Source organism: Myxine glutinosa, chromosome 9 (assembly GCF_964187855.1).
Source record: "Myxine glutinosa chromosome 9, kmMyxGlut1.1, whole genome shotgun sequence".
NCBI classification, from domain to species: Eukaryota; Metazoa; Chordata; class Myxini; order Myxiniformes; family Myxinidae; genus Myxine; species Myxine glutinosa.
The window spans coordinates 75,252,791-75,324,879 of NC_136269.1; the positions used below are offsets into that span (position 1 = coordinate 75,252,791).

Genomic DNA, 72,089 nt, shown 5'->3' on the forward strand with positions numbered 1-72,089 from the left:
GGTGTCTTCTTTTTCCTTCATTGGGCCAGCGTAGCGCGATTAGTTAACATTCGGGCACAATCGGGTAACTTGTACGGATACGGCGGCCATCCCGCTCGGCCCACCATACCATCAAAGTCGTATCTGTAACAATTGGTGTCGGGAGTGAGATTCGAGGCCCGACCAAATTTTGAAGAAAAAAAAAACGAATAGAGGAAAAAAAAAAAAAAATTTGGTCAAAATTTGGAGCGGCCGAAATTTGTTTTGTTTTACGAAACTCGAATTTTGCAAGTCGCGCTATGGCGGATCAAGACGGCTGGGGTCCGGTAGGGGAGAGTGAGGTAGGGTCGATCCAGGACCAAAATGAGGGACAGGAGGAGAGCGAAGCAGTGAGGGCGGCAGGTTCGCAAAATAGCGCCGTCACGCACGAAGAAGCGGGCGCGCAAAATGGCGCCTCGCTGATCACCGCGCCAGCGACCGTGGCAGCGCCCCCGATGGATTGGGGCCTTTTTTTCATACAAATGAAGGCCCTTATGGCCCAGAATAGCGAGAAAATGAGGGAGGAAACGAGGGCTAATAGTGAGCGGTTGGAAAACCAAATGGGGGTAATGGGAAACCAAATGGGGGTAATGAGGGACGAAGCGAGGGCTCAGAGTGAGCAAATGGGGGTAATGAGGGACGAAGCGAGGGGTACCGGTGAGGGGTTAGACAATAATTTTAAGGAGTTAGACAAGAAATTTGAGGGATTAGACAATGGGATAGAAGGGGTGAAAAATGGGTTAATGGGGGTAGAAAACAGAATGGCCGCTCAAGAGAATCAGTTAAAGGGAGTGAAAAATGGGTTAGAGGGGTTAGAAAACAGTATGGAAGGCAAATTGAGGGACATGAGGGACCAAGCGGAAAGGGAAGTTAAACAAATGGAGCAGCAGATAGAGGGGGTCAGAATGGGGGTAGAAACCAAACTGGATGCTCACAGGGAGGAAATGGAGCAGATGAGGGTGGCATCTGGGCAGGAGATGCAAGTGATGGGAGAGGAGATCAGAAGAGGAGTGAGTGAGGAGGTCGGAGGAGTGCGCGAGGAGGTGAGGCACTGTAAGGAGCGCATGGAGAAAGAGGTGAGAAAGGGGACTGTAAAATTGCAAGGTGGTATAGAGGAGTTGACGCTGGGAGTAGAACAACTGACAGTGGGACAAAAGGAGTTGGGGGACCAGGTAAAGAAGAACACAGCGGTAATAGAGGGTTTAAAATCGACACAGAAGGAGATGAAAAAGGACGTAGGGGTAATTAAAAAAGAGTGTCAGACGGTACATGAGGACCTGACGAGGAAAATGGACAAGGTGGTAGAGGTAATGGAGGTTAAAGAGCGGGAGGTGCGGGAGCACATAGAAAAAAATAAAGTGGAGTTAGAGGAAGAACTTAAAGGGGCGCACGAAGAGATGAAGGAGATGAAGCACAAATTAGAAGAAGTGGAAGAAGGGATGAGTGAAATTAAGAAGCGACGGAGAGGGGATAAGAAAGAGATAAAAGAGGAGATAAAAGAATTGGTCCAAAGTCTGTGTTCGGATCGTGATGATGTGCTCATTAACCGGATGAGGGATTCGCAGGTGATGGAGGAGAAGCGAAGAGGAAGAGGACCCGGTGTAAGTGGTGACCAATATGGTCGTGCGTATGATGCGCCAGGTGATTTAAGAGGCTTGGGGGTCGAGATAGACCCGGGTGTTCGTGAGAGGCCGTTGGTGAAGTGTGTGACAGGTCTGGTGTGCGAAAGAGGAGGTGTGCGAGAAAGTCCGACTCTGGGGTGTGTGAGGAAAAAGTGCGTGCCAAGGAGTGAGTGTGCTGGCGGGAGTGAGTCGGTCGTAGCGCGTGTGCGAGGGAGCACATGGAAGCGTGGTGTGGTGAGTGTTACAGAGGGTGTGACCGGAGAGTGTGCGCAAGAGTGTGCGCGAGAAAGGTGTGTGACGGACAGGTGCATGAGGAAAGAGTGCGCTGTCAGAAGTAAGGAAGAGTGTCCACCTGTGGTGAGTGTTACAGAGGGTGTAACGGGAGAGTGTGCGCGAGAAAGGTGTGTGACGGACAGGTGCATGAGGAAAGAGTGCGCTGTCAGAAGTAAGGAAGAGTGTCCACCTGTGGTGAGTGTTACAGAGGGTGTGACGGGAGAGTGTGCGCAAGAGTGTGCGCGAGAAAGGTGTGTAACGGACAGGTGCATGAGGAAAGAGTGCGCTGTCAAGAGTAAGGGTGAGTGCGCTGTCAGGAATGGAGGTGAAAGTAGTGAGAGTGACATGGAGCGTGAGTTAGTTGTGACAGGTGAGCGAGGATGTACACCTGGGATGAAAGGATGCACACCTGGAATGGTAGAGCGTGAGTGGGAATGCACGCTGGAGTTGGTGGTGAGGCACGTGGTTGGGTGTGCGAATGAGGGCACACCTGTGATTGTCACAGAGGAGGTGACCGAGGAGGGGGCGCGAAGCGGTGTATTGGTGAGGTGTGCGAGCAACGAATGTGTGCCAAAGTGTTCGGTGGTCAGGTGTGTGACCAAGGCTGTGAGTGGAATGAGGGTACCTGGGTGTGTAAGGAAAGGTACGAGGAGCATGGGCACGGCTGGAGGTGTGAGCAAGGAACGGGCTGCGGGGTGTAAGCGTCCAGGTGAAGCATCGACGTTAGACGGGGTAGAGTGTAGAACGACTTATAGCCGAATCGGGCCCTCGGTGCGTGCCGGGCCTCGCTTTGAACGGCCGCGTCCGTGCTCCACTAGGCGGAGCGGGCGGCTGGATAGGAAGGGTCGTCATGGCGACCACGTTTTGTTGAGACGTGCCGGCAGGTCGAGATCGGGACATTGGATGGCTCCACGCCGAGGTGATGCGTGGGATCTCGGCCCGGGTAAGCCCCCGTCCCTGCACCGAGTGCCGGACGCATCCAGCCGCTGGCACAAAACAACCAGCATCCATTGCTTGGCTTTACGAAGCCGGGCTTTGGACAGGGATTGGCGCACCGAGAGGTATTAGTGAGTCGACTGGGTGATGAGGTTAGTGTTTTGGACCCAAAATTGGAGAAAAACAAAATTTGATGATTGGCAAGTGATTGGCAGATGATGGGCAGTGATTGGCCAAATTTTTGATTTGTTGAAATTTGATGTGCAAAATTGGTAGTGAGAGACCCCCGATGTGGTGGGATGGCAAATCCACCATCCCTCACAGGAGTGGGGCAAAGGAGCAATAGTTTATGGGGTGTATGGCAGTGAAAACTAGCCCGGGTGGGTTAGGATATGGCGTGTAGGGATCTAGCAAGGATTGACATTAGGTAACGTTAAGATTAGTTAGTGACTGATACCTGTAGTGGGGACGCAGGTAGATTAGTATGGATGATAATGACGAGGGAGCGCAATAGTTTAAAGGGACGACTGGGAAGCGCAAGTTTCAGAAGGGAGTAGTTAGCTGAGATGATGCTGTGTGTGTGAGGATTGAACAGGTGTGATTGCACAGGTGTGCAATTGAACAGGTGTGTGGAGCAGTGTATGAGTAGTGAGTGAGTGGATCAGCGCGAATGCGCTTGGGGAGAGAAGGGTGCAGGTGGCACCAGGTGTGAGAGCACAGGTGTGCAGGTACAGGTGTGTGGAGAGAGTTGGAGTGAGTGGTACGGAGTGGTGTGCATGGTGCGAAGGTGTGGATGGGGGAAGAGTGGACCCCTTTCACGAGCACCCGGGGCGGGTAGTGTAAGTGTTAGGTAGAGGGTGCAGGTAAATTGTGGTTGGATATTGGCATTTGTGGTGCGGTTGCAGAATGGTGTTGTGAATGGGTGCATTAGTGTTGTGGAAATGGCGGGGCGTGTAGCCTGTTAGTGTGTGTAGTTGGTTGGGCACTCCACCACTGTGAGGATGTCGGCCAGGTGAGGCCGCAGGTGGGCTCTGGGAGCCGGTAGAGTTGTGGATGGGGCCCGAGGATCCGGAGGATGGACCCGGGTAGCCCAGTGCCAGAGAGGGCACGGAGTGGGGAGAGCGCCAGAGGGCCTTCCCCAGGTAGATAGGTTAGGGTAAGGAGCAGGTAAGCTCGGAGGCAACTACAGTGGTGGAGGTGTGCAGGTGGGTAGACCCACTGGGAGAGGTACACGCCGCAGCCCAGAAATTGTGCGAGGGCACCGGGAGATGAATCGGGGGAGTGAGACCCCAAATTGAAGAGCACCACAGTTTGGCCAATGGGAATTGGTTTTTAGAACCCATAGTGTAAGAGGGCCAATGGTTTGGCCGGAGAAGGCCCCGGGTAGTGTAAAGTTGTTAAAGACATTTAGGAGATAGTTAGGATTGATGAACCTGTCGCACCATACGCAGCCACTTGCCTGTGGTGATGATGATGACTCCACACCTGTGTTTTCTTTGTTTGTTGCAGGAAATGAGATTGCTGTGAGGATTTGTGAGACGCATCACGACGTGGATGAGACATTGGGGTGATTCCATCTCTCCCTCCCTAGGAGGGACTGATGATGAATTGGTGATGGCAAATTTTGATGTTCAGTTGGTGATGGCAAATTTTGATGTTCAGTTGGAGATGGCAAATTTTGATGAGAGTTGAAAATGGCAAATTTGATTGGTTAGGAGGGAGAGAAGACGAATTTGGTATATGGGAGGAACGGGGAAGACAGTAGGGATGTTTGTTGATTTGTAAAGTAGATGTTTATGGGTAGTGTTGTGTTTTGTGGATACAGTAAGGGGTAAGGGAGGGGCCATGTAGGTTACCTGGTGGGGGGGGGGGCGTACGATAGGAACGTACCTGTCTCACCTGGTTCCCATGTGCCCCCAGTGTGCATTACCTTATATTGCGTGCACTTTTGCGCCCTTACCACCTTACTCACTTGTTTCTTCTTTTGTCTCCCACCTCCGAGGATCTGGCTTTGGGGTAGAGAGAGAGGAGAGAGAGGTGCTGGCGACGCAGTTGTGGGCCTGCACTTTCGCTGCTTGCTGCCGGGATCGATACACCATATGGACCGCAATGTTTGTGGCCACCCACGATGGACCGCAGTTCGTTTGCGGCCAAGCACCACCCGGGGATGGACCTATGGGTCAACGTGGCACCTATGCCATACAGGTGAACCACTTTTAAGTAACACCAAGTGCACCACAAGAAGAGCAAGAGACACCTGCAGGGTTAGGGGTTGTTGAAGTTATTTTTATTCCAATGAACAATGGTGACTGCACCGATTGGTGGTGGGGTGGTGCTTTTGATGCTCGGGAAGGGTGCTCTGCACGTTATTAAAGGCCGTCGGCCACAGAGCACTCGTGGGTTGGTGTATCGATGTTGGCAAGCGCGCTCTCTCTATGCATAACATCTGCATGTGTTCCTCCAAAAACAGGTCCTGGATCGTAGTGTAAATAGCAGCGTAGTCTTGTAAATAATGCTCCCTACCGGCTGTATGTTTAGTTTGAGGATTCTTTCCGGATTCGGTTATCCTGTGGGTGTGTTTCTGAGAGGAGAAGGGTGCAACGTCGCAGGGGGACATATTTACTCATTTGTGAATATCTATAAAACTGTCGCACTCAGGGTAGAGTTAATAGTAGAGGGAACTACATTGCGTGCCACACTAAAGTAGGTAAAAATTTATCGGGTCGGGACGCCCCGAGGGTAGAGAAGGGTGCAATGTTGCGAATATGGAATTTGACCTCCATATCCGCTTGTAAATATTCCCCTATCTTCTCCGATACTCCCCAACTCTCCCCTTACCCCATTCCCTAGTCCCATTGTCTGTAAACAACACCCATTAGAGCCGATCTTCCCCTTCATTCCCCCATTAAATGTCGTGCCCAGGTCCCCCGCACCACACGTAGACAATTATAGGACATCTTGCTAGTTATTCTTAATCTATGTCAGTTAAGGACTTGTTTCCATTAATTATGACTCTTCGTTGCACCAGAATGTGATGATATGGCACCAGTAGGAGTTTAGGACCTTCCCATACCTCCCCGCATCTCTTCCCATCATCTCAAGCTCCAACAACAACCACAACAACAGCGGCTTTGCGTCCTCACTCCGGCTCGGTTGGCCGCCATTGAACATGTGCTCGACGGGGTTACCCAGAAAGGGGCTCCCTGTCGGCCCCTCGTCAAGGGCGGAGCCGGTAACCCCCGCACCCAATGAGAAGCCATGGGCCGATGCCATATGGGGCGGAGCTAACGAGCGAGGGCGTGACTCCCCGCCGGATATACGCGGCCCCGCGCCGGACGTGACGTCAGATGCGCCCCGAGCTTGGAAGGACAAGACGCCACCCTCCCGAGCGCTGAGCGACCTCCCCGGCATCTCCACCAAAGTCGCGACCCACGAGCGCTGAGCGACCTCCCCGCATCTGCTGGACACCACCGTACGTGATTCTGTCCCTGAGCCAGGTGCACCTGAGCCATCGACTGCCGCTTTCCTTGCCATCAAATCCCGTGTGAGTCAGCGTTGTCCCGTTTATCTGTGGTCTGTCTAGGGTTAATATAAGGTTGTGTCTAAGTGCCCACCTTCCTATGTTTCCCTCTTGTCCCTGTAATCTAACCTTTTCCGCCTTAATATAACCTCCTCCGGAGGTCTTGAGAACTGAACCCCTGGTGTCGTATTGTGTCATTATAACCCAGCCGGGTGTCTTCTTTTTCCTTCATTGGGCCAGCGTAGCGCGATTAGTTAACATTCGGGCACAATCGGGTAACTTGTACGGATACGGCGGCCATCCCGCTCGGCCCACCATACCATCAAAGTCGTATCTGTAACAGTATGATACATTTAGCGGTTTCTTTGAGTTAAGTCTTCTATTTAACATCTCCTCCGTTTTAAGATTAGGAGTATATTCATTGATATACCAACACAAATCATTAATAACAAATTTATTATTGTCGCCAAAAGCATTTTCAGCCCCAAAAAGCAATCTATTTACATTATCATTCCTTTGTAGTTGAAATCTAATTTTAAGACCATACAAAACTTTATCATAATCACAAAATCCAAATATACCTTTAAGAGGTACTGCTACGGTAAAACTATTCTCAGCTTTTGCGTCATCATTATACATTGACTTCCTTTGACTATAACCAGGGTCTGTGTTTGTTCCCGTTGACATATCAGGAATAAAGCCTTCAACAGCTCCCTTACCCATTCTATCACCAAACGAATATAGTGTAAATTTCATCATTTCAGATGTAGCAGAGACATAATCAACCGCTTCAACCTCTTGTGTTCCAATATACAGGCGAACACTGTCAAACATTTTCCAGAAGAAATCATTTACGAGTGTAGCATTAGTATTATTCGCAGCCTTAGTGAATTTAAATTTACACAGCAAGAAACTATCAGCTATATTCAAGTAAGTTTGTTGATTATTTATTTCAAAACTTTTTGTTCCGTTTGAATTCCAGTCGGTTCCTGTAATAGCATTTACCTTAAAATAGTCTTCCTTTTTAGTAGAGTTTGAAATGATAATCGTATCATCCAAATCATAGATACTATCAATCGCTTCCATACTTGTATTTATATAGTATTAAAATTGTTGAAACCCTGACCCAAGTATTTTAATGATTTTTTGTCGTTCTTGTGAAGATAGTTGAGTTTTACCTTTTTTAATTTCTTTGATTGCTTGTAATTTATGGGACTCCTTTTGAGCATCTTTTATACTCTTTACAACACCTGCTACATTTCCCATGAGAGAAGCAGTTGAACCAATTAGGTCTTTATGTTTAAGAATGGTTGAACCAATACCCATTAGAGTATCAATTATCCCATCTCCTTTATTTCGAAATTGATGACCCACACCCCGTTGTCTCTTAGGTTTATAGTATCCTTTACCCACATACCTTGTATAGTCTGGTGAAAGGAACATGCCCTCCCCTGTAATTATTTTATATTTTCCCAACTCGTGTTTTCTTACAATAACCATTATTTATTTATTGAAAAACTTCACGTAGGTGAATTCTGATGGATATAATTTCATCATTAAAGGATATCATATGATTATCTTGGTCGGTTATCCTAAAATTTACTCTGTATATGGTTTTTCCTGACACAGGTAAATAGACAAGATTTTTTGGTTCCATATTAAATTTATAACCAATCGGGGTTGAGTATGCACTGAATGAAAATATTGTATTTGTTCTTATTCCATCGTTATAAGCACCATCAATCAAATCACAATGAATTAATACTGAATTTATACCGGAGGATATTTGGATAACATTATCACTGTAAAACGTCCCGTTATTTTCAATCTTTTTTGAAGAGAAACCCAATAGCTCTCTGAACGAATTTTCAATCGTGAAATCAACTTTATAATTATTTTTCAGTTTAATAGTTGATTTTGAAGTGTGTGTTTGAATATCTATTACAATATTTTTTGGTTCATCACCTTTTTCTTTCATAAGGCGAGAGACTTCTGAAGATATTTGAGAAATCTCGTAAGCTCCAGGTGAAACAGTTATAGTTTTGTAGGCAGTGCCTGGATTATAACTAAACTTGTTGTTTTTCTCTGTGATATTAAAAAGGGTATTGTAAGTTTCCATTGACAACAAAGATGCCTCATATGAGGTAAGGGGGTCAAGTTGTAGTGGGTAAGGGAATGAAGCTGTGTAATCGCTCGTTGTGAAATTAAAACTAAGAATTGTGCTTCTCATCTTATTTAATATCTAATAAAATATCTTTGTATTGACATTTATTAATTATTTTCATGTTCATCAACTGATCTAAAATGGCTGAGGATTCATTAAAACAATTGTTGTTTCCAGCCTTCTTACTACCTAACAACAATAATAGCCTATTAACTAATTGTGATGGGTCATTTGGAAGAAAACTAACACCCGAACCAAGCTTACTTAAAGCATCAATAATATGTTTCTCCTTCTCATTCTTCTTACTTTTACCAGCAACAGAAACTCCATAATCAAGTGCATTTAGCAACTCAATATATACCCTATCTTCCTCTCTTTCCATATCAAGTGGTTCCTCAAAATATTTTGAACCGCTGAATCCGGGGTTTGTTAGAAGAAACATTAATCTTGGAGTTAATTTAACATTTGGTTGAGTAGAACTCAAGAACATCAATTCATCATTAAATATCAATACCTTTTCTTCCACAAGATGAAACACTGCTGGTTCTTCTGTTGGAATGAGACCTGCTCTGGTTTTTGAACCCGCCGAATATTCATTGTTTTGAAGAGCTTCCACAACATAATTAGGGGGTTGATTTACCTCCTCAAGTTTCCGAAATAATCCCTCGTCATCATATTCTAATTCACCAAGTTCTTGTTTTGTTATCTGACTAAAATCTTTGAGCATTTGAAGTTTTTTCGGAGTAAATTCTACCGTGGGTACTGTAGGTGAGTGTTGAGTTTTCAAAAGTGGTTTAAAGAATTTCTCTTGTTTTCTTTCAAAGGCTTCTTCACCAGTTAGTTTCTGTCTCCGTTTCTTCTTTATCTCTTCCTGTTGTTTAACAACTTTTGAAACTAATTGTTGATGTTCCTTAAACTTTCTTTCTCTTTCTTCAGTATTCATTTTCTGTATTTATTTATTGAAAAATATCATTTAGTATCTCATCTTGTTTCACAACAATATATTTATATTTTCCAATCGTGTGTTTCATATAATTTTCAAATTCTTTTTTACTACATAACGTAGAGCAATTATCTCTCCAAAAATTATTTACATCTATTGAATTTAACTTAAATAAAATAAAAGTATTGGCATTGTTTCTTATTGAGCGTCGAGGGAGTTGAAAATATGATTGACTAAGATATATACAATTACAAGAAGAATGTCTCCCTCTTGTATAGTAGCTATCCATTACTGTTTGGTTTCTCTCATTAACACAATCATCAAAGATGACGAGGTTCTTTTTTGATTTATCTAAATCTTGAGGTGAAGGTATATCATCCGTATTATCACTGAGAATACAAGTTATGGGTTTCGATTTTGATTTCTGTGTATCACAAAATAATTGTATTATATCTTCAATATTATAATCATTCAGTTTGTTTTGAAGTTTAAATAAACCGATAATGTCTTCCTTTTTAAGACCTGCATTAAAACCCTGTGAGAGTAGTTGATACTCGGGTTGAAAACTTGACTTTGTAAAAATTATTAAATTATCATAATCTAAAAAATTAGGACCAAGGAGCATCTTTAAAAGTAAACAGGTTTTCCCACATCCGCTTGAACCAACTATTAGACATCTCAATGAATTTGGAATGTTTTTATGGTTATTAAATTTTATCTTATTTTCCCAAACGGGTAAAAAATCATTCATTTATATATTTGGAAAACAAGTCATCCAACTTTTTTTGAGCTATTTTAGAAACTCTATATTTTATCCTGAGTTCTGGTTTAATTTCAAAATAATTCATTATTTTATTTATGTAGTATCTTGTATTAACATTTCCATTAAAATTATTTTGAATAATAAATATCATTAAACCCTTATACATTTCCTCAATACAAAGAGTCTCTTTCCTTGTAAGAAATGGTGTATTATCACCATAATGCTTAACATTCATCTCTCTTATTAATCTTGTAAAGTAATTCATTTTTGGTTCTAATTTAAAAGAGTTATATGTTTTTTTATATTTCTTATTATCATTAATTAGAATATAATCACAGAATAAACATTGTTTATATGAATCCTCATCATTAAGCCCCACTCTATCACAAGCCGGACAATTCTCTAATTTATCATATGGAGAGTCTGGAAATTCTAAATATCCTTCAGAACTTATCATATTTATGTGGTAAATTTTTACTTAAACTAAACGCAAGTTTATTCATTAATAAATACAATGTTTCAAAGCACAAAAGACAAATTTCAATCAATCTCTACTTCGGTGGAAGATATAGAAAAATATGTCAAAGATGTTAAATTGAACAAAGATAAATATGGAAATTTTTGGGTAAAACCAGTTATGGAAAATAACATGAGCCCCTCTATTTCATTTAAAGGAAGAGCTCTAACTATACCTGGAAAGACATCCATTAAAGTAAATCTAACAAAAGTTTCTCCTCTACTCCTGGCAATTTATTCAAAGCTTGAAAAAGTGATTGACCACGATACTTTGAAAAAGAATGATAAGACCATTAATAATTCTAGAGGAGACATTTGTATTTTCTTTAATAATCCAAAGGGTGTAGATCTAAGTAAAATGAATGATGTTAATATTTCTGGTGAAATGTCATTTCGTTCTATGATAGTTAGAGATTATTTAAAGATAACTTTTGATATAAAAATTGTAGAGATTGAATCTGTTAATGAAAGAAAGTATATAGATATTGATGGGAATATTTTTCTTGCTAATTAAATATGAGTCAATACAGCAGTGAAGATTTTACTATTTCATTGAACTCGGACGATAGTGATGATAGTATTTCATTGAACTTGGCTGATGGTGATGATAGTATTTCATTGAACACAGATGATAGTTATGATACTAATAGTTTGTGCTCAAATGATAGTTATGAGAGTAGCTTTATTGATGACTCTGAGTATGATTCTGAGTATTCATGTGATAGTTATGACTTAGATGATTCTGAGTGAAAAAGTGTTTTAGTTTAAGCACAGTGATATATATAAAACGGAGCTGTAAAGCTCAAAAGTGTTTTATTTTAAGCACAGTGATATATATAAAACACCACGTTTTCTCACGCTATAAATATGGTTTATTGTGATACTTGCGAGAAGGAAGTAAAATATTATAAACAACATATTCTCACCGCAAAACATACATACAACATTTTAAACAAACTTTCCCCTCTTCCACCTGAAACAAAACACTGTTCTACATGTAATAAAAATATCCTCAAGAAAGGCTTCAAAATACATCTTAAAACAAATCTACATTTATCAAATTTTATCACAACTAAAAACTCTGATGGAGCATTCAAAGGACATATTAAAATAAGAGTCTTTAACTTCAAACCTCCTGAACCAGAGTCTATAGTTGATGCTGTAGAAATAGTTAAACCTGCTGTTCAAACGTTGATTGAAAAAACACTAAAGGAAATGAAACCACTTAAATTTTATATGGGAGTAAAATTAGAAATGACAAAGGATGAAGGAGTTATAGATGCACCATACATGAGAACTGAGCCACACTTTATATCTTCATATCAAGATTTTAAAACATCAGGAGTCTATGATGAACTTATTAAACAAGAGCAAGATGTGGATAATTCAATCGTAGGAAGTGGATTCAATATAGGAAAAATTATTTACATAGACATTCATATTCTTAAATCAGATCCTCTAAAAGCTTCTTCTTACATTGATTTACCCAGTGTTATCAAAAATAGAAAAGCAGTTATCAATATCAAAAATAAAGACAATAAATGTTTTCTCTGGTCTATTTTAGCACACTTACATCCTCCACATTTTCATGATGAAAGAGTATCTCATTATAAAAAATATGAGAATACATTAAATACGAAAGATCTAAAGTTTCCGATGACTTTAAATGATATTCCTAAATTTGAAAAGATGAATAATTTATCAGTTAATGTTTATGGTCTAACAGAAACAAACAACATTCAGGTTTTAAAGCTTTCTGACAATTGTAAACAAACTCATATTAATCTTCTATATTTTAATTCAGACGAAAATTCACATTATACATACATCAAAGATATTGCTAAATTAATAAAACCACAAGTCTGTAAGAGAACAAATAAAATATATATTTGTTTGCGTTGTCTTAACTTCTTCAATTCACAAGAAAGATTAGATAAACATTCAAATTATTGTGGCGAACATAAATCAACGGTAATCAATATGCCTAAAGAAGGCTCAAAGATCACATTCAAAGATGAAAATAAAAAGATCAAACATCCATTTGTTATATATGCTGATTTTGAAAGTATTTTAGAAAAAATTGATACTGCTTCTCAAGATCCAAAAGAATCATACACAAATAAATATCAAAAACATACTCCTTGTGGTTTTTGTTATTATATCAAATCATCCGTTGGTGATAAATATAACAAGTTAGAGATGTATAGAGGCTCAAATACCCCAGAGGAGTTTGTGAAACGACTAGAAAAAGACTGTGTTCGATTAACCAAGATAATGAGAGAAACCAATAAACCAATGTCCTTAACAAGTAAAGAAAAAAGGGAATTTATAAAAAACAATGTCTGTCATATTTGTGAGGAGAAAATTGGTAAAGGTCTAAAGGTTAGAGACCATTGTCATCTCACTGGTAAATATAGAGGTCCGGCTCATCAAAGTTGTAATATTAATTATCAACTCCCCTCTTTCATTCCTGTCTTTCTTCATAACAACGCTCATTATGATACACATCTATTTATCAAGGAACTCTCAAAGACTTCTGGAAGTATCTCAGCAATTCCAAACACGGATCAGAAATACATTTCATTCACAAAAACAATTCACACATCTCCTATTACTCATATCAGATTTCTTGATACATTTAAATTCATGGCAAGTCCATTGGTTAACTTGGTTCAAAATCTAAAAGAGTTTCCATGTCTTTCAGAGTATTTTTTAGATAAAGATTTTCTAACACAAAAGGGAATTTACCCCTATGACTATATGGACTCATTTGAGAGATTCAATGAAACACAACTTCCTTCAAAAGAAAATTTCTATAACAAATTAAATAATAGTCATATATCTGATAAAGATTATGTACACGCACAAAATGTTTGGGAAAAATATAACATCAAGAATCTTGGCGAGTATCACGATTTGTATCTCAAAACTGATGTGCTTTTATTGGCCGATGTATTTGAAGCCTTTAGATCTGTTTGTCGCACTGGATATGGATTGGATCCTGCTCACTACTACACAGCACCTGGATTGGCCTGGAGTGCGATGTTGAAAATGACAAAACAAGATTTGGATTTGATAACCGATGTTGATATGCTTTTGATGATTGAAAAGGCAAAAAGAGGTGGAATTTCACAAGTCTGCTCGAGTAGATACGCAAAAGCAAATAACAAATATCTTCCAAATTATGATCCAACGAAAGAGAGTTCTTACTTGATGTACTATGACGCGAACAACCTGTATGGCTGGGCAATGTCTCAGGCTCTTCCTTATGGAAAACTTAGATGGGTAAAGGAAAAAGACTACAAAAACGTTTTACAAGATGTATGTATCTCTACACAAAAAGAATTGGATGAAGAAAAAGTTGGTTATTATTTTGAAATTGATTTAAAATATCCAGAGGAACTCCATAACCTACACAAAGATCTCCCATTTGCTTGTGAGAAAGCAAGTCCAAAGAAAGAATGGTTGAGTGATTATCAACGATCGTTTGATAAAGGTGAATCAACAGAAAAATTACTTACTACATTATATAACAAGAAAAATTATGTTCTACACCAAAGAAATTTGCGACAATATTTATCAAAAGGTCTAAGAGTAGAGAAGATCCATAGGGTTCTAAAGTTCAATCAAAGTCATTGGTTAAAGGGGTACATTGATTTTAATACACAAAGAAGAACAGAGTCAAAAACAGATTTTGAGAAAGACTTTTATAAATTGATGAATAATGCGGTCTTTGGTAAGACTATGGAGAATGTGAGGAAAAGACAAAATATCAGACTATCAACATCTTGGGAACAAGCATCAAAATTAATTAATAGACCGAGTTTTACTCGAGCTGAGGTCTTTACTGAGAACTTTTGTGCGATCCATTTGATTAAAGAGAGTATTGAAATGAACAAACCTATTTATATTGGAACAACAATTCTTGATTTATCAAAGTCATTAATGTATGATTACTTTTATAATAACTTGAGGAAGAAATATCAAAATGATGTTAATCTACTTTATATGGATACAGATAGTTTTATTTTGAAAATTAATACCAACGATGTTTATTCAGACATGAAAAGAGACATTAATATCTATGACACGAGTAATTACAGTCCAGAGAGTGAGTTGTTCTCTTCTAAAAATAAAAAGGTGATTGGAAAGTTCAAGGATGAATTAGGAGGAAATGTTATGAGTGAATTTGTGGGATTGAGGTCAAAGGCTTATGCTTATAAATACATTGTGAATAACGTTGAAAAGACTGATAAGAAGTTAAAAGGTGTAAAGAAAAATGTTATTAAAGAAACAATAAACTTTAAGGATTATTATAACTGTTTAACAACAAAGAAAGAAGAGTTTAGAAAGATTAATGGAATAAGAAGTTATAAACATCAATTATATTCAGAAGAGATAAATAAGAAAGCATTGGGGGCTTTTGATGATAAGAGGTTTATTTTAGAAAATGGAATTGATAGTCTCCCTTATGGTTATATAAGTATATAAGTGATAAGATATATATAAGTGATAAGATATATATATAAGTGATAAGATATACATAAGTGATAAGATATATATAAGTGATAAGATATATATAAGTGATAAGTTAAAAAGGGGGGGGGTTGGGGATTTTAACGGGCTACCGCCGCCTTTTTTACTATTATATAAATGATAGAACCAAGTATCAACCAGACTAAAGAGTGGAGGTGTAATCAACCTTGGTATATAAATGGAAAACATAATGAATGTGAAAAATATCAAATAGGTATAATTGAAAAGGCAACTGGTAAAAAAGTTCACAAAACAAATAAGAGAATTAATTTAAATACCGGTGAATTGGGTAAAAAAGATGGAAATATTTTTGAGTGGACGGAAAACTTTGATGGTTGTCAGGAAAATATATACTTTAATTTTAAAATGGTGTGTGGCACTGGAGGCGCTCAAACAAGAACATTGAGGGAGGTTTACCATTTTATCTTAGCTCAGTTAAAATATCTTAATAAAGAACCAAACTCAAACATATTTTTTGTTAATATATTAGATGGTGAAGAGAGTGGCAAGAGAATTAAATTATTTCCCACGCATAAACAAATATTTGTAGGGTCGTTGTTTGAGTGGGTTATATTCACCAGATGATATTAAGAGTAAAAGGTTAAAAGGTTCATAAGGTCAGAAGGATCACAGGTGTTTAAGTGGTCTAATGAATAAGGATAGCATGTCAAAAGGTTAGAAGGTTCGTAAAGAACAGGGTGAGAGAAATAGAGGTCTTTAGGGGCAATATGGAAGTGAATGGGTCAAAGATTAATCTGCCAGATGATATGTAGAAGAAGGATGATAGGTCTATAAGAGAAAACAAATATTTGTAGTGTTTGAGTGGTCTAATGAACAACATTAAGGATAGGTACTACAGACAAAAGGTTCATAAAGATGAGGGTGGGAGAAATAGAGGTGTTTATGATTTTTGAAAAAGACAAGGGGGTAAATGACATTAGATAGGGATTTCCCATGTTAAACGGAGGTGTCCCAGAAGCAACATTATTACACTACTTACGACATCTTTCTGAACCCTGCTGGACTTCACATGACCTCTATCTGAACCCTGCTGGACTTCACATGACCTCTTTCTGAACCATGCTGGACCTACTGCGACCTCTTTCTGTACCCTGCTGGACCTCCTATGACCTCTTTCTGAACCCTGCTGAACCTCCTCTGACCTCTTTCTGAACCCTGCTTGACCTCCTACGACATCTTTCTGAACCCTGCTGGACTTCACATGACCGTGCCTTTTCACTGACGGTCTGCCAGTCTTCGTTGGTCGACGTTGCAGATCCCAGTGTTCTTCAGGAAGCATGGGCGAGCTTTCGCAGGCAGCCAGAACAAATGACAAATTCCTCCTCCAACCATATTTGAACGTTGGGCCTGGCCAGCAGGTTCGTGAAAGACTTGAGCCCAGCTTGACCCTCGTTCCGATGGCGGTGAAACCTTGGGTTTCTCTGTTCCTCAAGGAAGTAGAACTAAAAAAGCAGGTTTGGAACGGGAAGATGACGTAATCTGTTGCCAAATCCTTGACGCGAGGGTCGCGACTGTATTTTAAAGAGGTGACCAAGGTTACTCAATCGTCACCAAGGGGTGGACTACCACTCCAATGAATTCGACTTCAGGAAAATATGTTGAAGAAGCAAAGCGACCACGCGACTTCATTAAATATTGCTAAAGTGAAGTCAAAATCAGTTTTGAGCCAGGTAGGAGTCGAACCTACAATCTTCTGATTCGTCATCAGACGCGTTATCCATTGCGCCACTGGCCCATGTGACTACTAGCTATCACCTATCACTCCTACTGATATGTTTTAGTGCTGCAATAATGAGTGATCAACGTAAGGGGTCTCCGGTTGTCGCAGACGTGCACGTTCCTGAGCCACGCGCACAAAGGCCTCTGACAAGTACTCGGAATTGCAGCTGAACACAAATGAATGCACCAACTTTTCTGAACCCTGCTGGACTTCACATGACATATATCTGAACCCTGCTGGACTTCACATGACTCCTTTCTGAACCCTGCTGGACTTCACATGACCTCTATCTGAACCCTGCTGGACTTCACATGACCTCTTTCTGAACCCTGCTGGACCTACTGCGACCTCTTTCTGTACCCTGCTGGACCTCCTATGACCTCTTTCTGAACCCTGCTGAACCTCCTCTGACCTCTTTCTGAACCCTGATTGACCTCCTACGACATCTTTCTGAACCCTGCTGGACTTCACATGACCGTGCCTTTTCACTGACGGTCTGCCAGTCTTCGTTGGTCGACGTTGCAGATCCCAGTGTACTTCAGGAAGCATGGGCGAGCTTTCGCAGGCAGCCGGAACAAATGACAAATTCCTCCTCCAACCATATTTGAACGTTGGGCCTGGCCAGCAGGTTCGTGAAAGACTTGAGCCCAGCTTGACCCTCGTTCCGATGGCGGTGATACCTTGGGTTTCTCTGTTCCTCAAGGAAGTAGAACTAAAAAAGCAGGTTTGGAACGGGAAGATGACGTAATCTGTTGCCAAATCCTTGACGCGAGGGTCGCGACTGTATTTTAAAGAGGTGACCAAGGTTACTCAATCGTCACCAAGGGGTGGACTACCACTCCAATGAATTCGACTTCAGGAAAATATGTTGAAGAAGCAAAGCGACCACGCGACTTCATTAAATATTGCTAAAAGTGAAGTCAAAATCAGTTTTGAGCCAGGTAGGAGTCGAACCTACAATCTTCTGATTCGTAGTCAGACGCGTTATCCATTGCGCCACTGGCCCATGTGACTACTAGCTATCACTCCTACTGATATGTTTTAGTGCTGCAATAATGAGTGATCAACGTAAGGGGTCTCCGGTTGTCGCAGACGTGCACGTTCCTGAGCCATGCGCACAAAGGCCTCTGACAAGTACTCGGAATTGCAGCTGAACACAAATGAATGCACCAACTTTTCTGAACCCTGCTGGACTTCACATGACATATATCTGAACCCTGCTGGACTTCACATGACTCCTTTCTGAACCCTGCTGGACTTCACATGACCTCTATCTGAACCCTGCTGGACTTCACATGACCTCTTTCTGAACCCTGCTGGACCTACTGCGACCTCTTTCTGTACCCTGCTGGACATCCTATGACCTCTTTCTGAACCCTGCTGAACCTCCTCTGACCTCTTTCTGAACCCTGATTGACCTCCTACGACATCTTTCTGAACCCTGCTGGACTTTACATGACCTATATCTGAACCCTGCTGGACTTCACATGACCTCTATCTGAACCCTGCTGGACTTCACATGACCTCTTTCTGAGCCCTGCTGGACCTACTGCGACCTCTTTCTGTACCCTGCTGGACCTCCTATGGCCTCTTTCTGAACCCTGCTGAACCTCCTCTGACCTCTTTCTGAACCCTGCTTGACCTCCTACGACATCTTTCTGAACCCTGCTGGACTTCACATGACCGTGCCTTTTCACTGACGGTCTGCCAGTCTTCGTTGGTCGACGTTGCAGATCCCAGTGTACTTCAGGAAGCATGGGCGAGCTTTCGCAGGCAGCCGGAACAAATGACAAATTCCTCCTCCAACCATATTTGAACGTTGGGCCTGGCCAGCAGGTTCGTCCAAGACTTGAGCCCAGCTTGACCCTCGTTCCGATGGCGGTGATACCTTGGGTTTCTCTGTTCCTCAAGGAAGTAGAACTAAAAAAGCAGGTTTGGAACGGGAAGATGACGTAATCTGTTGCCAAATCCTTGACGCGAGGGTCGCGACTGTATTTTAAAGAGGTGACCAAGGTTACTCAATCGTCACCAAGAGGTGGACTACCACTCCAATGAATTCGACTTCAGGAAAATATGTTGAAGAAGCAAAGCGACCACGCGACTTCATTAAATATTGCTAAAAGTGAAGTCAAAATCAGTTTTGAGCCAGGTAGGAGTCGAACCTACAATCTTCTGATTCGTAGTCAGACGCGTTATCCATTGCGCCACTGGCCCATGTGACTACTAGCTATCACTCCTACTGATATGTTTTAGTGCTGCAATAATGAGTGATCAACGTAAGGGGTCTCCGGTTGTCGCAGACGTGCACGTTCCTGAGCCACGCGCACAAAGGCCTCTGACAAGTACTCGGAATTGCAGCTGAACACAAATGAATGCACCAACTTTTCTGAACCCTGCTGGACTTCACATGACCTCTTTCTGAACCCTGCTGAACTTCACATGACCTCTATCTGAACCCTGCTGGACTTCACATGACCTCTTTCTGAACCCTGCTGGACCTACTGCGACCTCTTTCTGTACCCTGCTGGACCTCCTATGACCTCATTCTGAACCCTGCTGAACCTCCTCTGACCTCTTTCTGAACACTGCTTGACCTCCTACGACATCTTTTTGAACCCTGCTGGACTTCACATGACCGTGCCTTTTCACTGACGGTCTGCCAGTCTTCGTTGGTCGACGTTGCAGATCCCAGTGTACTTCAGGAAGCATGGGCGAGCTTTCGCAGGCAGCCGGAACAAATGACAAATTCCTCCTCCAACCATATTTGAACGTTGGGCCTGGCCAGCAGGTTCGTGAAAGACTTGAGCCCAGCTTGACCCTCGTTCCGATGGCGGTGATACCTTGGGTTTCTCTGTTCCTCAAGGAAGTAGAACTAAAAAAGCAGGTTTGGAACGGGAAGATGACGTAATCTGTTGCCAAATCCTTGACGCGAGGGTCGCGACTGTATTTTAAAGAGGTGACCAAGGTTACTCAATCGTCACCAAGGGGTGGACTACCACTCCAATGAATTCGACTTCAGGAAAATATGATGAAGAAGCAAAGCGACCACGCGACTTCATTAAATATTGCTAAAAGTGAAGTCAAAATAAGTTTTGAGCCAGGTAGGAGTCGAACCTACAATCTTCTGATTCGTAGTCAGACGCGTTATCCATTGCGCCACTGGCCCATGTGACTACTAGCTATCACTCCTACTGATATGTTTTAGTGCTGCAATAATGAGTGATCAACGTAAGGGGTCTCCGGTTGTCGCAGACGTGCACGTCCCTGAGCCACGCGCACAAAGGCCTCTGACAAGTACTCGGAATTGCAGCTGAACACAAATGAATGCACCAACTTTTCTGAACCCTGCTGGACTTCACATGACCTCTTTCTGAACCCTGCTGAACTTCACATGACCTCTATCTGAACCCTGCTGGACTTCACACGACCTCTATCTGAACCATGCTGGACTTCACATGACATATATCTGAACCCTGCTGGACTTCACATGACTCCTTTCTGAACCCTGCTGGACTTCACATGACCTCTATCTGAACCATGCTGGACTTCACATGACCTCTTTCTGAACCCTGCTGGACCTACTGCGACCTCTTTCTGTACCCTGCTGGACTTCCTATGACCTCTTTCTGAACCCTGCTGAACCTCCTCTGACCTCTTTCTGAACCCTGATTGACCTCCTATGACCTCTTTCTGAACCCTGCTGAACCTCCTCTGACCTCTTTCTGAACCCTGCTTGACCTCCTACGACATCTTTCTGAACCCTGCTGGACTTCACATGACCTCTATCTGAACCCTGCTGGACTTCACATGACCTCTTTCTGAACCATGCTGGACCTACTGCGACCTCTTTCTGTACCCTGCTGGACCTCCTATGACCTCTTTCTGAACCCTGCTGAACCTCCTCTGACCTCTTTCTGAACCCTGCTTGACCTCCTACGACATCTTTCTGAACCCTGCTGGACTTCACATGACCGTGCCTTTTCACTGACGGTCTGCCAGTCTTCGTTGGTCGACGTTGCAGATCCCAGTGTTCTTCAGGAAGCATGGGCGAGCTTTCGCAGGCAGCCAGAACAAATGACAAATTCCTCCTCCAACCATATTTGAACGTTGGGCCTGGCCAGCAGGTTCGTGAAAGACTTGAGCCCAGCTTGACCCTCGTTCCGATGGCGGTGATACCTTGGGTTTCTCTGTTCCTCAAGGAAGTAGAACTAAAAAAGCAGGTTTGGAACGGGAAGATGACGTAATCTGTTGCCAAATCCTTGACGCGAGGGTCGCGACTGTATTTTAAAGAGGTGACCAAGGTTACTCAATCGTCACCAAGGGGTGGACTACCACTCCAATGAATTCGACTTCAGGAAAATATGTTGAAGAAGCAAAGCGACCACGCGACTTCATTAAATATTGCTAAAGTGAAGTCAAAATCAGTTTTGAGCCAGGTAGGAGTCGAACCTACAATCTTCTGATTCGTCGTCAGACGCGTTATCCATTGCGCCACTGGCCCATGTGACTACTAGCTATCACCTATCACTCCTACTGATATGTTTTAGTGCTGCAATAATGAGTGATCAACGTAAGGGGTCTCCGGTTGTCGCAGACGTGCACGTTCCTGAGCCACGCGCACAAAGGCCTCTGACAAGTACTCGGAATTGCAGCTGAACACAAATGAATGCACCAACTTTTCTGAACCCTGCTGGACTTCACATGACATATATCTGAACCCTGCTGGACTTCACATGACTCCTTTCTGAACCCTGCTGGACTTCACATGACCTCTATCTGAACCCTGCTGGACCTACTGCGACCTCTTTCTGTACCCTGCTGGACCTCCTATGACCTCTTTCTGAACCCTGCTGAACCTCCTCTGACCTCTTTCTGAACCCTGATTGACCTCCTACGACATCTTTCTGAACCCTGCTGGACTTCACATGACCTCTATCTGAACCCTGCTGGACTTCACATGACCTCTATCTGAACCCTGCTGGACTTCACATGACCTCTTTCTGAACCCTGCTGAACCTCCTCTGACCTCTTTCTGAACCCTGCTTGACCTCCTACGACATCTTTCTGAACCCTGCTGGACTTCACATGACCGTGCCTTTTCACTGACGGTCTGCCAGTCTTCGTTGGTCGACGTTGCAGATCCCAGTGTACTTCAGGAAGCATGGGCGAGCTTTCGCAGGCAGCCGGAACAAATGACAAATTCCTCCTCCAACCATATTTGAACGTTGGGCCTGGCCAGCAGGTTCGTGAAAGACTTGAGCCCAGCTTGACCCTCGTTCCGATGGCGGTGATACCTTGGGTTTCTCTGTTCCTCAAGGAAGTAGAACTAAAAAAGCAGGTTTGGAACGGGAAGATGACGTAATCTGTTGCCAAATCCTTGACGCGAGGGTCGCGACTGTATTTTAAAGAGGTGACCAAAGTTACTCAATCGTCACCAAGGGGTGGACTACCACTCCAATGAATTCGACTTCAGGAAAATATGTTGAAGAAGCAAAGCGACCATGCGACTTCATTAAATATTGCTAAAGGTGAAGTCAAAATCAGTTTTGAGCCAGGTAGGAGTCGAACCTACAATCTTCTGATTCGTAATCAGACGCGTTATCCATTGCGCCACTGGCCCATGTGACTACTAGCTATCACTCCTACTGATATGTTTTAGTGCTGCAATAATGAGTGATCAACGGAAGGGGTCTCCGGTTGTCGCAGACGTGCACGTTCCTGAGCCACGCGCACAAAGGCCTCTGACAAGTACTCGGAATTGCAGCTGAACACAAATGAATGCACCAACTTTTCTGAACCCTGCTGGACTTCACATGACCTCTTTCTGAACCCTGCTGAACTTCACATGACCTCTATCTGAACCCTGCTGGACTTCACATGACCTCTTTCTGAACCCTGCTGGACCTACTGCGACCTCTTTCTGAACCCTGCTGAACCTCCTCTGACCTCTTTCTGAACCCTGCTTGACCTCCTACGACATCTTTCTGAACCCTGCTGGACCTCCTATGACCTCTTTCTGAACCCTGCTGAACCTCCTCTGACCTCTTTCTGAACCCTGCTTGACCTCCTACGACATCTTTCTGAACCCTGCTGGACTTCACATGACCTCTATCTGAACCCTGCTGGACTTCACATGACCTCTTTCTGAACCATGCTGGACCTACTGCGACCTCTTTCTGTACCCTGCTGGACCTCCTATGACCTCTTTCTGAACCCTGCTGAACCTCCTCTGACCTCTTTCTGAACCCTGCTTGACCTCCTACGACATCTTTCTGAACCCTGCTGGACTTCACATGACCGTGCCTTTTCACTGACGGTCTGCCAGTCTTCGTTGGTCGACGTTGCAGATCCCAGTGTACTTCAGGAAGCATGGGCGAGCTTTCGCAGGCAGCCGGAACAAATGACAAATTCCTCCTCCAACCATATTTGAACGTTGGGCCTGGCCAGCAGGTTCGTCCAAGACTTGAGCCCAGCTTGACCCTCGTTCCGATGGCGGTGATACCTTGGGTTTCTCTGTTCCTCAAGGAAGTAGAACTAAAAAAGCAGGTTTGGAACGGGAAGATGACGTAATCTGTTGCCAAATCCTTGACGCGAGGGTCGCGACTGTATTTTAAAGAGGTGACCAAGGTTACTCAATCGTCACCAAGAGGTGGACTACCACTCCAATGAATTCGACTTCAGGAAAATATGTTGAAGAAGCAAAGCGACCACGCGACTTCATTAAATATTGCTAAAAGTGAAGTCAAAATCAGTTTTGAGCCAGGTAGGAGTCGAACCTACAATCTTCTGATTCGTAGTCAGACGCGTTATCCATTGCGCCACTGGCCCATGTGACTACTAGCTATCACTCCTACTGATATGTTTTAGTGCTGCAATAATGAGTGATCAACGTAAGGGGTCTCCGGTTGTCGCAGACGTGCACGTTCCTGAGCCACGCGCACAAAGGCCTCTGACAAGTACTCGGAATTGCAGCTGAACACAAATGAATGCACCAACTTTTCTGAACCCTGCTGAACTTCACATGACCTCTATCTGAACCCTGCTGGACTTCACATGACCTCTTTCTGAACCCTGCTGGACCTACTGCGACCTCTTTCTGTACCCTGCTGGACCTCCTATGACCTCTTTCTGAACCCTGCTGAACCTCCTCTGACCTCTTTCTGAACCCTGATTGACCTCCTATGACCTCTTTCTGAACCCTGCTGAACCTCCTCTGACCTCTTTCTGAACCCTGCTTGACCTCCTACGACATCTTTCTGAACCCTGCTGGACTTCACATGACCTCTATCTGAACCATGCTGGACTTCACATGACATATATCTGAACCCTGCTGGACTTCACATGACTCCTTTCTGAACCCTGCTGGACTTCACATGACCTCTATCTGAACCCTGCTGGACTTCACATGACCTCTTTCTGAACCCTGCTGGACCTACTGCGACCTCTTTCTGTACCCTGCTGGACCTCCTATGACCTCTTTCTGAACCCTGCTGAACCTCCTCTGACCTCTTTCTGAACCCTGATTGACCTCCTATGACCTCTTTCTGAACCCTGCTGAACCTCCTCTGACCTCTTTCTGAACCCTGCTTGACCTCCTACGACATCTTTCTGAACCCTGCTGGACTTCACATGACCTCTATCTGAACCCTGCTGGACTTCACATGACCTCTTTCTGAACCATGCTGGACCTACTGCGACCTCTTTCTGTACCCTGCTGGACCTCCTATGACCTCTTTCTGAACCCTGCTGAACCTCCTCTGACCTCTTTCTGAACCCTGCTTGACCTCCTACGACATCTTTCTGAACCCTGCTGGACTTCACATGACCGTGCCTTTTCACTGACGGTCTGCCAGTCTTCGTTGGTCGACGTTGCAGATCCCAGTGTTCTTCAGGAAGCATGGGCGAGCTTTCGCAGGCAGCCAGAACAAATGACAAATTCCTCCTCCAACCATATTTGAACGTTGGGCCTGGCCAGCAGGTTCGTGAAAGACTTGAGCCCAGCTTGACCCTCGTTCCGATGGCGGTGATACCTTGGGTTTCTCTGTTCCTCAAGGAAGTAGAACTAAAAAAGCAGGTTTGGAACGGGAAGATGACGTAATCTGTTGCCAAATCCTTGACGCGAGGGCCGCGACTGTATTTTAAAGAGGTGACCAAGGTTACTCAATCGTCACCAAGGGGTGGACTACCACTCCAATGAATTCGACTTCAGGAAAATATGTTGAAGAAGCAAAGCGACCACGCGACTTCGTTAAATATTGCTAAAGTGAAGTCAAAATCAGTTTTGAGCCAGGTAGGAGTCGAACCTACAATCTTCTGATTCGTCGTCAGACGCGTTATCCATTGCGCCACTGGCCCATGTGACTACTAGCTCTCACCTATCACTCCTACTGATATGTTTTAGTGCTGCAATAATGAGTGATCAACGTAAGGGGTCTCCGGTTGTCGCAGACGTGCACGTTCCTGAGCCACGCGCACAAAGGCCTCTGACAAGTACTCGGAATTGCAGCTGAACACAAATGAATGCACCAACTTTTCTGAACCCTGCTGGACTTCACATGACATATATCTGAACCCTGCTGGACTTCACATGACTCCTTTCTGAACCCTGCTGGACTTCACATGACCTCTATCTGAACCCTGCTGGACTTCACATGACCTCTTTCTGAACCCTGCTGGACCTACTGCGACCTCTTTCTGTACCCTGCTGGACCTCCTATGACCTCTTTCTGAACCCTGCTGAACCTCCTCTGACCTCTTTCTGAACACTGATTGACCTCCTACGACATCTTTCTGAACCCTGCTGGACTTCACATGACCTCTATCTGAACCCTGCTGGACTTCACATGACCTCTATCTGAACCCTGCTGGACTTCACATGACCTCTTTCTGAACCCTGCTGAACCTCCTCTGACCTCTTTCTGAACCCTGCTTGACCTCCTACGACATCTTTCTGAACCCTGCTGGACTTCACATGACCGTGCCTTTTCACTGACGGTCTGCCAGTCTTCGTTGGTCGACGTTGCAGATCCCAGTGTACTTCAGGAAGCATGGGCGAGCTTTCGCAGGCAGCCGGAACAAATGACAAATTCCTCCTCCAACCATATTTGAACGTTGGGCCTGGCCAGCAGGTTCGTGAAAGACTTGAGCCCAGCTTGACCCTCGTTCCGATGGCGGTGATACCTTGGGTTTCTCTGTTCCTCAAGGAAGTAGAACTAAAAAAGCAGGTTTGGAACGGGAAGATGACGTAATCTGTTGCCAAATCCTTGACGCGAGGGTCGCGACTGTATTTTAAAGAGGTGACCAAAGTTACTCAATCGTCACCAAGGGGTGGACTACCACTCCAATGAATTCGACTTCAGGAAAATATGTTGAAGAAGCAAAGCGACCATGCGACTTCATTAAATATTGCTAAAGGTGAAGTCAAAATCAGTTTTGAGCCAGGTAGGAGTCGAACCTACAATCTTCTGATTCGTAATCAGACGCGTTATCCATTGCGCCACTGGCCCATGTGACTACTAGCTATCACTCCTACTGATATGTTTTAGTGCTGCAATAATGAGTGATCAACGGAAGGGGTCTCCGGTTGTCGCAGACGTGCACGTTCCTGAGCCACGCGCACAAAGGCCTCTGACAAGTACTCGGAATTGCAGCTGAACACAAATGAATGCACCAACTTTTCTGAACCCTGCTGGACTTCACATGACCTCTTTCTGAACCCTGCTGAACTTCACATGACCTCTATCTGAACCCTGCTGGACTTCACATGACCTCTTTCTGAACCCTGCTGGACCTACTGCGACCTCTTTCTGTACCCTGCTGGACCTCCTATGACCTCTTTCTGAACCCTGCTGAACCTCCTCTGACCTCTTTCTGAACCCTGCTTGACCTCCTACGACATCTTTCTGAACCCTGCTGGACTTCACATGACCGTGCCTTTTCACTGACGGTCTGCCAGTCTTCGTTGGTCGACGTTGCAGATCCCAGTGTACTTCAGGAAGCATGGGCGAGCTTTCGCAGGCAGCCGGAACAAATGACAAATTCCTCCTCCAACCATATTTGAACGTTGGGCCTGGCCAGCAGGTTCGTGAAAGACTTGAGCCCAGCTTGACCCTCGTTCCGATGGCGGTGATACCTTGGGTTTCTCTGTTCCTCAAGGAAGTAGAACTAAAAAAGCAGGTTTGGAACGGGAAGATGACGTAATCTGTTGCCAAATCCTTGACGCGAGGGTCGCGACTGTATTTTAAAGAGGTGACCAAGGTTACTCAATCGTCACCAAGGGGTGAACTACCACTCCAATGAATTCGACTTCAGGAAAATATGTTGAAGAAGCAAAGCGACCACGCGACTTCATTAAATATTGCTAAAAGTGAAGTCAAAATCAGTTTTGAGCCAGGTAGGAGTCGAACCTACAATCTTCTGATTCGTAGTCAGACGCGTTATCCATTGCGCCACTGGCCCATGTGACTACTAGCTATCACTCCTACTGATATGTTTTAGTGCTGCAATAATGAGTGATCAACGTAAGGGGTCTCTGGTTGTCGCAGACGTGCACGTTCCTGAGCCACGCGCACAAAGGCCTCTGACAAGTACTCGGAATTGCAGCTGAACACAAATGAATGCACCAACTTTTCTGAACCCTGCTGGACTTCACATGACGTCTTTCTGAACCCTGCTGAACTTCACATGACCTCTATCTGAACCCTGCTGGACTTCACATGACCTCTTTCTGAACCATGCTGGACCTACTGCGACCTCTTTCTGTACCCTGCTGGACCTCCTATGACCTCTTTCTGAACCCTGCTGAACCTCCTCTGACCTCTTTCTGAACCCTGCTTGACCTCCTACGACATCTTTCTGAACCCTGCTGGACTTCACATGACCGTGCCTTTTCACTGACGGTCTGCCAGTCTTCGTTGGTCGACGTTGCAGATCCCAGTGTTCTTCAGGAAGCATGGGCGAGCTTTCGCAGGCAGCCAGAACAAATGACAAATTCCTCCTCCAACCATATTTGAACGTTGGGCCTGGCCAGCAGGTTCGTGAAAGACTTGAGCCCAGCTTGACCCTCGTTCCGATGGCGGTGATACCTTGGGTTTCTCTGTTCCTCAAGGAAGTAGAACTAAAAAAGCAGGTTTGGAACGGGAAGATGACGTAATCTGTTGCCAAATCCTTGACGCGAGGGTCGCGACTGTATTTTAAAGAGGTGACCAAGGTTACTCAATCGTCACCAAGGGGTGGACTACCACTCCAATGAATTCGACTTCAGGAAAATATGTTGAAGAAGCAAAGCGACCACGCGACTTCATTAAATATTGCTAAAGTGAAGTCAAAATCAGTTTTGAGCCAGGTAGGAGTCGAACCTACAATCTTCTGATTCGTCGTCAGACGCGTTATCCATTGCGCCACTGGCCCATGTGACTACTAGCTATCACCTATCACTCCTACTGATATGTTTTAGTGCTGCAATAATGAGTGATCAACGTAAGGGGTCTCCGGTTGTCGCAGACGTGCACGTTCCTGAGCCACGCGCACAAAGGCCTCTGACAAGTACTCGGAATTGCAGCTGAACACAAATGAATGCACCAACTTTTCTGAACCCTGCTGGACTTCACATGACATATATCTGAACCCTGCTGGACTTCACATGACTCCTTTCTGAACCCTGCTGGACTTCACATGACCTCTATCTGAACCCTGCTGGACTTCACATGACCTCTTTCTGAACCCTGCTGGACCTACTGCGACCTCTTTCTGTACCCTGCTGGACCTCCTATGACCTCTTTCTGAACCCTGCTGAACCTCCTCTGACCTCTTTCTGAACCCTGATTGACCTCCTACGACATCTTTCTGAACCCTGCTGGACTTCACATGACCTCTATCTGAACCCTGCTGGACTTCACATGACCTCTATCTGAACCCTGCTGGACTTCACATGACCTCTTTCTGAACCCTGCTGAACCTCCTCTGACCTCTTTCTGAACCCTGCTTGACCTCCTACGACATCTTTCTGAACCCTGCTGGACTTCACATGACCGTGCCTTTTCACTGACGGTCTGCCAGTCTTCGTTGGTCGACGTTGCAGATCCCAGTGTACTTCAGGAAGCATGGGCGAGCTTTCGCAGGCAGCCGGAACAAATGACAAATTCCTCCTCCAACCATATTTGAACGTTGGGCCTGGCCAGCAGGTTCGTGAAAGACTTGAGCCCAGCTTGACCCTCGTTCCGATGGCGGTGATACCTTGGGTTTCTCTGTTCCTCAAGGAAGTAGAACTAAAAAAGCAGGTTTGGAACGAGAAGATGACGTAATTTGTTGCCAAATCCTTGACGCGAGGGTCGCGACTGTATTTTAAAGAGGTGACCAAAGTTACTCAATCGTCACCAAGGGGTGGACTACCACTCCAATGAATTCGACTTCAGGAAAATATGTTGAAGAAGCAAAGCGACCATGCGACTTCATTAAATATTGCTAAAGGTGAAGTCAAAATCAGTTTTGAGCCAGGTAGGAGTCGAACCTACAATCGTCTGATTCGTAATCAGACGCGTTATCCATTGCGCCACTGGCCCATGTGACTACTAGCTATCACTCCTACTGATATGTTTTAGTGCTGCAATAATGAGTGATCAACGGAAGGGGTCTCCGGTTGTCGCAGACGTGCACGTTCCTGAGCCACGCGCACAAAGGCCTCTGACAAGTACTCGGAATTGCAGCTGAACACAAATGAATGCACCAACTTTTCTGAACCCTGCTGGACTTCACATGACCTCTTTCTGAACCCTGCTGAACTTCACATGACCTCTATCTGAACCCTGCTGGACTTCACATGACCTCTTTCTGAACCCTGCTGGACCTACTGCGACCTCTTTCTGAACCCTGCTGAACCTCCTCTGACCTCTTTCTGAACCCTGCTTGACCTCCTACGACATCTTTCTGAACCCTGCTGGACCTCCTATGACCTCTTTCTGAACCCTGCTGAACCTCCTCTGACCTCTTTCTGAACCCTGCTTGACCTCCTACGACATCTTTCTGAACCCTGCTGGACTTCACATGACCTCTATCTGAACCCTGCTGGACTTCACATGACCTCTTTCTGAACCATGCTGGACCTACTGCGACCTCTTTCTGTACCCTGCTGGACCTCCTATGACCTCTTTCTGAACCCTGCTGAACCTCCTCTGACCTCTTTCTGAACCCTGCTTGACCTCCTACGACATCTTTCTGAACCCTGCTGGACTTCACATGACCGTGCCTTTTCACTGACGGTCTGCCAGTCTTCGTTGGTCGACGTTGCAGATCCCAGTGTACTTCAGGAAGCATGGGCGAGCTTTCGCAGGCAGCCGGAACAAATGACAAATTCCTCCTCCAACCATATTTGAACGTTGGGCCTGGCCAGCAGGTTCGTCCAAGACTTGAGCCCAGCTTGACCCTCGTTCCGATGGCGGTGATACCTTGGGTTTCTCTGTTCCTCAAGGAAGTAGAACTAAAAAAGCAGGTTTGGAACGGGAAGATGACGTAATCTGTTGCCAAATCCTTGACGCGAGGGTCGCGACTGTATTTTAAAGAGGTGACCAAGGTTACTCAATCGTCACCAAGAGGTGGACTACCACTCCAATGAATTCGACTTCAGGAAAATATGTTGAAGAAGCAAAGCGACCACGCGACTTCATTAAATATTGCTAAAAGTGAAGTCAAAATCAGTTTTGAGCCAGGTAGGAGTCGAACCTACAATCTTCTGATTCGTAGTCAGACGCGTTATCCATTGCGCCACTGGCCCATGTGACTACTAGCTATCACTCCTACTGATATGTTTTAGTGCTGCAATAATGAGTGATCAACGTAAGGGGTCTCCGGTTGTCGCAGACGTGCACGTTCCTGAGCCACGCGCACAAAGGCCTCTGACAAGTACTCGGAATTGCAGCTGAACACAAATGAATGCACCAACTTTTCTGAACCCTGCTGAACTTCACATGACCTCTATCTGAACCCTGCTGGACTTCACATGACCTCTTTCTGAACCCTGCTGGACCTACTGCGACCTCTTTCTGTACCCTGCTGGACCTCCTATGACCTCTTTCTGAACCCTGCTGAACCTCCTCTGACCTCTTTCTGAACCCTGATTGACCTCCTATGACCTCTTTCTGAACCCTGCTGAACCTCCTCTGACCTCTTTCTGAACCCTGCTTGACCTCCTACGACATCTTTCTGAACCCTGCTGGACTTCACATGACCTCTATCTGAACCATGCTGGACTTCACATGACATATATCTGAACCCTGCTGGACTTCACATGACTCCTTTCTGAACCCTGCTGGACTTCACATGACCTCTATCTGAACCCTGCTGGACTTCACATGACCTCTTTCTGAACCCTGCTGGACCTACTGCGACCTCTTTCTGTACCCTGCTGGACCTCCTATGACCTCTTTCTGAACCCTGCTGAACCTCCTCTGACCTCTTTCTGAACCCTGATTGACCTCCTATGACCTCTTTCTGAACCCTGCTGAACCTCCTCTGACCTCTTTCTGAACCCTGCTTGACCTCCTACGACATCTTTCTGAACCCTGCTGGACTTCACATGACCTCTATCTGAACCCTGCTGGACTTCACATGACCTCTTTCTGAACCATGCTGGACCTACTGCGACCTCTTTCTGTACCCTGCTGGACCTCCTATGACCTCTTTCTGAACCCTGCTGAACCTCCTCTGACCTCTTTCTGAACCCTGCTTGACCTCCTACGACATCTTTCTGAACCCTGCTGGACTTCACATGACCGTGCCTTTTCACTGACGGTCTGCCAGTCTTCGTTGGTCGACGTTGCAGATCCCAGTGTTCTTCAGGAAGCATGGGCGAGCTTTCGCAGGCAGCCAGAACAAATGACAAATTCCTCCTCCAACCATATTTGAACGTTGGGCCTGGCCAGCAGGTTCGTGAAAGACTTGAGCCCAGCTTGACCCTCGTTCCGATGGCGGTGATACCTTGGGTTTCTCTGTTCCTCAAGGAAGTAGAACTAAAAAAGCAGGTTTGGAACGGGAAGATGACGTAATCTGTTGCCAAATCCTTGACGCGAGGGTCGCGACTGTATTTTAAAGAGGTGACCAAGGTTACTCAATCGTCACCAAGGGGTGGACTACCACTCCAATGAATTCGACTTCAGGAAAATATGTTGAAGAAGCAAAGCGACCACGCGACTTCGTTAAATATTGCTAAAGTGAAGTCAAAATCAGTTTTGAGCCAGGTAGGAGTCGAACCTACAATCTTCTGATTCGTCGTCAGACGCGTTATCCATTGCGCCACTGGCCCATGTGACTACTAGCTCTCACCTATCACTCCTACTGATATGTTTTAGTGCTGCAATAATGAGTGATCAACGTAAGGGGTCTCCGGTTGTCGCAGACGTGCACGTTCCTGAGCCACACGCACAAAGGCCTCTGACAAGTACTCGGAATTGCAGCTGAACACAAATGAATGCACCAACTTTTCTGAACCCTGCTGGACTTCACATGACATATATCTGAACCCTGCTGGACTTCACATGACTCCTTTCTGAACCCTGCTGGACTTCACATGACCTCTATCTGAACCCTGCTGGACTTCACATGACCTCTTTCTGAACCCTGCTGGACCTACTGCGACCTCTTTCTGTACCCTGCTGGACCTCCTATGACCTCTTTCTGAACCCTGCTGAACCTCCTCTGACCTCTTTCTGAACACTGATTGACCTCCTACGACATCTTTCTGAACCCTGCTGGACTTCACATGACCTCTATCTGAACCCTGCTGGACTTCACATGACCTCTTTCTGAACCCTGCTGGACCTACTGCGACCTCTTTCTGTACCCTGCTGGACCTCCTATGACCTCTTTCTGAACCCTGCTGAACCTCCTCTGACCTCTTTCTGAACCCTGCTTGACCTCCTACGACATCTTTCTGAACCCTGCTGGACTTCACATGACCGTGCCTTTTCACTGACGGTCTGCCAGTCTTCGTTGGTCGACGTTGCAGATCCCAGTGTACTTCAGGAAGCATGGGCGAGCTTTCGCAGGCAGCCGGAACAAATGACAAATTCCTCCTCCAACCATATTTGAACGTTGGGCCTGGCCAGCAGGTTCGTGAAAGACTTGAGCCCAGCTTGACCCTCGTTCCGATGGCGGTGATACCTTGGGTTTCTCTGTTCCTCAAGGAAGTAGAACTAAAAAAGCAGGTTTGGAACGGGAAGATGACGTAATCTGTTGCCAAATCCTTGACGCGAGGGTCGCGACTGTATTTTAAAGAGGTGACCAAGGTTACTCAATCGTCACCAAGGGGTGAACTACCACTCCAATGAATTCGACTTCAGGAAAATATGTTGAAGAAGCAAAGCGACCACGCGACTTCATTAAATATTGCTAAAAGTGAAGTCAAAATCAGTTTTGAGCCAGGTAGGAGTCGAACCTACAATCTTCTGATTCGTAGTCAGACGCGTTATCCATTGCGCCACTGGCCCATGTGACTACTAGCTATCACTCCTACTGATATGTTTTAGTGCTGCAATAATGAGTGATCAACGTAAGGGGTCTCTGGTTGTCGCAGACGTGCACGTTCCTGAGCCACGCGCACAATAGTCTAGTAGGAAGACTAGGTCCCCCTGCACCCCCCGGAGATATACTTCTAATCAGTGTTTCTAGATTGGAAACAATGTGTAGAAAATGACTAGCTATGGCCCCAAGCTGAAAAAATGTCCCACATACCATTTTTATGCAAATTACTGCTGCCATTATCAAAAAAAGACTAGGTCCCCCTGCACCCCCGGAGATATACTTCTAACCAGTGTTTCTAGATTGGAAAAAATGTGTAGAAAATGACTAGCTATGGCCCCAAGCTGAAACAATGTCCCACATACCATTTTTATGCAAATTACTGCTGCCATTATCAAAAAAACGATTTTTGACATATCTCAGCCAATATTGCAGATAATTGAAAAATGAAGGTGTCTAGACCCATGTTTTGAAGGGCATAGATCATGATAGAACTATTCATAACATGATTACATGTGTCTATGGTATACTAGTATGCTAATTAGTGCTTTATTTACAAAATAATCACAGTTTTACGAAATAATAGACTCATATTAAGGTCCGTCTACACAGACGTTAACACAAAGTTTTATTTTTCTAAATACCCTGTGAAATTCACCGAATGCCCTGTGAAACCTGGGATTCTTCTCCAGCTTTTTCAAGGGCCCGACTTTTCCCTTCCCTTTGAAGGCACTGGTGCAGTCTTCTCCGCTGAACACATAGTACCCCAGGAGAGTGGCACAGTAGTCCTCTCCCAGGGATTCTGCCAGCTCAGAGACGTTGACAAGTTGGCGATGCTTCCCTGACCCTGTATCCAGGTACACCGTCAGCTTGATGTTGTGGGCATGGTGGAGCAGGATCAGGAGGATGTCTGTGTCCGGTGTTCTGACTACAGCGTTCTTGTATCCGATGGTAGCAGCATGATGGAGGTACAGAACCACCCTGGTATCAGTCTCTTCCTGGTTGCTGTAGATCGTGGGGAGTTCACGTACCTCGACCTGAAACACAAAAAGGCACCGCATTTCAATCACCAGTCACTGCCAGTTTCAGTATATCTCCGGGGGGTGCAGGGGGACCTAGTCTTTTTTTGATAATGGCAGCAGTAATTTGCATAAAAATGGTATGTGGGACATTTTTTCAGCTTGGGGCCATAGCTAGTCATTTTCTACACATTTTTTCCAATCTAGAAACACTGATTAGAAGTATATCTCCGGGGGGTGCAGGGGGACCTAGTCTTTTTTTGATAATGGCAGCAGTAATTTGCATAAAAATGGTATGTGGGACATATTGTCAGCTTGGGGCCATAGCTAGTCATTTTCTACACATTTTTTCCAATCTAGAAACACTGATTAGAAGTATATCTCCGGGGGGTGCAGGGGGACCTAGTCTTTTTTTGATAATGGCAGCAGTAATTTGCATAAAAATGGTATGTGGGACATTATTTCAGCTTGGGGCCATAGCTAGTCATTTTCTACACATTTCTTCCAATCTAGAAACACTGATTAGAAGTATATCTCCGGGGGGTGCAGGGGGACCTAGTCTTCCTACTAGACTACAAAGGCCTCTGACAAGTACTCGGAATTGCAGCTGAACACAAATGAATGCACCAACTTTTCTGAACCCTGCTGGACTTCACATGACCTCTTTCTGAACCCTGCTGAACTTCACATGACCTCTATCTGAACCCTGCTGGACTTCACATGACCTCTTTCTGAACCCTGCTGGACCTACTGCGACCTCTTTCTGTACCCTGCTGGACCTCCTATGACCTCTTTCTGAACCCTGCTGAACCTCCTCTGACCTCTTTCTGAACCCTGCTTGACCTCCTACGACATCTTTCTGAACCCTGCTGAACTTCACATGACCTCTATCTGAACCCTGCTGGACTTCACACGACCTCTATCTGAACCATGCTGGACGTCACATGACATATATCTGAACCCTGCTGGACTTCACATGACTCCTTTCTGAACCCTGCTGGACTTCACATGACCTCTATCTGAACCCTGCTGGACTTCACATGACCTCTTTCTGAACCCTGCTGGACCTACTGCGACCTCTTTCTGTACCCTGCTGGACCTCCTATGACCTCTTTCTGAACCCTGCTGAACCTCCTCTGACCTCTTTCTGAACCCTGCTGGACCTCCTATGACCTCTTTCTGAACCCTGCTGAACCTCCTCTGACCTCTTTCTGAACCCTGCTTGACCTCCTACGACATCTTTCTGAACCCTGCTGGACTTCACATGACCGTGCCTTTTCACTGACGGTCTGCCAGTCTTCGTTGGTCGACGTTGCAGATCCCAGTGTACTTCAGGAAGCATGGGCGAGCTTTCGCAGGCAGCCGGAACAAATGACAAATTCCTCCTCCAACCATATTTGAACGTTGGGCCTGGCCAGCAGGTTCGTCCAAGACTTGAGCCCAGCTTGACCCTCGTTCCGATGGCGGTGATACCTTGGGTTTCTCTGTTCCTCAAGGAAGTAGAACTAAAAAAGCAGGTTTGGAACGGGAAGATGACGTAATCTGTTGCCAAATCCTTGACGCGAGGGTCGCGACTGTATTTTAAAGAGGTGACCAAGGTTACTCAATCGTCACCAAGAGGTGGACTACCACTCCAATGAATTCGACTTCAGGAAAATATGTTGAAGAAGCAAAGCGACCACGCGACTTCATTAAATATTGCTAAAAGTGAAGTCAAAATCAGTTTTGAGCCAGGTAGGAGTCGAACCTACAATCTTCTGATTCGTAGTCAGACGCGTTATCCATTGCGCCACTGGCCCATGTGACTACTAGCTATCACTCCTACTGATATGTTTTAGTGCTGCAATAATGAGTGATCAACGTAAGGGGTCTCCGGTTGTCGCAGACGTGCACGTTCCTGAGCCACGCGCACAAAGGCCTCTGACAAGTACTCGGAATTGCAGCTGAACACAAATGAATGCACCAACTTTTCTGAACCCTGCTGAACTTCACATGACCTCTATCTGAACCCTGCTGGACTTCACATGACCTCTTTCTGAACCCTGCTGGACCTACTGCGACCTCTTTCTGTACCCTGCTGGACCTCCTATGACCTCTTTCTGAACCCTGCTGAACCTCCTCTGACCTCTTTCTGAACCCTGCTTGACCTCCTACGACATCTTTCTGAACCCTGCTGGACTTCACATGACCGTGCCTTTTCACTGACGGTCTGCCAGTCTTCGTTGGTCGACGTTGCAGATCCCAGTGTACTTCAGGAAGCATGGGCGAGCTTTCGCAGGCAGCCGGAACAAATGTCAAATTCCTCCTCCAACCATATTTGAACGTTGGGCCTGGCCAGCAGGTTCGTGAAAGACTTGAGCCCAGCTTGACCCTCGTTCCGATGGCGGTGATACCTTGGGTTTCTCTGTTCCTCAAGGAAGTAGAACTAAAAAAGCAGGTTTGGAACGGGAAGATGACGTAATCTGTTGCCAAATCCTTGACGCGAGGGTCGCGACTGTATTTTAAAGAGGTGACCAAGGTTACTCAATCGTCACCAAGGGGTGGACTACCACTCCAATGAATTCGACTTCAGGAAAATATGATGAAGAAGCAAAGCGACCACGCGACTTCATTAAATATTGCTAAAAGTGAAGTCAAAATAAGTTTTGAGCCAGGTAGGAGTCGAACCTACAATCTTCTGATTCGTAGTCAGACGCGTTATCCATTGCGCCACTGGCCCATGTGACTACTAGCTCTCACCTATCACTCCTACTGATATGTTTTAGTGCTGCAATAATGAGTGATCAACGTAAGGGGTCTCCGGTTGTCGCAGACGTGCACGTTCCTGAGCCACGCGCACAAAGGCCTCTGACAAGTACTCGGAATTGCAGCTGAACACAAATGAATGCACCAACTTTTCTGAACCCTGCTGGACTTCACATGACATATATCTGAACCCTGCTGGACTTCACATGACTCCTTTCTGAACCCTGCTGGACTTCACATGACCTCTATCTGAACCCTGCTGGACTTCACATGACCTCTTTCTGAACCCTGCTGGACCTACTGCGACCTCTTTCTGTACCCTGCTGGACCTCCTATGACCTCTTTCTGAACCCTGCTGAACCTCCTCTGACCTCTTTCTGAACCCTGATTGACCTCCTACGACATCTTTCTGAACCCTGCTGGACTTCACATGACCTCTATCTGAACCCTGCTGGACTTCACATGACCTCTATCTGAACCCTGCTGGACTTCACATGACCTCTTTCTGAACCCTGCTGAACCTCCTCTGACCTCTTTCTGAACCCTGCTTGACCTCCTACGACATCTTTCTGAACCCTGCTGGACTTCACATGACCGTGCCTTTTCACTGACGGTCTGCCAGTCTTCGTTGGTCGACGTTGCAGATCCCAGTGTACTTCAGGAAGCATGGGCGAGCTTTCGCAGGCAGCCGGAACAAATGACAAATTCCTCCTCCAACCATATTTGAACGTTGGGCCTGGCCAGCAGGTTCGTGAAAGACTTGAGCCCAGCTTGACCCTCGTTCCGATGGCGGCGATACCTTGGGTTTCTCTGTTCCTCAAGGAAGTAGAACTAAAAAAGCAGGTTTGGAACGGGAAGATGACGTAATCTGTTGCCAAATCCTTGACGCGAGGGTCGCGACTGTATTTTAAAGAGGTGACCAAAGTTACTCAATCGTCACCAAGGGGTGGACTACCACTCCAATGAATTCGACTTCAGGAAAATATGTTGAAGAAGCAAAGCGACCATGCGACTTCATTAAATATTGCTAAAGGTGAAGTCAAAATCAGTTTTGAGCCAGGTAGGAGTCGAACCTACAATCTTCTGATTCGTAATCAGACGCGTTATCCATTGCGCCACTGGCCCATGTGACTACTAGCTATCACTCCTACTGATATGTTTTAGTGCTGCAATAATGAGTGATCAACGGAAGGGGTCTCCGGTTGTCGCAGACGTGCACGTTCCTGAGCCACGCGCACAAAGGCCTCTGACAAGTACTCGGAATTGCAGCTGAACACAAATGAATGCACCAACTTTTCTGAACCCTGCTGGACTTCACATGACCTCTTTCTGAACCCTGCTGAACTTCACATGACCTCTATCTGAACCCTGCTGGACTTCACATGACCTCTTTCTGAACCCTGCTGGACCTACTGCGACCTCTTTCTGTACCCTGCTGGACCTCCTATGACCTCTTTCTGAACCCTGCTGAACCTCCTCTGACCTCTTTCTGAACCCTGCTTGACCTCCTACGACATCTTTCTGAACCCTGCTGGACTTCACATGACCGTGCCTTTTCACTGACGGTCTGCCAGTCTTCGTTGGTCGACGTTGCAGATCCCAGTGTACTTCAGGAAGCATGGGCGAGCTTTCGCAGGCAGCCGGAACAAATAACAAATTCCTCCTCCAACCATATTTGAACGTTGGGCCTGGCCAGCAGGTTCGTGAAAGACTTGAGCCCAGCTTGACCCTCGTTCCGATGGCGGTGATACCTTGGGTTTCTCTGTTCCTCAAGGAAGTAGAACTAAAAAAGCAGGTTTGGAACGGGAAGATGACGTAATCTGTTGCCAAATCCTTGACGCGAGGGTCGCGACTGTATTTTAAAGAGGTGACCAAGGTTACTCAATCGTCACCAAGGGGTGAACTACCACTCCAATGAATTCGACTTCAGGAAAATATGTTGAAGAAGCAAAGCGACCACGCGACTTCATTAAATATTGCTAAAAGTGAAGTCAAAATCAGTTTTGAGCCAGGTAGGAGTCGAACCTACAATCTTCTGATTCGTAGTCAGACGCGTTATCCATTGCGCCACTGGCCCATGTGACTACTAGCTATCACTCCTACTGATATGTTTTAGTGCTGCAATAATGAGTGATCAACGTAAGGGGTCTCTGGTTGTCGCAGACGTGCACGTTCCTGAGCCACGCGCACAAAGGCCTCTGACAAGTACTCGGAATTGCAGCTGAACACAAATGAATGCACCAACTTTTCTGAACCCTGCTGGACTTCACATGACCTCTTTCTGAACCCTGCTGAACTTCACATGACCTCTATCTGAACCCTGCTGGACTTCACATGACCTCTTTCTGAACCCTGCTGGACCTACTGCGACCTCTTTCTGTACCCTGCTGGACCTCCTATGACCTCTTTCTGAACCCTGCTGAACCTCCTCTGACCTCTTTCTGAACCCTGCTTGACCTCCTACGACATCTTTCTGAACCCTGCTGGACTTCACATGACCGTGCCTTTTCACTGACGGTCTGCCAGTCTTCGTTGGTCGACGTTGCAGATCCCAGTGTACTTCAGGAAGCATGGGCGAGCTTTCGCAGGCAGCCGGAACAAATGACAAATTCCTCCTCCAACCATATTTGAACGTTGGGCCTGGCCAGCAGGTTCGTGAAAGACTTGAGCCCAGCTTGACCCTCGTTCCGATGGCGGTGATACCTTGGGTTTCTCTGTTCCTCAAGGAAGTAGAACTAAAAAAGCAGGTTTGGAACGGGAAGATGACGTAATCTGTTGCCAAATCCTTGACGCGAGGGTCGCGACTGTATTTTAAAGAGGTGACCAAGGTTACTCAATCATCACCAAGGGGTGGACTACCACTCCAATTAATTCGACTTCAGGAAAATATGTTGAAGAAGCAAAGCGACCACGCGACTTCATTAAATATTGCCAAAAGTGAAGTCAAAATCAGTTTTGAGCCAGGTAGGAGTCGAACCTACAATCTTCTGATTCGTAGTCAGATGCGTTATCCATTGTGCCACTGGCCCATGTGACTACTAGCTATCACTCCTACTGATATGTTTTAGTGCTGCAATAATGAGTGATCAACGTAAGGGGTCTCCGGTTGTCGCAGACGTGCACGTCCCTGAGCCACGCGCACAAAGGCCTCTGACAAGTACTCGGAATTGCAGCTGAACACAAATGAATGCACCAACTTTTCTGAACCCTGCTGGACTTCACATGACCTCTTTCTGAACCCTGCTGAACTTCACATGACCTCTATCTGAACCCTGCTGGACTTCACACGACCTCTATCTGAACCATGCTGGACGTCACATGACATATATCTGAACCCTGCTGGACTTCACATGACTCCTTTCTGAACCCTGCTGGACTTCACATGACCTCTATCTGAACCCTGCTGGACTTCACATGACCTCTTTCTGAACCCTGCTGGACCTACTGCGACCTCTTTCTGTACCCTGCTGGACCTCCTATGACCTCTTTCTGAACCCTGCTGAACCTCCTCTGACCTCTTTCTGAACCCTGCTGGACCTCCTATGACCTCTTTCTGAACCCTGCTGAACCTCCTCTGACCTCTTTCTGAACCCTGCTTGACCTCCTACGACATCTTTCTGAACCCTGCTGGACTTCACATGACCGTGCCTTTTCACTGACGGTCTGCCAGTCTTCGTTGGTCGACGTTGCAGATCCCAGTGTACTTCAGGAAGCATGGGCGAGCTTTCGCAGGCAGCCGGAACAAATGACAAATTCCTCCTCCAACCATATTTGAACGTTGGGCCTGGCCAGCAGGTTCGTCCAAGACTTGAGCCCAGCTTGACCCTCGTTCCGATGGCGGTGATACCTTGGGTTTCTCTGTTCCTCAAGGAAGTAGTACTAAAAAAGCAGGTTTGGAACGGGAAGATGACGTAATCTGTTGCCAAATCCTTGACGCGAGGGTCGCGACTGTATTTTAAAGAGGTGACCAAGGTTACTCAATCGTCACCAAGAGGTGGACTACCACTCCAATGAATTCGACTTCAGGAAAATATGTTGAAGAAGCAAAGCGACCACGCGACTTCATTAAATATTGCTAAAAGTGAAGTCAAAATCAGTTTTGAGCCAGGTAGGAGTCGAACCTACAATCTTCTGATTCGTAGTCAGACGCGTTATCCATTGCGCCACTGGCCCATGTGACTACTAGCTATCACTCCTACTGATATGTTTTAGTGCTGCAATAATGAGTGATCAACGTAAGGGGTCTCCGGTTGTCGCAGACGTGCACGTTCCTGAGCCACGCGCACAAAGGCCTCTGACAAGTACTCGGAATTGCAGCTGAACACAAATGAATGCACCAACTTTTCTGAACCCTGCTGAACTTCACATGACCTCTATCTGAACCCTGCTGGACTTCACATGACCTCTTTCTGAACCCTGCTGGACCTACTGCGACCTCTTTCTGTACCCTGCTGGACCTCCTATGACCTCTTTCTGAACCCTGCTGAACCTCCTCTGACCTCTTTCTGAACCCTGCTTGACCTCCTACGACATCTTTCTGAACCCTGCTGGACTTCACATGACCGTGCCTTTTCACTGACGGTCTGCCAGTCTTCGTTGGTCGACGTTGCAGATCCCAGTGTACTTCAGGAAGCATGGGCGAGCTTTCGCAGGCAGCCGGAACAAATGACAAATTCCTCCTCCAACCATATTTGAACGTTGGGCCTGGCCAGCAGGTTCGTGAAAGACTTGAGCCCAGCTTGACCCTCGTTCCGATGGCGGTGATACCTTGGGTTTCTCTGTTCCTCAAGGAAGTAGAACTAAAAAAGCAGGTTTGGAACGGGAAGATGACGTAATCTGTTGCCAAATCCTTGACGCGAGGGTCGCGACTGTATTTTAAAGAGGTGACCAAGGTTACTCAATCGTCACCAAGGGGTGGACTACCACTCCAATGAATTCGACTTCAGGAAAATATGATGAAGAAGCAAAGCGACCACGCGACTTCATTAAATATTGCTAAAAGTGAAGTCAAAATAAGTTTTGAGCCAGGTAGGAGTCGAACCTACAATCTTCTGATTCGTAGTCAGACGCGTTATCCATTGCGCCACTGGCCCATGTGACTACTAGCTATCACTCCTACTGATATGTTTTAGTGCTGCAATAATGAGTGATCAACGTAAGGGGTCTCCGGTTGTCGCAGACGTGCACGTCCCTGAGCCACGCGCACAAAGGCCTCTGACAAGTACTCGGAATTGCAGCTGAACACAAATGAATGCACCAACTTTTCTGAACCCTGCTGGACTTCACATGACCTCTTTCTGAACCCTGCTGAACTTCACATGACCTCTATCGGAACCCTGCTGGACTTCACACGACCTCTATCTGAACCATGCTGGACTTCACATGACATATATCTGAACCCTGCTGGACTTCACATGACTCCTTTCTGAACCCTGCTGGACTTCACATGACCTCTATCTGAACCCTGCTGGACTTCACATGACCTCTTTCTGAACCCTGCTGGACCTACTGCGACCTCTTTCTGTACCCTGCTGGACCTCCTATGACCTCTTTCTGAACCCTGCTGAACCTCCTCTGACCTCTTTCTGAACCCTGATTGACCTCCTATGACCTCTTTCTGAACCCTGCTGAACCTCCTCTGACCTCTTTCTGAACCCTGCTTGACCTCCTACGACATCTTTCTGAACCCTGCTGGACTTCACATGACCTCTATCTGAACCCTGCTGGACTTCACATGACCTCTTTCTGAACCATGCTGGACCTACTGCGACCTCTTTCTGTACCCTGCTGGACCTCCTATGACCTCTTTCTGAACCCTGCTGAACCTCCTCTGACCTCTTTCTGAACCCTGCTTGACCTCCTACGACATCTTTCTGAACCCTGCTGGACTTCACATGACCGTGCCTTTTCACTGACGGTCTGCCAGTCTTCGTTGGTCGACGTTGCAGATCCCAGTGTTCTTCAGGAAGCATGGGCGAGCTTTCGCAGGCAGCCAGAACAAATGACAAATTCCTCCTCCAACCATATTTGAACGTTGGGCCTGGCCAGCAGGTTCGTGAAAGACTTGAGCCCAGCTTGACCCTCGTTCCGATGGCGGTGATACCTTGGGTTTCTCTGTTCCTCAAGGAAGTAGAACTAAAAAAGCAGGTTTGGAACGGGAAGATGACGTAATCTGTTGCCAAATCCTTGACGCGAGGGTCGCGACTGTATTTTAAAGAGGTGACCAAGGTTACTCAATCGTCACCAAGGGGTGGACTACCACTCCAATGAATTCGACTTCAGGAAAATATGTTGAAGAAGCAAAGCGACCACGCGACTTCATTAAATATTGCTAAAGTGAAGTCAAAATCAGTTTTGAGCCAGGTAGGAGTCGAACCTACAATCTTCTGATTCGTCGTCAGACGCGTTATCCATTGCGCCACTGGCCCATGTGACTACTAGCTCTCACCTATCACTCCTACTGATATGTTTTAGTGCTGCAATAATGAGTGATCAACGTAAGGGGTCTCCGGTTGTCGCAGACGTGCACGTTCCTGAGCCACGCGCACAAAGGCCTCTGACAAGTACTCGGAATTGCAGCTGAACACAAATGAATGCACCAACTTTTCTGAACCCTGCTGGACTTCACATGACATATATCTGAACCCTGCTGGACTTCACATGACTCCTTTCTGAACCCTGCTGGACTTCACATGACCTCTATCTGAACCCTGCTGGACTTCACATGACCTCTTTCTGAACCCTGCTGGACCTACTGCGACCTCTTTCTGTACCCTGCTGGACCTCCTATGACCTCTTTCTGAACCCTGCTGAACCTCCTCTGACCTCTTTCTGAACCCTGATTGACCTCCTACGACATCTTTCTGAACCCTGCTGGACTTCACATGACCTCTATCTGAACCCTGCTGGACTTCACATGACCTCTATCTGAACCCTGCTGGACTTCACATGACCTCTTTCTGAACCCTGCTGAACCTCCTCTGACCTCTTTCTGAACCCTGCTTGACCTCCTACGACATCTTTCTGAACCCTGCTGGACTTCACATGACCGTGCCTTTTCACTGACGGTCTGCCAGTCTTCGTTAGTCGACGTTGCAGATCCCAGTGTACTTCAGGAAGCATGGGCGAGCTTTCGCAGGCAGCCGGAACAAATGACAAATTCCTCCTCCAACCATATTTGAACGTTGGGCCTGGCCAGCAGGTTCGTGAAAGACTTGAGCCCAGCTTGACCCTCGTTCCGATGGCGGTGATACCTTGGGTTTCTCTGTTCCTCAAGGAAGTAGAACTAAAAAAGCAGGTTTGGAACGGGAAGATGACGTAATCTGTTGCCAAATCCTTGACGCGAGGGTCGCGACTGTATTTTAAAGAGGTGACCAAAGTTACTCAATCGTCACCAAGGGGTGGACTACCACTCCAATGAATTCGACTTCAGGAAAATATGTTGAAGAAGCAAAGCGACCATGCGACTTCATTAAATATTGCTAAAGGTGAAGTCAAAATCAGTTTTGAGCCAGGTAGGAGTCGAACCTACAATCTTCTGATTCGTAATCAGACGCGTTATCCATTGCGCCACTGGCCCATGTGACTACTAGCTATCACTCCTACTGATATGTTTTAGTGCTGCAATAATGAGTGATCAACGGAAGGGGTCTCCGGTTGTCGCAGACGTGCACGTTCCTGAGCCACGCGCACAAAGGCCTCTGACAAGTACTCGGAATTGCAGCTGAACACAAATGAATGCACCAACTTTTCTGAACCCTGCTGGACTTCACATGACCTCTTTCTGAACCCTGCTGAACTTCACATGACCTCTATCTGAACCCTGCTGGACTTCACATGACCTCTTTCTGAACCCTGCTGGACCTACTGCGACCTCTTTCTGTACCCTGCTGGACCTCCTATGACCTCTTTCTGAACCCTGCTGAACCTCCTCTGACCTCTTTCTGAACCCTGCTTGACCTCCTACGACATCTTTCTGAACCCTGCTGGACTTCACATGACCGTGCCTTTTCACTGACGGTCTGCCAGTCTTCGTTGGTCGACGTTGCAGATCCCAGTGTACTTCAGGAAGCATGGGCGAGCTTTCGCAGGCAGCCGGAACAAATGACAAATTCCTCCTCCAACCATATTTGAACGTTGGGCCTGGCCAGCAGGTTCGTGAAAGACTTGAGCCCAGCTTGACCCTCGTTCCGATGGCGGTGATACCTTGGGTTTCTCTGTTCCTCAAGGAAGTAGAACTAAAAAAGCAGGTTTGGAACGGGAAGATGACGTAATCTGTTGCCAAATCCTTGACGCGAGGGTCGCGACTGTATTTTAAAGAGGTGACCAAGGTTACTCAATCGTCACCAAGGGGTGAACTACCACTCCAATGAATTCGACTTCAGGAAAATATGTTGAAGAAGCAAAGCGACCACGCGACTTCATTAAATATTGCTAAAAGTGAAGTCAAAATCAGTTTTGAGCCAGGTAGGAGTCGAACCTACAATCTTCTGATTCGTAGTCAGATGCGTTATCCATTGCGCCACTGGCCCATGTGACTACTAGCTATCACTCCTACTGATATGTTTTAGTGCTGCAATAATGAGTGATCAACGTAAGGGGTCTCTGGTTGTCGCAGACGTGCACGTTCCTGAGCCACGCGCACAAAGGCCTCTGACAAGTACTCGGAATTGCAGCTGAACACAAATGAATGCACCAACTTTTCTGAACCCTGCTGGACTTCACATGACCTCTTTCTGAACCCTGCTGAACTTCACATGACCTCTATCTGAACCCTGCTGGACTTCACATGACCTCTTTCTGAACCCTGCTGGACCTACTGCGACCTCTTTCTGTACCCTGCTGGACCTCCTATGACCTCTTTCTGAACCCTGCTGAACCTCCTCTGACCTCTTTCTGAACCCTGCTTGACCTCCTACGACATCTTTCTGAACCCTGCTGGACTTCACATGACCGTGCCTTTTCACTGACGGTCTGCCAGTCTTCGTTGGTCGACGTTGCAGATCCCAGTGTACTTCAGGAAGCATGGGCGAGCTTTCGCAGGCAGCCGGAACAAATGACAAATTCCTCCTCCAACCATATTTGAACGTTGGGCCTGGCCAGCAGGTTCGTGAAAGACTTGAGCCCAGCTTGACCCTCGTTCCGATGGCGGTGATACCTTGGGTTTCTCTGTTCCTCAAGGAAGTAGAACTAAAAAAGCAGGTTTGGAACGGGAAGATGACGTAATCTGTTGCCAAATCCTTGACGCGAGGGTCGCGACTGTATTTTAAAGAGGTGACCAAGGTTACTCAATCATCACCAAGGGGTGGACTACCACTCCAATTAATTCGACTTCAGGAAAATATGTTGAAGAAGCAAAGCGACCACGCGACTTCATTAAATATTGCCAAAAGTGAAGTCAAAATCAGTTTTGAGCCAGGTAGGAGTCGAACCTACAATCTTCTGATTCGTAGTCAGATGCGTTATCCATTGTGCCACTGGCCCATGTGACTACTAGCTATCACTCCTACTGATATGTTTTAGTGCTGCAATAATGAGTGATCAACGTAAGGGGTCTCCGGTTGTCGCAGACGTGCACGTCCCTGAGCCACGCGCACAAAGGCCTCTGACAAGTACTCGGAATTGCAGCTGAACACAAATGAATGCACCAACTTTTCTGAACCCTGCTGGACTTCACATGACCTCTTTCTGAACCCTGCTGAGCTTCACATGACCTCTATCTGAACCCTGCTGGACTTCACACGACCTCTATCTGAACCATGCTGGACTTCACATGACATATATCTGAACCCTGCTGGACTTCACATGACTCCTTTCTGAACCCTGCTGGACTTCACATGACCTCTATCTGAACCCTGCTGGACTTCACATGACCTCTTTCTGAACCCTGCTGGACCTACTGCGACCTCTTTCTGTACCCTGCTGGACCTCCTATGACCTCTTTCTGAACCCTGCTGAACCTCCTCTGACCTCTTTCTGAACCCTGATTGACCTCCTATGACCTCTTTCTGAACCCTGCTGAACCTCCTCTGACCTCTTTCTGAACCCTGCTTGACCTCCTACGACATCTTTCTGAACCCTGCTGGACTTCACATGACCGTGCCTTTTCACTGACGGTCTGCCAGTCTTCGTTGGTCGACGTTGCAGATCCCAGTGTACTTCAGGAAGCATGGGCGAGCTTTCGCAGGCAGCCGGAACAAATGACAAATTCCTCCTCCAACCATATTTGAACGTTGGGCCTGGCCAGCAGGTTCGTGAAAGACTTGAGCCCAGCTTGACCCTCGTTCCGATGGCGGTGATACCTTGGGTTTCTCTGTTCCTCAAGGAAGTAGAACTAAAAAAGCAGGTTTGGAACGGGAAGATGACGTAATCTGTTGCCAAATCCTTGACGCGAGGGTCGCGACTGTATTTTAAAGAGGTGACCAAGGTTACTCAATCGTCACCAAGGGGTGGACTACCACTCCAATGAATTCGACTTCAGGAAAATATGTTGAAGAAGCAAAGCGACCACGCGACTTCATTAAATATTGCTAAAAGTGAAGTCAAAATCAGTTTTGAGCCAGGTAGGAAGTACGAACCTACAATCTTCTGATTCGTAGTCAGACGTGTTATCCATTGCGCCACTGGCCCATGTGACTACTAGCTATCACTCCTACTGATATGTTTTAGTGCTGCAATAATGAGTGATCAACGTAAGGGGTCTCCGGTTGTCGCAGACGTGCACGTTCCTGAGCCACGCGCACAAAGGCCTCTGACAAGTACTCGGAATTGCAGCTGAACACAAATGAATGCACCAACTTTTCTGAACCCTGCTGGATTTCACATGACCTCTTTCTGAACCCTGCTGAACTTCACATGACCTCTATCTGAACCCTGCTGGACTTCACATGACCTCTTTCTGAACCCTGCTGGACCTACTGCGACCTCTTTCTGTACCCTGCTGGACCTCCTATGACCTCTTTCTGAACCCTGCTGAACCTCCTCTGACCTCTTTCTGAACCCTGCTTGACCTCCTACGACATCTTTCTGAACCCTGCTGGACTTCACATGACCGTGCCTTTTCACTGACGGTCTGCCAGTCTTCGTTGGTCGACGTTGCAGATCCCAGTGTACTTCAGGAAGCATGGGCGAGCTTTCGCAGGCAGCCGGAACAAATGACAAATTCCTCCTCCAACCATATTTGAACGTTGGGCCTGGCCAGCAGGTTCGTGAAAGACTTGAGCCCAGCTTGACCCTCGTTCCGATGGCGGTGATACCTTGGGTTTCTCTGTTCCTCAAGGAAGTAGAACTAAAAAAGCAGGTTTGGAACGGGAAGATGACGTAATCTGTTGCCAAATCCTTGACGCGAGGGTCGCGACTGTATTTTAAAGAGGTGACCAAGGTTACTCAATCATCACCAAGGGGTGGACTACCACTCCAATTAATTCGACTTCAGGAAAATATGTTGAAGAAGCAAAGCGACCACGCGACTTCATTAAATATTGCCAAAAGTGAAGTCAAAATCAGTTTTGAGCCAGGTAGGAGTCGAACCTACAATCTTCTGATTCGTAGTCAGATGCGTTATCCATTGTGCCACTGGCCCATGTGACTACTAGCTATCACTCCTACTGATATGTTTTAGTGCTGCAATAATGAGTGATCAACGTAAGGGGTCTCCGGTTGTCGCAGACGTGCACGTCCCTGAGCCACGCGCACAAAGGCCTCTGACAAGTACTCGGAATTGCAGCTGAACACAAATGAATGCACCAACTTTTCTGAACCCTGCTGGACTTCACATGACCTCTTTCTGAACCCTGCTGAGCTTCACATGACCTCTATCTGAACCCTGCTGGACTTCACACGACCTCTATCTGAACCATGCTGGACTTCACATGACATATATCTGAACCCTGCTGGACTTCACATGACTCCTTTCTGAACCCTGCTGGACTTCACATGACCTCTATCTGAACCCTGCTGGACTTCACATGACCTCTTTCTGAACCCTGCTGGACCTACTGCGACCTCTTTCTGTACCCTGCTGGACCTCCTATGACCTCTTTCTGAACCCTGCTGAACCTCCTCTGACCTCTTTCTGAACCCTGATTGACCTCCTATGACCTCTTTCTGAACCCTGCTGAACCTCCTCTGACCTCTTTCTGAACCCTGCTTGACCTCCTACGACATCTTTCTGAACCCTGCTGGACTTCACATGACCGTGCCTTTTCACTGACGGTCTGCCAGTCTTCGTTGGTCGACGTTGCAGATCCCAGTGTACTTCAGGAAGCATGGGCGAGCTTTCGCAGGCAGCCGGAACAAATGACAAATTCCTCCTCCAACCATATTTGAACGTTGGGCCTGGCCAGCAGGTTCGTGAAAGACTTGAGCCCAGCTTGACCCTCGTTCCGATGGCGGTGATACCTTGGGTTTCTCTGTTCCTCAAGGAAGTAGAACTAAAAAAGCAGGTTTGGAACGGGAAGATGACGTAATCTGTTGCCAAATCCTTGACGCGAGGGTCGCGACTGTATTTTAAAGAGGTGACCAAGGTTACTCAATCGTCACCAAGGGGTGGACTACCACTCCAATGAATTCGACTTCAGGAAAATATGTTGAAGAAGCAAAGCGACCACGCGACTTCATTAAATATTGCTAAAAGTGAAGTCAAAATCAGTTTTGAGCCAGGTAGGAAGTACGAACCTACAATCTTCTGATTCGTAGTCAGACGTGTTATCCATTGCGCCACTGGCCCATGTGACTACTAGCTATCACTCCTACTGATATGTTTTAGTGCTGCAATAATGAGTGATCAACGTAAGGGGTCTCCGGTTGTCGCAGACGTGCACGTTCCTGAGCCACGCGCACAAAGGCCTCTGACAAGTACTCGGAATTGCAGCTGAACACAAATGAATGCACCAACTTTTCTGAACCCTGCTGGATTTCACATGACCTCTTTCTGAACCCTGCTGAACTTCACATGACCTCTATCTGAACCCTGCTGGACTTCACATGACCTCTTTCTGAACCCTGCTGGACCGACTGCGACCTCTTTCTGTACCCTGCTGGACCTCCTATGACCTCTTTCTGAACCCTGCTGAACCTCCTCTGACCTCTTTCTGAACCCTGCTTGACCTCCTACGACATCTTTCTGAACCCTGCTGGACTTCACATGACCGTGCCTTTTCACTGACGGTCTGCCAGTCTTCGTTGGTCGACGTTGCAGATCCCAGTGTACTTCAGGAAGCATGGGCGAGCTTTCGCAGGCAGCCGGAACAAATGACAAATTCCTCCTCCAACCATATTTGAACGTTGGGCCTGGCCAGCAGGTTCGTGAAAGACTTGAGCCCAGCTTGACCCTCGTTCCGATGGCGGTGATACCTTGGGTTTCTCTGTTCCTCAAGGAAGTAGAACTAAAAAAGCAGGTTTGGAACGGGAAGATGACGTAATCTGTTGCCAAATCCTTGACGCGAGGGTCGCGACTGTATTTTAAAGAGGTGACCAAGGTTACTCAATCGTCACCAAGGGGTGAACTACCACTCCAATGAATTCGACTTCAGGAAAATATGTTGAAGAAGCAAAGCGACCACGCGACTTCATTAAATATTGCTAAAAGTGAAGTCAAAATCAGTTTTGAGCCAGGTAGGAGTCGAACCTACAATCTTCTGATTCGTTGTCAGACGCGTTATCCATTGCGCCACTGGCCCATGTGACGACTAGCTATCACTCCTACTGATATGTTTTAGTGCTGCAATAATGAGTGATCAACGTAAGGGGTCTCCGGTTGTCACAGACGTGCACGTTCCTGAGCCACGCGCACAAAGGCCTCTGACAAGTACTCGGAATTGCAGCTGAACACAAATGAATGCACCAACTTTTCTGAACCCTGCTGGACTTCACATGACCTCTTTCTGAACCCTGCTGAACTTCACATGACCTCTATCTGAACCCTGCTGGACTTCACACGACCTCTATCTGAACCATGCTGGACTTCACATGACATATATCTGAACCCTGCTGGACCTACTGCGACCTCTTTCTGTACCCTGCTGGACCTCCTATGACCTCTTTCTGTACCCTGCTGGACCTCCTATGACCTCTTTCTGAACCCTGCTGAACCTCCTCTGACCTCTTTCTGAACCCTGATTGACCTCCTACGACATCTTTCTGAACCCTGCTGGACTTCACATGACCTCTATCTGTACCCTGCTGGACTTCACATGACCTCTATCTGAACCCTGCTGGACTTCACATGACCTCTTTCTGAACCCTGCTGGACCTACTGCGACCTCTTTCTGTACCCTGCTGGACCTCCTATGACCTCTTTCTGAACCCTGCTGAACCTCCTCTGACCTCTTTCTGAACCCTGCTTGACCTCCTACGACATCTTTCTGAACCCTGCTGGACTTCACATGACCGTGCCTTTTCACTGACGGTCTGCCAGTCTTCGTTGGTCGACGTTGCAGATCCCAGTGTACTTCAGGAAGCATGGGCGAGCTTTCGCAGGCAGCCGGAACAAATGACAAATTCCTCCTCCAACCATATTTGAACGTTGGGCCTGGCCAGCAGGTTCGTGAAAGACTTGAGCCCAGCTTGACCCTCGTTCCGATGGCGGTGATACCTTGGGTTTCTCTGTTCCTCAAGGAAGTAGAACTAAAAAAGCAGGTTTGGAACGGGAAGATGACGTAATCTGTTGCCAAATCCTTGACGCGAGGGTCGCGACTGTATTTTAAAGAGGTGACCAAGGTTACTCAATCGTCACCAAGGGGTGGACTACCACTCCAATGAATTCGACTTCAGGAAAATATGTTGAAGAAGCAAAGCGACCACGCGACTTCATTAAATATTGCTAAAAGTGAAGTCAAAATCAGTTTTGAGCCAGGTAGGAGTCGAACCTACAATCTTCTGATTCGTAGTCAGATGCGTTATCCATTGCGCCACTGGCCCATGTGACTACTAGCTATCACTCCTACTGATATGTTTTAGTGCTGCAATAATGAGTGATCAACGTAAGGGGTCTCCGGTTGTCGCAGACGTGCACGTTCCTGAGCCATGCGCACAAAGGCCTCTGACAAGTACTCGGAATTGCAGCTGAACACAAATGAATGCACCAACTTTTCTGAACCCTGCTGGACTTCACATGACATATATCTGAACCCTGCTGGACTTCACATGACTCCTTTCTGAACCCTGCTGGACTTCACATGACCTCTATCTGAACCCTGCTGGACTTCACATGACCTCTTTCTGAACCCTGCTGGACCTACTGCGACCTCTTTCTGTACCCTGCTGGACCTCCTATGACCTCTTTCTGAACCCTGCTGAACCTCCTCTGACCTCTTTCTGAACCCTGATTTACCTCCTACGACATCTTTCTGAACCCTGCTGGACTTCACATGACCTCTATCTGAACCCTGCTGGACTTCACATGACCTCTATCTGAACCCTGCTGGACTTCACATGACCTCTTTCTGAGCCCTGCTGGACCTACTGCGACCTCTTTCTGTACCCTGCTGGACCTCCTATGACCTCTTTCTGAACCCTGCTGAACCTCCTCTGACCTCTTTCTGAACCCTGCTTGACCTCCTACGACATCTTTCTGAACCCTGCTGGACTTCACATGACCGTGCCTTTTCACTGACGGTCTGCCAGTCTTCGTTGGTCGACGTTGCAGATCCCAGTGTACTTCAGGAAGCATGGGCGAGCTTTCGCAGGCAGCCGGAACAAATGACAAATTCCTCCTCCAACCATATTTGAACGTTGGGCCTGGCCAGCAGGTTCGTCCAAGACTTGAGCCCAGCTTGACCCTCGTTCCGATGGCGGTGATACCTTGGGTTTCTCTGTTCCTCAAGGAAGTAGAACTAAAAAAGCAGGTTTGGAACGGGAAGATGACATAATCTGTTGCCAAATCCTTGACGCGAGGGTCGCGACTGTATTTTAAAGAGGTGACCAAGGTTACTCAATCGTCACCAAGGGGTGGACTACCACTCCAATGAATTCGACTTCAGGAAAATATGTTGAAGAACCAAAGCGACCACGCGACTTCATTAAATATTGCTAAAAGTGAAGTCAAAATCAGTTTTGAGCCAGGTAGGAGTCGAACCTACAATCTTCTGATTCGTAGTCAGACGCGTTATCCATTGCGCCACTGGCCCATGTGACTACTAGCTATCACTCCTACTGATATGTTTTAGTGCTGCAATAATGAGTGATCAACGTAAGGGGTCTCCGGTTGTCGCAGACGTGCACGTTCCTGAGCCACGCGCACAAAGGCCTCTGACAAGTACTCGGAATTGCAGCTGAACACAAATGAATGCACCAACTTTTCTGAACCCTGCTGGACTTCACATGACCTCTTTCTGAACCCTGCTGAACTTCACATGACCTCTATCTGAACCCTGCTGGACTTCACATGACCTCTTTCTGAACCCTGCTGGACCTACTGCGACCTCTTTCTGTACCCTGCTGGACCTCCTATGACCTCTTTCTGAACCCTGCTGAACCTCCTCTGACCTCTTTCTGAACCCTGCTTGACCTCCTACGACATCTTTCTGAACCCTGCTGGACTTCACATGACCGTGCCTTTTCACTGACGGTCTGCCAGTCTTCGTTGGTCGACGTTGCAGATCCCAGTGTACTTCAGGAAGCATGGGCGAGCTTTCGCAGGCAGCCGGAACAAATGACAAATTCCTCCTCCAACCATATTTGAACGTTGGGCCTGGCCAGCAGGTTCGTGAAAGACTTGAGCCCAGCTTGACCCTCGTTCCGATGGCGGTGATACCTTGGGTTTCTCTGTTCCTCAAGGAAGTAGAACTAAAAAAGCAGGTTTGTGTGGAAGTGTAACTCAGCGTAACTTATTAATTGGCACTGGTAACTTATTAATTAACCTGGTAACAAAGCAAATACATTTTACATGCAAACTCTGTGAAGGACGAGTTTGTAAATGAGTTAGGAATGTGCACGAACATGATAATCTCTTGAAACACCTGGTCACAGCCCCAGGCTGGAGCACCCCCCTATTGTTTGATAAATGGAACTCACAACAGGGGGGGCTAGCTGGCGCCAGGAAGGCGACCAGTAACGTCAGCGGAGAAGAGATTACGAGTTCAGCGGACAGAGGATTAAGTCGAGTTGGTCCATATAAGCGGGAGCTGCGGCTGGAGTCGAGTACTTGCTACGTGAAGCGCTGACCGAACGGGAGTGTCGGATGAACGAGAAGGACCAGCGAAAAGAGTTAACCTGATCCATTATATTATGCGGTATCATTTTGGTAATTGGATGAAGTGAATACAGTTTAATAAACTAGACCTTTTGTAACCTGTGTCCGGTCATTGGAGTCCTGTGAGTCCCCCACTACAAATTCCCTGACAATCTTGGAGGCACCGCTGACATCAACTGGACACAAACAAGTCTTTAAAAGGTGAGTGTGTCTTGTTTGGTCCAATATGATTTACGAACTTGGAAGTTATGGGTACATACATGGGGGAGCAGGTGGTCTGGGGCTTCTTTGCGCACCGATGCCGCGATATAGGTGGCGTGAGCCATCACGAATGGGATTTCGATAAACGACTGTAGCAATTTATTCGTTTTTTTAAAATGATTTCTGTAAATACGTATTTTTGCGCTGGTTATTAAAGGGCCTTACTGTAACCTGGAAGCAAACGAAGCAAGTGTGCACCTTGCGACCGCTTGCTTCCAGGACGTGTAAGGCCGGTACACTCGTTTACCCACCCGCACACGGATAAAGTACTACTTTTTTTTGCACTTGTTCGAAGCACTTGACTTGCTCGGCGCTCGGCGAGCGACAGGGAACCGGGAAACGGAATTATATTTATATATATATATATTTCCAATATGGTACACCGGCCACAACGATTTTAGCGATTATCCGAGTTTTTTTTAACGATTTCTGTAAATACGTATTTTTCCTGCGCTATGTAATTCTTCTGACACGCGCCACGAAGAAACGCACCACTGATGTGCATGAAGCGACTTGTTTGCCGGTTCGGTAAGGTCCGTCCGTACACGTGTACAATCGTGTACACCCGTTTTAAATAAATAATTTTTTTCAGTTTTCCCGCCATGCCTATAAATTCATGACAGACAACCCCCCCTCATGCCGGTCCAGAATTATGATGAAAGATGGCGATTGAGAAAAAAAATTGCATCAAATTTTGTCCAGGTCCATCAAGAAGCCTTTGAGACATGCTCCACGGTTGAATAAAAAACCACCGTTTAGAGTACTTCTTTTTTTTTGTTCAAAGCACTCGACTTGGAGCCAGCGACTTGCTCGGCGGGGGATATAATTTTAGATATATATATAGTACGGGCATGCCCTAGTGAGAGATAATTACAGGAAATGGTGTTTGTGAGTAACAACCACCCTCTGGTCGAGGCTCATAGAAGGGGTGATGCTTACTGATTCGGCACGCTTACAATAGGTGTTAATGGTGGGATGTCAGAGGTTTTGGTGTGGGTTAATGTTCACACTGTTTTGGAACTTGCTGTTGGCACTTGTTGGAACTTGTTGGAACTTGCTGTTGGAACTTGTTGTTGGAACTTGTTGGAACTTGTTGTTGGAACTTGCTGTTGGAACTTGTTGGAACTTGTTGTTGGAACTTGTTGGAACTTGTTGTTGGGACTTGCTGTTGGAACTTGTTGTTGGAACTTGTTGGAACTTGTTGTTGGAACTTGCTGTTGGAACTTGTTGGAACTTGTTGTTGGAACTTGTTGGAACTTGTTGTTGGGACTTGCTGTTGGAACTTGTTGTTGGAACTTGTTGTTGGAACTTGCTGTTGGAACTTGTTGTTGGAACTTGTTGGAACTTGTTGTTGGAACTTGCTGTTGGAACTTGTTGGAACTTGTTGTTGGAACTTGTTGGAACTTGTTGTTGGAACTTGCTGTTGGAACTTGTTGGAACTTGTTGTTGGAACTTGCTGTTGGAACTTGCTGTTGGAACTTGTTGGAACTTGTTGTTGGAACTTGCTGTTGGAACTTGTTGGAACTTGTTGTTGGAACTTGTTGTTGGAACTTGCTGTTGGCACTTGTTGGAACTTGTTGGAAACTTGTTGTTGGAACTTGTTGTTGGAACTTGCTGTTGGAACTTGCTGTTGGAACTTGTTGTTGGAACTTGTTGTTGGAACTTGCTGTTGGAACTTGTTGGAACTTGTTGTTGGAACGTGTTGTTGGAACTTGTTGTTGGAACTTGCTGTTGGCACTTGTTGGAACTTGTTGGAACTTGTTGTTGGAACTTGCTGTTGGAACTTGCTGTTGGAACTTGTTGGAACTTGTTGTTGGAACTTGCTGTTGGAACTTGTTGGAACTTGTTGTTGGAACTTGTTGTTGGAACTTGCTGTTGGCACTTGTTGGAACTTGTTGGAACTTGTTGTTGGAACTTGTTGTTGGAACTTGCTGTTGGAACTTGCTGTTGGAACTTGTTGGAACTTGTTGTTGGAACTTGCTGTTGGAACTTGTTGGAACTTGTTGTTGGAACTTGTTGTTGGAACTTGCTGTTGGCACTTGTTGGAACTTGTTGGAACTTGTTGTTGGAACTTGTTGTTGGAACTTGCTGTTGGAACTTGCTGTTGGAACTTGTTGGAACTTGTTGTTGGAACTTGCTGTTGGAACTTGTTGGAACTTGTTGTTGGAACTTGTTGTTGGAACTTGCTGTTGGCACTTGTTGGAACTTGTTGGAACTTGTTGTTGGAACTTGTTGTTGGAACTTGCTGTTGGAACTTGTTGTTGGAACTTGTTGTTGGAACTTGTTGTTGGAACCCGTACTTATTTAATTAATTACATTTCTTATTACATTACAGTAATTACATTACAGTAATTACCTGAGGTAATTACAGTAATTACAGTTCCGGTAATTACAGTAATTACAGTAATCATTACAGTAATTGCAGTAATCTTATTACAGTAATTACATTACATTAACTCAGGCACCTTTTGAGTAAGGAAGCTGATATTTGGACATGACACTGACCAAGTGATGTGAGTAGTGTAATAATGTTGCTTCTGGGACACCTCCGTTTAACATGGGAAATCCCTATCTAATGTCATTTACCCCCTTGTCTTTTTCAAAAATCATAAACACCTCTATTTCTCCCACCCTCATCTTTATGAACCTTTTGTCTGTAGTACCTATCCTTAATGTTGTTCATTAGACCACTCAAACACTACAAATATTTGTTTTCTCTTATAGACCTATCATCCTTCTTCTACATATCATCTGGCAGATTAATCTTTGACCCATTCACTTCCATATTAATTCTTTCCCTCCCTCATTGACCCTAAACACCTATATTTCTCTCACCCTGTTCTTTACGAACCTTCTAACCTTTTGACATGCTATCCTTATTCATTAGACCACTTAAACACCTGTGATCCTTCTGACCTTATGGACCTTTTAACCTTTTACTCTTAATATCATCTGGTGAATATAACCCACTCAAACAACGACCCTACAAATATTTGTTTATGCGTGGGAAATAATTTAATTCTCTTGCCACTCTCTTCACCATCTAATATATTAACAAAAAATATGTTTGAGTTTGGTTCTTTATTAAGATATTTTAACTGAGCTAAGATAAAATGGTAAACCTCCCTCAATGTTCTTATTTGAGCGCCTCCAGTGCCACACACTTTTTGGTAGGCTCTGCCCACCTTTTGTTAAGCTCCGTCCACTTTTTGGAAAAACCCCGCCCACTTTTTGGTAAGCCACGCCCACCTTTTACTAAGCCCCGCCCACTTTTTGTTAAGCCACGCCCACTTTTTGCTACACCCCGCCCACTTTTGCTAAGCTCCGCCCACTTTTGCTAAGTCCCACCCACTTTATAAACTCTTCAGCATTGTATCATTTCCAGGTAATACATAACATCATTTTCAGGGAATTTCCATCACATCATTTCCAGTTAAGACACGCCCAGGGAATTTCCACAGGAAATGACACACACCCAGCCCTTCTTATAAAAGGCACCGACCACACAGGCTTTTTCAAACACGCTTTCTGCTTCACTTGAGAATGGACTCCTATGCCGAAATGGAATGGGATAACTTTGCTATTCCTTGGAGTCCTACTACCTGTGTAGCGCTCAACCTTCAGATTGATGAACTGGACTCGAACCTCTTGTCGATGGAGGAAATTGTATCTGAGCTACGAAATGAAAATTCTACTTTTAACACAACTTGGGATAAAGTTATTTTTTTGTTTGAAGATCTTTTGAACAACCAAGACCCACAGAACGAGTTCTACCTTGATGACCCAGCCAAAGAGTTATACCTTGGAGATCCACAAAATCCTGAAAAAGAGTTCTACCATGATGATACTTATTGTGAGTTATCAAAACAAAACCCACTGAACGAGTTCTACCTTGATGACCCAGCCAAAGAGTTATACCTTGGAGACTCACTAAATTTGGGAAAAACAAATTATGAGGTCTGCCTAGATGGTTCTAACTGTGGAGCCTACCTTGGAGACTCACTAAATTTGGGAAAAACAAATTATGAGGTTTGCCTAGATGGTTCTAACTGTGGAGCCTACCTTGGAGACTCACTAAATTTGGGAAAAACAAATTATGAGGTTTGCCTAGATGGTTCTAACTGTGGAGCCTACCTTGGAGACTCACTGAATTTGGGAAAAACAAATTATGAGGTCTGCCTAGATGGTTCTAACTGTGGAGCCTACCTTGGAGACTCACTAAATTTGGGAAAAACAAATTATGAGGTTTGCCTAGATGGTTCTAACTGTGGAGCCTACCTTGGAGACTCACTAAATTTGGGAAAAACAAATTATGAGGTTTGCCTAGATGGTTCTAACTGTGGAGCCTACCTTGGAGACTCACTAAATTTCATAAAATTAGGAAAAGAGTTTTACCTTGGAGACTTTGAAAACTGGTTTCGTTTTGGAGACTCTGAATGGGGGTTTTGTTTTGATAACTCGGAATGTGATACCTATCTTGGAGACTCAACAGGATTGTGGTTATACCTTGGGAACTTGGAAAGTTGGTTTTATTTTGGAGACTCTACCTGTGGGGTACATCTTGGAGACTCTTTGCATTCTAAAGCAATGAACAATGTTCTTTGTTTAATGACGCTTGATTTAAGCAATATCAAGAAAGTTCGAGGAAGAAAATGCTGGAAAATTCTTTCTTCCCATTTCTACTTCTTCAAACTTGAAAGCCTTGAAAGACAGAATTGGAGGAAGAGGAAAAAAAATAAAAATGAAATACGTATTTAAAAAAAGAAGAAAAAAAAAGAAATACGTATTTTTAAAAAAGAAGAAAAAAAAAGATTATGTTAGGGTTAGGGTGGGATTTTGAATGTGAGGGTTAGGGATTAGGTTGGGTTAGGGATGGAGTTGGGTTAGGGATGGGGTTGGGTTAGGGTTGGGATTTTGAATGTGAGGGTTAGGGTTGGGATTGGGTTAGGGATGGGGTTGGGTTAGGGTTGGGATTTTGAATGTGAGGGTTAGGGTTGGGGTTGGGTTAGGGATGGGGTTGGGTTAGGGATGGGGTTGGGTTAGGGATGGGGTTGGGTTAGGGATGGGGTTGGGTTGGGGATGGGGTTGGGTTAGGGATGGGGTTGGGTTAGGGATGGGGTTGGGTTAGGGATGGGGTTGGGTTGGGGATGGGGTTGGGTTAGGGATGGGGTTGGGTTAGGGATGGGTTGGGTTAGGGATGGGTTTGGGTTAGGGATGGGGTTGGGTTAGGGTTTGTATATTATTATGACTCACTCACACATACACACACACAAAAGTTAAGCCCCAACTGAAAAGTTGAGGGATTCTGTGTTTGGGGTTCACAGATTTAAAAACGTATCCCCATTATACACATACAAAAGTTAAGCCCCAACTGAAAAGTTGAGGGATTCTGTGTTTGGGGTTCACAGGTTTAAAAACGTATCCCCATTATACACACACAAAAGTTAAGCCCCAACTGAAAAGTTGAGGGATTCTGTGTTTGGGGTTCACAGGTTTAAAAACGTATCCCCATTGTACACACAAACAAAAGTTAAGCCCCAACTGAAAAGTTGAGGGATTCTGTGTTTGTGGTTCACAGATTTAAAAACGTATCCCCATTACATTTTTTTTATTTATTTATTATTTTCAAGGGTATTATCTGCTTACTTGTGTTTTTTGTAATTCTTGCGAGTAAAATGAACCCAAGATTTCTTCTCCATTTAAATCATTTAATTTGTAAGTCCAAGGGTTTGTAGCCATTACATCAACGATTTTAAATAATTCACGAGTCCATTTTTGTGTATAACCTTTCTCAAAATGGCTTTTCCATTTGTATATCCTTACCATATCACCAACTTTGAACTTGGGCTTTCTCAAATTAATCTCCTTTTCATATTCTAATTTTGTAAATGTTTCTGATGGTTTTGATTTTGTTGATGAATGAACTGTATTGTTGTAATCATCTACAATATCCTGAATTAAATACACCCATTTTTGAGAACCGAGTTCTGTGAATTTTTTATATAATTTCTCTTTCAAAGTACGATTAAAACGCTCAATAACAACTGCCTTTCCTTCATTAAAGGTGCTGTATAATTTAATACCCTTCCCCTTAAGAAATTTCATGAATATTTTGTTATAGAACTCTGTTCCCTCATCAGTCCATAACTTCTTTGGTTTCCTTTTATCCCGATCAAATATTAGCTTAAAGGCTAACATTAAAGTATCACCCCTTTTATTTTTTAAAGGGACAACCCAGGCAAATCTACTCCTCAAATCAATAACGGTTAAAGCATACCTGTATCCCCTGTCATTATTCAATTCAATTAAATCAGCGGACCATATGTGGTCGGTGTATTTAGAATAAACCTTCCTTCTTTTAAACTTTGTGATTATAGGTTTGTGTAATTCTTCAGCCAAAAGCTCCTCAGTCTTGATGACATCATTAGAGCCTAATAGTTTTTTGAGGAATAACCAAGACCAAGTTTCAATTTAGCATTTATCAAATTTCTCACAATAAACCTATCAACTTTCTCTCTCAACGTTGGATTTTGTATCAAAGACAAATTATACAACATTTCGCTGTCGGCTTTATGTTTTTCAGTCAACGTAGTGGTTTTCCCATAAGCAATATCATGCTTCATACACACTTCGTCAACCCTATTTGTAGGTTTAGACCAAGGTTTAGGATTGTCAGCCTCATCTAATCTTTTATCCAAGTTTGTTCCTGGACCACAGAAAGAATACCCTGGAAGGTGTAATTCCCCTGGAATTCCAGTTGTTGTAAATTTACTTCCTGACAGAAACTTTTGTATGTCTCCTCCTCTTTTAGGAGAGATGAATTGGCACTTTTTAGAGCCACATACTTGACATATTCCTTTTTGATAAACTCTATTATTTTTAGCTTTAACATAAGAGATATTTTTAGATTTAGTTTTCTTTTTACATTTGAGACAATAACTCATATTTATTTATCAGAAAAATTCCGACAGAGTATCAAAACCTTTTTGGTTTTCAACATATACATTTCAATCTTTATTTTTAAAACATAAAGAATCCTAAGGAATGCCTTCACTCTCTCCTCCATTTATTTACAAATAAAAACTAACTAAAGTCAATGACACCAACATCATCAATCACATAATCTTTTCCTTCTTCTTCTTCTTCTTCTTCACCACTTTCTCGTTTAAATCTCCTCCCTGAAATTGAAGACATTGACGTTCTTATTTTTGAAACTATTATCTTCATAAGAGGTGTTAATTCTTTAATTTCCTCTTCGGTGCGTTGAGATTGATTTATTTGCTTTAATACACTCAATCTTTTATGAATCTCACTGATTTCCATCTCCCTCTCCTCCTCCTCCATTTTCTCCCTCTCCTCCTTCTCCTTTTTCTCCCTTTTCTCCCTTTCCTCCTTCTCCCTTTTCTCCCTTTCCTCCTTCTCCTTTTTCTCCCTCTCCTCCTTCTCCTCCTTTTTCTCCCTCTCCTCCTTCTCCTCCCTCTCCCTTTCCTCCTTCTCCTTTTTCTCTCTTTCCTCCTTCTCTTCTTCAACTCCTTCCTCATCCCTTGCTACCCTTGAGTTTGAACCCCAAAGAATATTATACATATACTCATCTGGATTTTGAGATATTCTTGTATCTATAATTATTTTTCTCATAATAGGATACCAATAAGATTTGTTGACGATTTCTAAAAGAGTTTTATATTTCATAACTTTGAGAAGTTCATTTTTATTTAATATTTTAAACAAGTCTCTATTTGTGGGTTTAACAATATCAGTATAAGGCCAGTTTTTTATGACAAAATTCCCATGTATATGCTCCAAATCATAAGGTATGTAATACCGAGCACCCTTTTCTTGTAGGTATCCTTGAATACAAAAATTATAATTATCTTGTAGTCTTCTTCCTGCCATTTATGTATCAGAAATATATGTGAGATTAATATTATGACAGGTAATACCACCCCATCTTCCCACTACCAAATCGGTTTGTATTCCTCGGCTTTCTATCCTTATCTCATTACCTTCCTTCTTTGTCATGCGAACCATCGCTATACTATCATATATTTTTCTTTTCTTAAAATCACGTATTTGTTGTTTACTAATTGTACTTCCACATAAATCCTTATCCTCACCAAGTGGATAATATTCTTCTTTACGAGACTGATTTAAATCATGTAGGTCTTCTATGTTTATTGAAAAAGACCAATTATACCCTAAATCAGGCATATCATACCCCCATTTATTAATTCGCATATTAACTAAATGTCCTTCTTTATAAAATTCAATTGTAAGCAGGTAGTTAAATTCAATGAGGAAAGGTGTATGGTCAGTATAACCAGGTGTTGTGGTTGTAAATTTTACTTCTTTCACAAAACGTGCTGTTTTCTTTAAAAATATATATTGTGATAAATCACTTAATCTAATTAAGTCATTCGCATCTGTAGGGTTTGGATAATTGATTAATTTATAAGTATTCTTCATATTAATATTTTTACTTACACTATATTTTTGTCGTTCAGCCTGTGCCTTTGTATAATAATTTGATAAATCAATATCCTGAGAGGATTTTCCAAAGATAGAACCATCTTTTCCAACATAAGTCATTTATATTAGATTAAAAATGATATCATAAAAATTTTCATTATTGTTGAGTTGAAATAATACATATAAACATAATTGGCCACAACATTTAGAATTAATTTCTTGAACTTGGAATGTTTGATAAACACCATTCTGTAAGAATTGTATTACTTCAACAGGTGGTGGCATACCATAACTATCAAAATAATATTTATCCTGACTATTATGAATACAAACCCAATGAGAACCATTCTGTGTGTCTAAATTCATAATAATATTCTTTGTATTCTTATTTATATGTATTAATTCATCTCTCATACAAATAACCACATTATCAATTTTTAGTGTTTTACAATACTTAGCTAGTTCTATATTTGACGTTGTATTCTTTCCAAATTGTTTAAACCATTTATCCATTTATTTATGAGAAAGATACAATCCATTACCCCGTTTAGTTAGTTTAACACCCGCTTGAGCGATAGAGGAAAGCATATCTCCAACCAACAATCTAGCTTTATCAGGTAGACTTTCAAGTTTTTGAGCAAAATCTACAATTACACCACTTCCACTAATTTGTTTCTCCAACTCCTTGTTATGTCTTTCCAATTCTTTTTGAGCTTTTAGTTGTGCCTTCCTTTCGTTAGCAGTTTTTACCGCTGCTGAAATACCACCAGTCAATGCTCCCGCCGCACTTAAACCAGCAAATAAAGGAATTAGAAACGGGAGAAATCCTCCTCTTGACTCATCTATTGAATATTTCTTTAACATAGGTTTCGTCATTTTAATTTTAAGTGATCCAACATCATTTAGTGTTTTTACTTGTGTGTGTGTGAGTAAAACATCAATTCTTACAGCTCCTTTTCTTTGAATTGTATTAACATTAATAATACAAGGCTTTTGATTTTGAATACAAGATGTTAATTTATTAAGATTGATTTGATTAACATATACCCCAACCATTTATTTATGAGAAAAAACCTATGTGATATTAATCATAACACCATTATCTGTATTAATCTGTAATTCTGTTTCCTCCAAAAGCAAACAATATGCATTAACCTCTTCACTCTCCCCTCTTTCAATGTATAGAGAAGTATCCACTCGATTAGACTTTATAGTTTCCTTTTGAGAACTCAGGTCAATTGTGTAGATTGTATAAAGTTTTTGAAACGCAACCATATCCAAAATAGGATCATTATTACCATTACTTTCACACACCTTTTGGTAGGACTTGTAGGCTTCCGCATAATCATTTTTTTCCCAATCAATTTCCAATCTATCTCGCGGATAAAATGTGCCATCAAGAGAAACCCGAAGTTGTTTCACCTTAGCATTATCACTCAGCGCATTATTCTTATTAGTACCGTCCTCTCCATCTGGTTTTTTAAAAATGAGCCAGAGGTATCGTGGCTTTCCTTGAAGAACACCCAAATTCCAAGTGTAGGTAGTGTGTTCCAGTTTAACGTGTTGACATCTTCTTTTAAGGTATGATACATTTAGCGGTTTCTTTGAGTTAAGTCTTCTATTTAACATCTCTTCCGTTTTAAGATTAGGAGTATATTCACTGATATACCAACACAAATCATTAATAACAAATTTATTGTTGTCTCCAAAAGCATTTTCATCCCCAAAAAGCAACCTATTTACATTATCATTCCTTTGTAGTTGAAATCTAATTTTAAGACCATACAAAACTTTATCATAATCGCAAAATCCAAATATACCTTTAAGAGGTACTGCTACGGTAAAACTATTCACTGCTTTTGTTTCATCATTATACATTGACTTCCTTTGACTATAACCAGGGTCTGCGTTTGTAGCCGTTGACATATCAGGAATAAAACCTTCAACAGCTCCCTTACCCATTCTATCACTAAACGAATATAGTGTAAATTTCATCATTTCAGATGTAGCAGAGACATAATCAACCGCTTCAACCTCTTGTGTTCCAATATACAGGCGGACACTGTCAAACATTTTCCAGAAGAAATCATTTACGAGTGTAGCATTAGTATTATTCGCAGCCTTAGTGAATTTAAATTTACACAGCAAGAAACTATCAGCTATATTCAAGTAAGTTTGTTGATTATTTATTTCAAAACTTTTTGTTCTGTTTGAATTCCAGTCTGTTCCTGTTATAGCATTTACCTTAAAATAGTCTTCCTTTTTAGTGGAGTTTGAAATGATAATCGTATCATCCAAATCATAGATACTATCAATCGCTTCCATACTTGTATTTATATAGCATTAAAATTGTTGAAACCCTGACCCAAGTATTTTAATGATTTTTTGTCGTTCTTGTGAAGATAGTTGAGTTTTACCTTTTTTTATTTCTTTGATTGCTTGTAATTTATGAGACTCCTTTTGAGCATCTTTTATACTCTTTATAGCACCCGCAACGGAGCCCACGGCAGAAGCAGTTGAACCAATTAGGTCTTTATGTTTAAGGATGGTTGAACCAATACCCATTAGAGTATCAATTATCCCATCTCCTTTATTTCGAAATTGATGACCTACACCTCGTTGTCTCTTAGGTTTATAGTATCCTCTACCCACATACCTTGTATAGTCTGGTGAAAGGAACATGCCCTCCCCTGTAATTATTTTATATTTTCCCAACTCGTGTTTTCTCACAATAACCATTATTTATTTATTGAAAAACTTCACGTAGGTGAATTCTGATGGATATAATTTCATCATTAAAGGATATCATACGATTATCTTGGTCGGTTATCCTAAAATTTACTCTGTATATGGTTTTTCCTGACACAGGTAAATAGACAAGATTTTTTGGTTCCATATTAAATTTATAACCAATCGGGGTTGAGTATGCACTGAATGAAAATATTGTATTTGTTCTTATTCCATCGTTATAAGCACCATCAATCAAATCACAATGAATTAATACTGAATTTATACCGGAGGATATTTGGATAACATTATCACTGTAAAACGTCCCGTTATTTTCAATCTTTTTTGAAGAGAAACCCAATAGCTCTCTAAACGAATTTTCAATCGTGAAATCAACTTTATAATTATTTTTAAGTTTAATAGTTGATTTTGAAGTGTGTTTTTGAATATCTATTACAATATTTTTTGGTTCATCACCTTTTTCTTTCATAAGGCGAGAGACTTCTGAAGATATTTGAGAAATCTCGTAAGCTCCAGGTGAAACAGTTATAGTTTTATATCCACTTCCTGGATTATAACTAAACTTGCTGTTTTTCTCTGTGATATTAAACAAGGTATTATAAGTTTCCATCGACAATAAAGATGCCTCATATGAGGTAAGGGGGTCAAGTTGTAGTGGGTAAGGGAATGAAGCTGTGTAATCGCTCGTTGTGAAATTAAAACTAAGAATTGTGCTTCTCATCTTATTTAATATCTAATAAAATATCTTTGTATTGACATTTATTAATTATTTTCATATTCATCAACTGATCTAAAATGGCTGAGGATTCATTAAAACAATTGTTGTTTCCAGCCTTCTTACTACCTAACAACAATAATAGCCTATTAACTAATTGTGATGGGTCATTTGGAAGAAAACTAACACCTGAACCAAGTTTACTTAAAGCATCAATAATATGTTTCTCCTTCTCATTCTTCTTACTTTTACCAGCAACAGAAACTCCATAATCAAGTGCATTTAACAACTCAATATATACCCTATCTTCCTCTCTTTCCATATCAAGTGGTTCCTCAAAATATTTTGAACCGCTGAATCCGGGGTTTGTTAGAAGAAACATTAATCTTGGAGTTAATTTAACATTTGGTTGAGTAGAACTCAAGAACATCAATTCATCATTAAATATCAATACCTTTTCTTCCACAAGATGAAACACTGCTGGTTCTTCTGTTGGAATGAGACCTGCTCTGGTTTTTGAACCCGCCGAATATTCATTGTTTTGAAGAGCTTCCACAACATAATTAGGGGGTTGATTTACCTGCTCAAGTTTCCGAAATAATCCCTCGTCATCATATTCTAATTCACCAAGTTCTTGTTTTGTTATCTGACTAAAATCTTTGAGCATTTGAAGTTTTTTCGGAGTAAATTCTACCGTGGGAACTGTAGGTGAGTGTTGAGTTTTCAAAAGTGGTTTAAAGAATTTCTCTTGTTTTCTTTCAAAGGCTTCTTCACCAGTTAGTTTCTGTCTCCGTTTCTTCTTTATCTCTTCCTGTTGTTTAACAACTTTTGAAACTAATTGTTGATGTTCCTTAAACTTTCTTTCTCTTTCTTCGGTATTCATTTTCTGTATTTATTTATTGAAAAATATCATTTAGTATCTCATCTTGTTTCACAACAATATATTTATATTTTCCAATCGTGTGTTTCATATAATTTTCAAATTCTTTTTTACTACATAACGTAGAGCAATTATCTCTCCAAAAATTATTTACATCTATTGAATTTAACTTAAATAAAATAAAAGTATTGGCATTGTTTCTTATTGAGCGTCGAGGGAGTTGAAAATATGATTGACTAAGATATATACAATTACAAGAAGAATGTCTCCCTCTTGTATAGTAGCTATCCATTACTGTTTGGTTTCTCTCATTAACACAATCATCAAAGATGACGAGGTTCTTTTTTGATTTATCTAAATCTTGAGGTGAAGGTATATCATCCGTATTATCACTGAGAATACAAGTTATGGGTTTCGATTTTGATTTCTGTGTATCACAAAATAATTGTATTATATCTTCAATATTATAATCATTCAGTTTGTTTTGAAGTTTAAATAAACCGATAATGTCTTCCTTTTTAAGACCTGCATTAAAACCCTGTGAGAGTAGTTGATACTCGGGTTGAAAACTTGACTTTGTAAAAATTATTAAATTATCATAATCTAAAAAATTAGGACCAAGGAGCATCTTTAAAAGTAAACAGGTTTTCCCACATCCGCTTGAACCAACTATTAGACATCTCAATGAATTTGGAATGTTTTTATGGTTATTAAACTTTATCTTATTTTCCCAAACGGGTAAAAAATCATTCATTTATATATTTGGAAAACAAGTCATCTAACTTTTTTTGAGCTATTTTAGAAACTCTATATTTTATCCTGAGTTCGGGTTTAATTTCAAAATAATTCATTATTTTATTTATATAGTATCTTGTATTAACATTTCCATTAAAATTATTTTGAATAATAAATATCATTAAACCCTTATACATTTCCTCAATACAAAGAGTCTCTTTCCTTGTAAGAAATGGTGTATTATCACCATAATGCTTAACATTCATCTCTCTTATTAATCTTGTAAAGTAATTCATTTTTGGTTCTAATTTAAAAGAGTTATATGTTTTTTTATATTTCTTATTATCATTAATTAGAATATAATCACAGAATAAACATTGTTTATATGAACCCTCATTATTAAGCCCTATTCTATCACAAGCTGGACAATTCTCTAATTTATCATATGGAGAGTCTGGAAATTCTAAATATCCTTCAGAACTTATCATATTTATATAGTAAATTTTTACTTAAACTAAACGCAAGTTTATTCATTAATAAATACAATGTTTCAAAGCACAAAAGACAAATTTCAATCAATCTCTACTTCGGTGGAAGATATAGAAAAATATGTCAAAGATGTTAAATTGAACAAAGATAAATATGGAAATTTTTGGGTAAAACCAGTTATGGAAAATAACATGAGCCCCTCTATTTCATTTAAAGGAAGAGCTCTAACTATACCTGGAAAGACATCCATTAAAGTAAATCTAACAAAAGTTTCTCCTCTACTCCTGGCAATTTATTCAAAGCTTGAAAAAGTGATTGACCACGATACTTTGAAAAAGAATGATAAGACCATTAATAATTCTAGAGGAGACATTTGTATTTTCTTTAATAATCCAAAGGGTGTAGATCTAAGTAAAATGAATGATGTTAATATTTCTGGTGAAATGTCATTTCGTTCTATGATAGTTAGAGATTATTTAAAGATAACTTTTGATATTAAAAATGTAGAGATTGAATCCGTTAATGAAAGAAAGTATATTGGTATAGATGGAAAGGTTTTTTCTGCTAATTAAATATGAGTCATTACAGCAGTGAAGATTTTACTATTTCATTGAACTCGGACGATAGTGATGATAGTATTTCATTGAACTCGGACGATGGTGATGATAGTATTTCATTGAACACAGATGATAGTTATGATACTAATAGTTTGTGCTCAAATGATAGTTATGAGAGTAGCTTTATTGATGACTCTGAGTATGATTCTGAGTATTCATGTGATAGTTATGACTTAGATGATTCTGAGTGAAAAAGTGTTTTAGTTTAAGCACAGCGATATATATAAAACGGAGCTGTAAAGCTCAAAAGTGTTTTATTTTAAGCACAGTGATATATATAAAACACCACGTTTTCTCACGCTATAAATATGGTTTATTGTGATACTTGCGAGAAGGAAGTAAAATATTATAAACAACATATTCTCACCGCAAAACATACATACAACATTTTAAACAAACTTTCCCCTCTTCCACCTGAAACAAAACACTGTTCTACATGTAATAAAAATATCCTCAAGAAAGGCTTCAAAATACATCTTAAAACAAATCTACATTTATCAAATTTTATCACAACTAAAAACTCTGATGGAGCATTCAAAGGACATATTAAAATAAGAGTCTTTAACTTCAAACCTCCTGAACCAGAGTCTATAGTTGATGCTGTAGAAATAGTTAAACCTGCTGTTCAAACGTTGATTGAAAAAACACTAAAGGAAATGAAACCACTTAAATTTTATATGGGAGTAAAATTAGAAATGACAAAGGATGAAGGAGTTATAGATGCACCATACATGAGAACTGAGCCACACTTTATATCTTCATATCAAGATTTTAAAACATCAGGAGTCTATGATGAACTTATTAAACAAGAGCAAGATGTGGATAATTCAATCGTAGGAAGTGGATTCAATATAGGAAAAATTATTTACATAGACATTCATATTCTTAAATCAGATCCTCTAAAAGCTTCTTCTTACATTGATTTACCCAGTGTTATCAAAAATAGAAAAGCAGTTATCAATATCAAAAATAAAGACAATAAATGTTTTCTCTGGTCTATTTTAGCACACTTACATCCTCCACATTTTCATGATGAAAGAGTATCTCATTATAAAAAATATGAGAATACATTAAATACGAAAGATCTAAAGTTTCCGATGACTTTAAATGATATTCCTAAATTTGAAAAGATGAATAATTTATCAGTTAATGTTTATGGTCTAACAGAAACAAACAACATTCAGGTTTTAAAGCTTTCTGACAATTGTAAACAAACTCATATTAATCTTCTATATTTTAATTCAGACGAAAATTCACATTATACATACATCAAAGATATTGCTAAATTAATAAAACCACAAGTCTGTAAGAGAACAAATAAAATATATATTTGTTTGCGTTGTCTTAACTTCTTCAATTCACAAGAAAGATTAGATAAACATTCAAATTATTGTGGCGAACATAAATCAACGGTAATCAATATGCCTAAAGAAGGCTCAAAGATCACATTCAAAGATGAAAATAAAAAGATCAAACATCCATTTGTTATATATGCTGATTTTGAAAGTATTTTAGAAAAAATTGATACTGCTTCTCCAGATCCAAAAGAATCATACACAAATAAATATCAAAAACATACTCCTTGTGGTTTTTGTTATTATATCAAATCATCCGTTGGTGATAAATATAACAAGTTAGAGATGTATAGAGGCTCAAATACCCCAGAGGAGTTTGTGAAACGACTAGAAAAAGACTGTGTTCGATTAACCAAGATAATGAGAGAAACCAATAAACCAATGTCCTTAACAAGTAAAGAAAAAAGGGAATTTATAAAAAACAATGTCTGTCATATTTGTGAGGAGAAAATTGGTAAAGGTCTAAAGGTTAGAGACCATTGTCATCTCACTGGTAAATATAGAGGTCTGGCTCATCAAAGTTGTAATATTAATTATCAACTCCCCTCTTTCATTCCTGTCTTTCTTCATAACAACGCTCATTATGATACACATCTATTTATCAAGGAACTCTCAAAGACTTCTGGAAGTATCTCAGCAATTCCAAACACGGATCAGAAATACATTTCATTCACAAAAACAATTCACACATCTCCTATTACTCATATCAGATTTCTTGATACATTTAAATTCATGGCAAGTCCATTGGTTAACTTGGTTCAAAATCTAAAAGAGTTTCCATGTCTTTCAGAGTATTTTTTAGATAAAGATTTTCTAACACAAAAGGGAATTTACCCCTATGACTCTATGGACTCATTTGAGAGATTCAATGAAACACAACTTCCTTCAAAAGAAAATTTCTATAACAAATTAAACAACAGTAATATATCTGATAAAGATTATGTACACGCACAAAATGTTTGGGAAAAATATAACATCAGGAATCTTGGCGAGTATCACGATTTGTATCTCAAAACTGATGTGCTTTTATTGGCCGATGTATTTGAAGCCTTTAGATCTGTTTGTCGCACTGGATATGGATTGGATCCTGCTCACTACTACACAGCACCTGGATTGGCCTGGAGTGCGATGTTGAAAATGACAAAACAAGATTTGGATTTGATAACCGATGTTGATATGCTTTTGATGATTGAAAAGGCAAAAAGAGGTGGAATTTCACAAGTCTGCTCGAGTAGATACGCAAAAGCAAATAACAAATATCTTCCAAATTATGATCCAACGAAAGAGAGTTCTTACTTGATGTACTATGACGCAAACAACCTGTATG

The 72,089-nt window shown here is 43.4% G+C and overlaps 13 non-coding genes across 13 annotated transcripts; all 13 read right to left on the reverse strand.

The window, feature by feature from the left end:
- Positions 1–17,965: 17,965 nt before the first annotated feature.
- TRNAR-ACG (transfer RNA arginine (anticodon ACG)) lies at positions 17,966–18,038 on the reverse strand. Its single transcript has one exon. It is a non-coding gene; the product is annotated as a tRNA-Arg (tRNA).
- A 1,135-nt stretch (positions 18,039–19,173) lies between these two features.
- On the reverse strand, positions 19,174–19,246 carry TRNAR-ACG (transfer RNA arginine (anticodon ACG)). Its single transcript has one exon. It is a non-coding gene; the product is annotated as a tRNA-Arg (tRNA).
- An 879-nt stretch (positions 19,247–20,125) lies between these two features.
- On the reverse strand, positions 20,126–20,198 carry TRNAR-ACG (transfer RNA arginine (anticodon ACG)). The gene has a single exon. It is a non-coding gene; the product is annotated as a tRNA-Arg (tRNA).
- A 3,589-nt stretch (positions 20,199–23,787) lies between these two features.
- Positions 23,788–23,860, reverse strand: TRNAR-ACG (transfer RNA arginine (anticodon ACG)). Its single transcript has one exon. It is a non-coding gene; the product is annotated as a tRNA-Arg (tRNA).
- A 3,557-nt stretch (positions 23,861–27,417) lies between these two features.
- TRNAR-ACG (transfer RNA arginine (anticodon ACG)) lies at positions 27,418–27,490 on the reverse strand. Its single transcript has one exon. It is a non-coding gene; the product is annotated as a tRNA-Arg (tRNA).
- Positions 27,491–30,727: 3,237 nt separating this feature from the next.
- On the reverse strand, positions 30,728–30,800 carry TRNAR-ACG (transfer RNA arginine (anticodon ACG)). The gene has a single exon. It is a non-coding gene; the product is annotated as a tRNA-Arg (tRNA).
- Positions 30,801–33,437: 2,637 nt separating this feature from the next.
- Positions 33,438–33,510, reverse strand: TRNAR-ACG (transfer RNA arginine (anticodon ACG)). The gene has a single exon. It is a non-coding gene; the product is annotated as a tRNA-Arg (tRNA).
- A 2,776-nt stretch (positions 33,511–36,286) lies between these two features.
- Positions 36,287–36,359, reverse strand: TRNAR-ACG (transfer RNA arginine (anticodon ACG)). Its single transcript has one exon. It is a non-coding gene; the product is annotated as a tRNA-Arg (tRNA).
- An 847-nt stretch (positions 36,360–37,206) lies between these two features.
- Positions 37,207–37,279, reverse strand: TRNAR-ACG (transfer RNA arginine (anticodon ACG)). The gene has a single exon. It is a non-coding gene; the product is annotated as a tRNA-Arg (tRNA).
- Positions 37,280–39,309: 2,030 nt separating this feature from the next.
- TRNAR-ACG (transfer RNA arginine (anticodon ACG)) lies at positions 39,310–39,382 on the reverse strand. Its single transcript has one exon. It is a non-coding gene; the product is annotated as a tRNA-Arg (tRNA).
- A 2,023-nt stretch (positions 39,383–41,405) lies between these two features.
- On the reverse strand, positions 41,406–41,478 carry TRNAR-ACG (transfer RNA arginine (anticodon ACG)). Its single transcript has one exon. It is a non-coding gene; the product is annotated as a tRNA-Arg (tRNA).
- Positions 41,479–42,325: 847 nt separating this feature from the next.
- On the reverse strand, positions 42,326–42,398 carry TRNAR-ACG (transfer RNA arginine (anticodon ACG)). Its single transcript has one exon. It is a non-coding gene; the product is annotated as a tRNA-Arg (tRNA).
- A 10,961-nt stretch (positions 42,399–53,359) lies between these two features.
- On the reverse strand, positions 53,360–53,432 carry TRNAR-ACG (transfer RNA arginine (anticodon ACG)). Its single transcript has one exon. It is a non-coding gene; the product is annotated as a tRNA-Arg (tRNA).
- Positions 53,433–72,089: the final 18,657 nt, after the last annotated feature.